The sequence below is a fragment of the Quercus robur genome, chromosome 9 (assembly GCF_932294415.1).
Source record: "Quercus robur chromosome 9, dhQueRobu3.1, whole genome shotgun sequence".
In the NCBI taxonomy this organism is placed as follows: Eukaryota; Viridiplantae; Streptophyta; class Magnoliopsida; order Fagales; family Fagaceae; genus Quercus; species Quercus robur.
In genome coordinates this window covers 2,696,207-2,768,295 of record NC_065542.1, presented here as the reverse complement: position 1 = coordinate 2,768,295, position 72,089 = coordinate 2,696,207, and the positions used below count along the sequence as shown (strand labels likewise).

General features: G+C 34.6%; 5 protein-coding genes and 2 long non-coding RNA genes across 7 annotated transcripts in view; 1 reads left to right on the top strand and 6 right to left on the bottom strand.

The window, feature by feature from the left end:
* The first annotated feature begins 14,547 nt into the window (after positions 1-14,547).
* On the top strand, positions 14,548-15,138 carry LOC126699785 (ethylene-responsive transcription factor ERF021-like). The gene has a single exon (XM_050397756.1). It carries the CDS (start codon positions 14,590-14,592, stop codon positions 15,136-15,138), a length of 549 nt encoding a protein of 182 aa, XP_050253713.1. The 5' UTR covers positions 14,548-14,589.
* A 14,836-nt stretch (positions 15,139-29,974) lies between these two features.
* LOC126698146 (uncharacterized) lies at positions 29,975-31,790 on the bottom strand. Its single transcript, XR_007646398.1, has 2 exons — positions 31,079-31,790; positions 29,975-30,376 (listed from the first exon to the last, which is right to left on the bottom strand). It is a non-coding gene; the product is annotated as an uncharacterized LOC126698146 (long non-coding RNA).
* Positions 31,791-31,905: 115 nt separating this feature from the next.
* Positions 31,906-34,682, bottom strand: LOC126699783 (probable WRKY transcription factor 19). Its single transcript, XM_050397754.1, has 5 exons — positions 34,581-34,682; positions 33,139-33,444; positions 32,368-33,018; positions 32,001-32,291; positions 31,906-31,914 (listed from the first exon to the last, which is right to left on the bottom strand). The coding sequence occupies exons 1-5, from the start codon at positions 34,680-34,682 to the stop codon at positions 31,906-31,908; spliced, it is 1,359 nt and encodes a 452-aa protein (XP_050253711.1).
* A 135-nt stretch (positions 34,683-34,817) lies between these two features.
* On the bottom strand, positions 34,818-35,636 carry LOC126699782 (TMV resistance protein N-like). The gene has a single exon (XM_050397753.1). It carries the CDS (start codon positions 35,634-35,636, stop codon positions 34,818-34,820), a length of 819 nt encoding a protein of 272 aa, XP_050253710.1.
* Positions 35,637-54,367: 18,731 nt separating this feature from the next.
* Positions 54,368-54,874, bottom strand: LOC126699781 (disease resistance protein RPV1-like). Its single transcript, XM_050397751.1, has one exon. The coding sequence runs from the start codon at positions 54,872-54,874 to the stop codon at positions 54,368-54,370; it is 507 nt and encodes a 168-aa protein (XP_050253708.1).
* A 4,687-nt stretch (positions 54,875-59,561) lies between these two features.
* LOC126698145 (uncharacterized) lies at positions 59,562-64,340 on the bottom strand. Its single transcript, XR_007646397.1, has 3 exons — positions 63,968-64,340; positions 60,293-60,675; positions 59,562-59,771 (listed from the first exon to the last, which is right to left on the bottom strand). It is a non-coding gene; the product is annotated as an uncharacterized LOC126698145 (long non-coding RNA).
* Positions 64,341-66,577: 2,237 nt separating this feature from the next.
* The window catches only part of LOC126698137 (disease resistance protein RUN1-like), a 10,634-nt gene continuing 5,122 nt past the window's right edge, over positions 66,578-72,089 (bottom strand). The window contains exons 4-7 of the mRNA XM_050395154.1: positions 71,649-72,089; positions 70,891-71,569; positions 67,299-67,639; positions 66,578-67,206 (exon numbers count right to left, since the gene is read on the bottom strand). The exon at positions 71,649-72,089 is cut by the window's right edge and continues 291 nt beyond it. Coding sequence (XP_050251111.1) covers positions 66,673-67,206; positions 67,299-67,639; positions 70,891-71,569; positions 71,649-72,089 — 1,995 coding nt within the window. The 3' untranslated portion in view covers positions 66,578-66,672. The remainder of the gene's footprint in view (positions 67,207-67,298; positions 67,640-70,890; positions 71,570-71,648) is intronic.

Here is a 72,089-nt window from a genome sequence, read left to right as displayed (position 1 = left end):
AAAAAAATCTTGACCAATTTTTTCTTTCTGCATCAACTTTAGTTTTGGAATTTGGTGACTAGTGAGTTTTCTTCTCTTTCTTAAGCATTAGACATTTATCTCTTTTTAGTATTTTTCTTTTTATTTTCTCAACTATCTACACCTAAATATTCATATGCTCTTTATATTTTCATATATTTTTAGAGAAATACATGATTGAAGGCATGGGGAGATTGTTTGTGATGGGTAGATCTAAAGTTGGAGGCAGTCAGGCAGAGGTAGTAGGCATTGCCACACGGGTGACCCATCTTTGCACTTTGTGAAGACAAAGTTTCTAAGGTAAATTTTTTTTTGATTTATTACCTATTTTTGATTAGTTAGATATCATGTGGCTGTGGATGTGGCCGTGGGTGTTGTTAAATTGTTTGGTTTTGTGTACCAATACTTGTGTGTTTAATTTTTGTTTTTGTTTGAGGGGTTATTATTAATTAAAGTCGTATTAAAAATGGGTTGTATGTTTAAATTATAGTGGAAATTTTGTTTTTTAAACTTCTTTTCAGGTTAATTTTTGAGTCATATTCTTAAAGCTAAAAGAATTATGAGCAAACGAAAAACAATTAATGCATTCTTTAAGAAAAAATATGTTAGCAATTCAGAAATTAGGACACCTGTGGCTGTAGAAACAAATGTTGATACTTCGATGCCTGATGAACACCCTGACCCCTCCAAATGTTCAAGAATTCAATCTGAAGAGATAGATCGTGATCCAGGATCACGTAAATAAATATGTGAATTCCCTATCAACAAACAAGATGAAATCCGACGAGTTTATTTCAAAGAAGGTCCATATTAACCTAAAAATATAGACTATCCATACAACGATGATACTCATCGTCGTCGATTTCAACCTTCATGGTTCGAATCGGTCCCCCCATGTAAAAATTCCTGGCTATGCCCCTGCCTGTTTAAATTTCCTTGAATTCAATTAGATGTGGTGAGGGCGTACCGCATATGAGAGATTTCCATATCTACAAGAAAGTTTCTTCCTTAGTCTCCTCGATCAGAGAATTGAAGAAGAAAAAAATAAAAATAAAATTTTTTTTTAGCTAAAATTTTATGGTAAAATATAAAAATTATCATCATACTATTAATATTGTCAGTACAAAGGTCACATAAAGCCATTTGAAAATTTATTTGCTCTTGCTTTCATCCCCATCTCTTTTATTTATTTATTTATTTATCAAAAACTTCATTTTTCATTTCTAATTGTTATTTATTTATTTTAAAAAAATTTAATTGTAATTTGTCTATTGTGGCTTATTCATACACTTTATTTATTTATTTATTTATATATATATATATATATATAAATATATTGAGTAAATACGTGATTTCACGTTAAATGATAATGAAAATAGTAAATGATTATTATAATATAATTTGATCTTGTTTTGTTTTGAAAGTGTAATAGAAATTCCATTAATGAATACGAGCAAAGTCAAAATACAAAGCACCTAACTTAGGTTTTTAAATTAAATGGTGTACAGTGTACTTTATATTATATTTCATACTTAATGAATCTATTTTTTCTCCTATTTGTGTGTGGTTTCTCAATTTTACAACTACCTTTCAATTAAGTCAACCGCATTTTTACTTCTTTAGTTTAGTCAAGCACTTTTTTCAATCCCTCAGTTTCTTACTCATTTGCTTTATTATTATTATTATTATTTAAATCTACAGAGGAGAACAAAGTACATACCAATAAAGTGTTAGTGTTCCACTTGTGATATCTTTTTAAAGAAAAACGGAGATTCTGGTGTGGATCTTCGTACCACATCACGTGACGGTAAGGTGCAGTTTGGATAGGGCGTTTGTCCGTCTGCGTTTTCCTTCTGCGTTTCCTTTTTATTTTTTATTTTTTATTTATTCTCCCAGCCGCAACTGTTGACCCAGTCAACTGTGAACAGTGTATTTGTGTACTGTTCACGGGTCCCACAAACTCCACTTTTTATCAACTTTTTCATTAAAATGGGTCCCACAGTACTATTCACACATTTAAAAATTATTTTGCTACAGTGTTTTCAGTTTTCAGTTTTCAGTTTCAGCAAAATAAGTTCTATCCAAACAGACCCTAAGAGTAATATCATGTGTACCATTTGGGTGAAACTATCATAATGGGAATAACATATTTGTTGAAATGTCACTACTTGAATTGTCTTGAAATTTTGGTTTATTGTCAGACGCTATCAAATTTTTAAAAAAATTCAATTTCCTCTCTAGGCATAAACAAATGTTAAAGATATATTAGCCCATTAGTATAAGCCCAAGCCTAATTCTACTTTGTGTGCAAGCCAAGTCTCCTACTTGTACTAGAAGTCTATTAGTCTAGGGTTTAGTCTACTATATATACACATGTTATGATTCATTGTAACACAGGATTTGTACTAAACTCTAATATATTATTAATGTAGCCCTTTAGGGTTTCCTCCGTGGATGTAGGCCGTTAGGCTGAACCACGTAACTCTCGTGTGTTATTGTGTTTTATACTTTATGCTTTCGCTTCCGCATCTATACTAGCATATTCAACATGGTGTATCAATGCTAATATTTAACATAGTATCAAAGCCACCTTCCTGTGGCCATGGTTTTCTGTCCTTACGGTATATTTAAGAGCAATCTTTGTCTTCCTCGGTGTTTTTCTTCGTTGCGTTCATCTTCTTTGGCTTCCTACTACTGCCGTCAAAACTCTCCGGTATAGTCAAGCCACCGTTAGAAGTCGCATCAACACTGCAAGACCATTGTCTTCCTCAAACTACCGTCACAGAGCCAAACTTTAATCAAGGGATCTTCTCAACCTTATCAAATCTCAAGATTTCATCAAGCTTCCATCTTGAGTTTGAGAGGGGGTGTTAAAGATATATTAGCCCATTAGTATAAGCCCAAGCCTAATTCTACTTTGTGTGCAAGTCAAGTCTTCTACTTGTATTAGAAGTCTATTAGTCTAGGGTTTAGTCTACTATATATACACATGTTATGATTTATTGTAATACAGGATTTGTACTAAACTCTAATATATTATTAATGTAGCCCTTTAGGGTTTCCTCTGTGGATGTAGGCCGTTAGGCTGAACCACGTAACTTTCGTGTGTTATTGTGTTTTATACTTTATGCTTTCGCTTCCGCATCTATACTAGCATATTCAACATGGTGTATCAATGCTAATATTTAACAACAAACATCATTTAATACAATTTGAAAATTCTATTGCTCTTCCTTCTCCATCTTAAACAGTTATTTATCTATCACTAGCTACTAGATATTCTTTCACGCATATAATTGGCATAACACAATTTGATTCCTTCTACATTGCAAATTTTTGGTTTTTATGAATATATAATTTATGTGATTATTTAACATACCAATTTTTTTCTCAAATAATGTAGGATTTTACAATTTATGATCCAATCCTATGGTCCACGATCTCAGCTATCTTCTACGATCTTATGTAAGATCTTGATTTTGACAACCTTACTGATGAGAGTAAGAGAGGAATTTTTTTTTTAAAATAACAATAAATATTAAAAAATTTAGTTAATTGTCATATTTCAAAACAATTTTGAAAAATAACATCTCGAGTATCTAAAACTCGAGTTCCAGATGGAACTCGAGTTTTTAAGTCTCGATTTGGAGAAAAAAAATTGCACTAAAAATCGAGTTTTAGAGACTCGATTTCCATAAATTGCAAAAAACGCCGCTATATGGCTTTAAAACGTCACTATAGGGATTAAAAACGCCACTATAGGGCACCCTAAACCTGGTACTCACAAAAAATTTTTGCAGGAAAACGCCGCTATAGGGATTTAAAACGTCACTGTAAGGCTTAAAAACGCTACTATAGGTGAAATTTTTTGCATAAAACTCAAGTCTTAAAGACTCGAGATCTATGTGGCATTTTCCCGATCAGAACGCGAGTCTTTGAAGGTCGAGTTTTTTAAGTGGATCTCGATTTTTTGAAACTCAAGATGCTATTTTCTAAAATTGTTTCAAACATTGTCTAACTTACAAAATAAAAAGGCTGAAGAATGTTAGTCTGCTCAAAACCTCGTAAGAGAGGGATAAAGAAATTGAATGGTTAATAGGCTAGTGGAGATGGAGTGAATGTTTTGGAAATTGGATGCGAGTAATATATATATATATATATATATATATATATTCGTGTCAGAACAAGATAGGACGAGACGGGCAAGATGGTGTAAACAGAATTTATTCATGTCATATCAAAAAATTATGTGGGGGCAAATTAGTGCTGATTGGACCGGAAATTTTGCAATCCCTCAAAACAGTTAACAAGGAAAATTTCACTTCTTTGTCCTAACAAGGGTAGGTGAGAAAAAGAACCTTATTATTAACCGACCTAGCTATATTGCCTTCCCCAAAGTTTGCGTATTAGGTCAATCTTTGTCGGACCGCAGTCAAAGAGTGAAACCTTAATGGCACCGGCATTCTAGCATCATTACCCCACAAAACCCAGGGAATTGCACTGATATATGGACACTTTTCAATTGGATCATTTGCCACTTAATTTTGGTCAAAAGCAAAATAATGTCTTTATTTGCAATATTAAAACTAAGCTAATTTACTACTTTGTTAGTCAATATGAAAATCTATGTGAAACGCCTTTTTGTATGTGTTGCAGCTGTTTCCCTCTCTCTTAAGCTAATGTTTATCGCTTTATTAGTACAATATTCTAATCAAATCAAGGTTTTAATACAATAATTTGACACAACATTAGACCCCTTATCCCCTTTCCCATGAAGCTGGATGGATGGTTCTTTAAACCTAAGCCCCTTGATTCTAAAACCCAGTTTCTAGTTTTATCATTGGTATCTTTGATACTTATTAAAGAAAAGATTGTCGGTGAACACACAGGTTTTTTCTGTGTTCAGTGAATGATGACTGGGTAAACTGACCTGTAAACCATGTGATTAAGAAAAACTAAAGTCTTGTAATAGTATTACTTGATAGGAGTGTTAGGTAGTTGTGTGTCGGCCCACATTAAGTGCACTTGAACAGAGGTGTTGCTCTATTCCTTTGATAATCATAAGCTTCAAGGCAACTATTAATGCTCAACCATGTCCTACTTTTATTTATATATGGATTCTATTCAATTGATTTAGTGGATTAGTACTTTGTTAATAAAGATATTTGAGGCAAGAAATGCCTGATCAAGTAAGTGGAGTAGGTCAGATGATAATATGTCCCTCACATATTTGGATAAATATGCTATATTGGGCTAAGGAAATATGTTAAATAATTTGTCATTTTTTATAAACACAAGATGGGTAAGCAAATATTTGGTATTTTGAACCTTAGAAAGTGGAATAAAAGGTTTGGAAATTTGTATTCTGTTGTGTAAAACTTTTTATTTTTCCTCATTTTCTCCTACCTTTATTTTGGGAACACAGTGTGATAAGAATTAATAAAAAATTGACCTCTCTCCCTTTTTCTAATGATGGTGATTGTGATTATTTTGTTTATTTTTCGAAGTACGTATAAGAGCATCCACAGCAGTGGAACTAAAAATTTACCTTTTTAACTCCACAAAAAATTACTTTATTTATTTTATTTACACACATACTGCAGCAGTGGATCTATTTTAGTTTTCAACACAATAAAATAATACAAACATCACAATAAAATAATATAACCACTACAATAAAATAATATAACCACTACAATAAAATAATATATTCCACTACCCAAAAAAACATTCACAGCACCAACCACAACCACTCTACCATCAGCCACAGCCACAGCCACAACCACCACCACCAGTCCACAACCAAAAAAAAAAAAAAAAAACCCACAGCACCACAAAACACAGCACAACCATCGCCAACCCACAGCACACCACAAAACAAACCCACAACCACAAATCACAAATCAGACCCACAAATCACAAATCGAACCCATGCTGATACGACCCACCACCAGCAAAACAACCCACCACCACCACCATCTCCATCGTGACTCCTGAAATACAACAACCCAAACCCCGAAACCCACCAAACCCAAATCCAGCTACCCAAATGTCGAAACCACACACCGCTTTCAACCCTGATACCAACGCACATCAGAGCACAACCACGACCTAGCGGCGGAGTGGAGGTGAGGGAAGCCACTTCGATCCACAAGGCCGGAGGCGATTGGTGGCGTGGGTTTGAGGCGGATGGCGGCGTGGGTCTGAGGCAATCGGCGCTGGGCAGGGGCTTGGGTCGGCAGCGAGTGGAGAAAGGAGGAGAAAGAAAAAAAAAATGGCGAAGGAGGAGAGGAGCAACGGGTAGAAACGGGGAAGGAGGAGAAAGAAAGAAAGAAATATTCTAATTATAGTGTGAACACAAAATAAAATAAATTTTTATTTTTTTTACCTTTGAGCTATAGTGCACATCTATCTTTAGATGTGCATTATAGCTGAGAAGCAAAAAATTTTGCTTATAGCTCCACTGTTGTGCTCTTCTTTTGTGATCAGTGGTGTTAAAAAATAGCAATATAGCTATTTAGCACCACTGCTGTGAGTGCTCTAATTTCTTAAAGCTTTACATATTGTATTTTTGCACAATTTATTTTGGTAAAGTTACAATTTAAACCTTGTATAGTTTAGGAGTGTAATAGATTAAGTTCTATGGTTTCAAAAGTAATAAATTAATCCCTAATATTTCAAAATAACAACTTGAACAATATAATTTCAAAAGTAACTAGTTGAATTAACCATATAATTAAACCCTAAAGTACTAAATATCGGATTCAAAATGTAATCTACTCATTTGGTTTTTAAGCAAAACAAATTAATGAAAATAAGTTTATTCAATTAAACCAGTGACCAATTTGGTCCATTTATTTTATAAACTCACTTTATTTAGTAATTAGTTTTTAATATTTTTGATAATTCGATATTTATAATGGGGGAGAGGAGGAGTTTTAAACTTTGAATGTCTCTCTTGAAAATATAAGAAGGTGTCAACCAATTGAATTATAAGATTTTTGGCTATTTAGTAATTATTTAATTGAAAGAAGTGGATAAAAAGTCGTATAATCATGACTCTCAAACTCACATAAAAAGGAGTACTCAATTGGAAAAGTTGATAATAGTATATGGAATCTTGTATAGAAATGGTATGGACACAAAAAGAAGTATACGTTAACAAGTTTTATTTCATCTTATACGCAATTTAATTATTGCACCAATTTTCTATCTGTATGCAAGCTCAAAAAGACTGCAGAAATTGTGTTAAACATCACCCCCTCCAAAAAAATAAAATAAAATAATAAAAAATAACAAATGAAAAACACATGTCTCATAATGAAAATTTCTCTCGACAAAACCTTGTTTTTTTCTTGACCAAAGAAAACAATTTGAACTTTGAAGACACCATGGATGATGAATAGGTCAAACATTGTGCAACGCGGAGATAGTGTGTGTCTATGTATAAGGTTTGGCATTTCAAATCAATACAAGTTTTGACAAAAAACATTGATGGTGATATTGATGGTAAGCACTAGTTGTTATATTACTTTTTTCTTGAATATGGTTGAACCTTAGCTTATAGACTAGTTTCATTTTTTTTTAATTATAGTGACATATAGTTGAAGCTTAGCATGATCCAGCTGTTTCCAAACTCACTTAGCAGCCAAAAAGTTCTTCTAGCTTGAAAGACCCACTCTAACCAAAAATATCATGCGTGTGCTTGTTAGAAATAAAAGTCTCAATAAAATTTGGGACATAACAATTGATAATTCACAACAATTTTACAATATTTTCATATCTGTTTACTATCTTATTTGTGAGCCTACTTCAATAAGAAAAAGTCTATGGACACCTTCTGTGCCAAACTTTTTTCATAATTTAGACATATGCGGCTGTAAATGATAGAGAAAAAAATTATAAGTTTATATAAAAGTGATATTTCACCAATTATAGTCACACATATTATCAAATAATGGCAAAAGTTTTGGCAAAGTATAGGGGTCTTAAAATAACTTAATCAATATCAAGGTGACAAGTTATTAGTAGGTAAAAAGTGATATTAGTAGCGAGTTTAACTAAAAATCAGAAAAAACTAACTAACACAAACGTTAAAAAGATTATTGTGTTCGTAACATTACGCATAATTTTTTTTTAATGGACATGTATGCAGTGATTGACTAATTTAAGAATATTCTCAAATTATTGAAAATTTGTGTTATGCCCCTTGTTGGATTATCTCGTTTTGAGCATTCCACTTTATATATCATCCATCACAATTTGTAGTATTTAATTTTTTTTAGTAAAATAATCAAAGTTTATAATTTCAAAGGAAAAAAAAATTCTTACGCGTGGTGCAGTGTAATTTGTGAAGCAACAAGTGGAATATTACGAAAAAGACAAGATTTTTATTCGGTTGTTGGGTGATATATGCTCCTGAGTTGGTGCCCTCAAAAGTGTAGATATTGACGAGAATGAAGGGTTTTATTTGTGTCCAAGCCAATAACAACAAAGAGTTGCTTAAACCTATTAGCCAATAACATCTTCAACCATGGTGTATGCTTAATTGTTACCCACTCAAAAATGGAAGCTAGCTACATAATGGGTTTTTGTGACTTCAGGTGTTTTATGAACCAATGCAATGAAGATCGAATTTTCTAGTATAGTTTATTCAAAAAATGTATAATTGTAATGTCAATTCAAGATCATTCCTACAATTATTTGATATATTTATATAATATTAATCTTGAACTTTAGTGATGTTTTTATTTTCAAATAAAGGAGGGTTATAGTTCTATTTTTCTCATAATTGTGGGATTTGTGAGATTGAGAATGATTCGGTCATGATTTTGCAAAAGAAAAAAATAAGGAGTATTCTATAATCTATATATGTGAAGTAGATGGCTACTATTCTAATACAATAAAGATTGAATAATAACTTCCTTCTTTTGGTGTTTCTACAAAATTTTTGAAAGGTACTAAAAACAAATCAAATCCCATAACTTTAAAAGCAACAAATTAAATGTATAAAAATTATTACGAGAAAAAATTATGTATAATTTCTTAGTTATTGTATTTGGGTTTTCCAATTAAATTTAATTGCTTAATTTTGAACAACAATTAAATTCAACAATATGATTCATTGGTCAATGCAATCACTTGATTGAATTTGATCAAGGACCTAATATACAAACACCCAAGGAAATGCACATAAATTTTACCCTTATCTATTTATAAATTAAATTATTATCATGCATACTTTAATTAATAAGCTTCATATGGGGTTTATTCAAGTGACAACTTTATGGTAATGATATCTTTTATGATATCTCATATTCGTGGTTCAAGTTCAAAACACAACTTGCCCTCCCCACTATCTGTCATTCTACCTACAAAAACAAATAAGCTTTAGAAACTATCATATGCATCATTTCTAATTTGTCAAGGGAACATTTCGATATTTCAGGAGGAGAATTGCATCTCCAATCTTTCGTTATTTAGCAAGGAAACAAAATGTTTGTTCTGCAAATCATGTATCGATAAGAAACTTTCTACTTTTTTAATATTTTATTTTTTTATTTTTTTATAAGTAGTCCTAATTTGTTTCATTCCTCGGTGGTACTAGTACTAACATCTTTAAGTACTAGTTACTTGTCATGATTGAGTTTGGTTTATCAACCTTCACTTCAAAAATTTTCCTTCTATGGTAAGTTTTATCAATCATCACCTAATGCAACAAACCAGGGATTTTTTTTTTTTTTTTTTTTGTCGTAAACAACAAACAAACATGATTTTTATTGGGAAGGTATGTCAAATGATGTACCACGAAACTGTTATCAAAGTCATATCAGTTGTAGAATAATAATAGGATAATAAGGTTTAGAATTCAGTTCTCAAACATTAGGAAATCATGTTCTTAGTAATGTTTTTGTTTTTTCCATTTCAATCTTTTTATTTATATAATTTCCAACGTAATTCTTTCAACAATTCCTCATCGTTATGTCCACCAAAATGGCGTCGTCTTAAAAAATGAAAAATACAAAACTAATGAAGGAGAGCAATGATTTGAAATATGAGTGGTTTATTTACAATAATGCACTGTATTTTATTAAAGAGAAAAGTTAAAAAAACAAAATTAAAACTTTTACAAAAATGTATTTTGAAAATTGTTTTCAAAGCCGAAAACTAAAATCATTGAATCAGGCACCACAAGGGGAATGTTTTTTTTTTTTTTTTTTTTTTTTTTTTTTTTTTTTTTTTTTTTAAGATTTAAAAGCTAAAAATTAGTTTTCAAAATGTGCTACCAAGCAGCCTAATGTAATGTCTAGAAGGTTAATTATTTATATAAAAAGTGATATTTGTAAAAAAAAAAAAAAAAAATCATGTGTTATATAATCTACTATTTCTCTTTAACTAAATAGGAACAAAAAGAAAGCTTTCGGTGAATGAGTTATCTTAGTTGCTATCAATTTTTTTTTCTTAGTGGGACTTTAAAACTTTTGACTTGAGAGATCCTTTGCTAGAAAGGAATGGTTATGTTTTTTAGTTTTGCTTTTGTTTTATGCATTTTTAGGTTATGAAAAGAAATGTTTTTCTTCAATCACCACGGGCTGGGGTAGGGCCTTGTCCTTTTGGATTGTTTTGAAGGGTTTGGTTAAATGGTCCATGTGTAAGCGTTAGAAACCAATCAAAAGCGATAGGAAGTGGTACATACTGTTTAAGATTTTGGAGGTGTTGTATGGCATAAAATGAATCTCAAATCAAGTATATTCTGGAATGATTTGGGTTATATAAATAATTCTTTAAAACTTTAGTTATGATTAAAATTTTTGAGATATAGCGCAAATGTAATTATTATTATTATTTTTTATATTGCGACAAATGTAGACAAAATTTCAAAAATGAAAATGATGATATACTAGAAGTCTCATTTTGGTATTGGTTATAACTTATAATACTACTACAACAACAATAATAACAATTTGATATATTTTTACTATTCTTTGGATATTATGTAATATATTTTTGTTATTGTAATGGTAATTAATTGCATCACTTGTGTACGGTTTGTAAGTTTGTTGATTCTATTATACTTTTGTCTGATGATTAAAATTTTAGTTTTGTTATTTTTATTCAATATTTGTTAAATTTATCACAATATATTATCAAATTTATTATATGACCTTCAACTATTGTTGTTTAGTAAGGCATTGTGTGAATAAGCAAATCATATTTATGTATTTAATTAGTTATATACTATATAATTGAAATATTGATTTTTATTTTGAAGAAATTATAAAAAAATTTGTCCAATATTAGGAATAGCGTTAAAGGGGATTCCTAATGAAAATTATCATTCTTTAATAAATTAAATAATATACTTATTTAAATTTTTTTTTTTTGAGAAGGAACTTATTTAATTAGTTAATATTTAGTTTGGCCTCCTAAAGTGAAATTCTAAATCTGCCAATGGAACTAAGTATCAAATTAAATAAATCTACCCATCAAATTGAACAAATTCTAGAGCTCGTGAATTCCGTTAAAATGAAGTTGATCGAACGTGAATTTAATAATTTTCAAGAGTCTTTTGGGTAAGTGGTATTTTGTAATTCTCATGTAAAGGACTAAAGGAGAATTTGAGTTTTTATTAAATCTCTCTCCCCGTTTGCTGTAAAGGAAAAAAAGAAACCAATAATATCTCTCTTTTTTTTGGGTAGAAAAAAAAATTCTCTAGTATTGGCTTAAGTTATTCTTATTATTCTTATTTTAAGCATATGCTGTAGAGAATCAAGAGGTATTACTTGCTAGGCTAATACATTTCAGTACACTAACTTGCATGTGAAATACAAGGGAATTTATATAATATCTTTATGCACATCTTTAAAGTGAAAAGTTGTTGTGGGATTAGGTGTGATGATTGAATAATGAGCGGAAGCATAAATCTAATTATGTAAGGTTTATATATTAGAAAATACTTGATCTTGAGCTAGCTATAAACTACCATAAAATTAATATACTCGTTCTATAAGTACATAAGTCTGCAATTGATTTAGACCACCATAGTTATAATATATCCAACAAAGGAAATTTCAAGAATTGATGTTTGAAAATCAAGATCAACATTAAAGTAGATCACTTTATATGTGATTTTCTCAAAGGGAATATCTCTAATTACCCTTCTCCCAACACTTAAGAGCATTGGTCTTCACTTTGTGGTTGTAGCCTTGTAGGTCGTGAATTAGGTCCGTTTGATTTTGCAATGTTTTGGAAAGAAAAAGTTTTGCCAAACACTTTTTCTTTTTTAGAAAACAGCTTTTTGAGTTCTTTTAAAAAAAAAAAAATTAAATCACTTTCTGAATTTTGACAAACCCAAAAAATCACTTTTTCAAATAAAAAAAATATTTTACTACCTCAATAATCTCTACCATACCATACGAGTACAATTTCTTGATCTATTTTAAAGGACTGTTATTGTAAAAGCTAGAATTGTTGTTGACAAAAAAAAATTTCAAACCCATAAATCATTACCCTCTTTTTTCACAGTTTAGGAACTTTCAAGCACAATTGACTTTGTGAGTTCCGAGGCAATAATATGAGACCTCTTGTGGGGACAATTTTTTAGCTTTGGCGATATCAGCTGGATCCCATGATTCCGATCCCATGCACAATCGTGTGTGAGGATAATATTTCATATAAATTTATATACCCGATATATAAAATACATTTTTCTTTACTCACACTTGTACCTTATTGGATTAGTTGTATGGTCCATTAATGTTACTCCACACAAAATAATCATATTAGCAAAGCCAATTTCTTTTTTCAAGGGGTACCAAAATTATATATAGTTATACGGAGTATAAAAATTTGAGTTAAGATTTAAGAACTTATCTAAATAATAATCTATCTTGAGAATTCATGCTTTAGTGCTCCACTAACAACACATCAAAAATTACAAGTTCATTAATTCTACGTATTCATACAAATGTGAACTAATATACTAATTTAATATATGTAGCTCGCCAAGTAGTGATCTACCATTAACTTACACAAAATATCAATACTAATACACTTACATAAAATATAAATACCAATATTATAATATTTCAATTACAAGTTTTTAAGAAACCCAATTTCACACTTGGTGATATCTATAATAAAACACTAAATTGTAAAAAGGGAGTTGTGTAAGATATATGAATATGATATTATTAACTATAGCACATTAGTTAAGTAGTTCTATATGTATAATGAAATAAATAAAGAACTATTACTTTTGAAAGAGATTAAAGTAGATGATTTAAAAAGAAAATTAGCTATACAATATCAATATAAAATATAGGATATTATTAAATATTCAAGGGGCAAAAAGATATTGAGATATTTTAATTTAAAAATGATATGAAGGAAGAATTACACCATAAATGCTATAAATTGTATTAAATACTACTTCAACAACATAATTATTAAATATTGAATTACTCTTTTACGATTAGATATGTTCTCATCATGTATAAAATTTTTAAAATTTCTAACATATTAGCTTCATTTTGTCCCTCAGACAAATATATTATAACCAACTCTTTAACAATTCTGGTTATGTAATATATTATAAGTTTGTTTAAAAAACGCTATATACTACTTCCGTATTTGTGTATCCTAATAAGTATTATTGTTTCTTAAAAAAAAAATAGAGATATTTATCCCACATTGGTTGTGTGTGTTAAAATTTCAGTAGTTCTTATACCTTCGTGTTTGTGTATTTTAATAAATATTACTTTTTCCTAAAAAAAGAAAACATTTTTTAATAATCTATTAATTATTATAGAACGTTATCTGGGACATTATTCAATTTGTACTTTTGTGATTCCTTGTCCAAGTCCAACTCCTTTTTTATTTGTCATTTATCAGATCCTGTCTATAATTTATTCAATTCTTTTTTATTTTATTTTTTGTCATTCAGGAGATTCTGTTCATGATCTCATAAATCTCTTATGATAACGTCATTTTCATATTATTCGTGCTTTGATTTTATGCCCAAGAAAAATGGACCTTTTCTAAAAGAAAACTGTACAACAATCTTTATCTCTAGCCTTATCTAAGATTCAGCTCCAAATGTGGGATTAGTGGGTCCAAACTTTTTAATGCCACCTGCAGAGAAACCGCGTTCTAAATAGGAAACAATATGTCCCTCAATTGTTATCTTATTGGTCCTGCTACAGATTCCATACAACTTTAATTCTTCAATCACCAAATAAATATTCAAAATGAATTAACTCGGCATGCTATGACTGGTCCTTCAGAGAAATTTTTGGTTCCTTCAAATACTTTTATCTTTTTTTATTATTTTGTTTTCTTTTTTGGGTTTAAGCAAATTAACATGAAGAAAGTTGTGACCATGCACATATTCACATCATTTTCAATGGTGCAACTACGTGGAAGCTCACCTCAATCCATGTTAATTCACCACGTTTCAGTCAAATCGCATAATTCCACATCTATAAATACTTATTACTGGATTACACTATCATTCACCAGTGCATTTACTTGAACTAAACAATAATATAGCTTTCTAGCAAACTTGAGTGCATGGAAGAAGAGCCAAATAGTAGCGGTAACACAAGCAGTACTAGCCATGGTGCTGCATCGTCTAGCTACAGAGGAGCCCGGAAGAGAAAATGGGGCAAGTGGGTGTCTGAGATTCGTGAGCCAGGCAAGAAAACAAGAATTTGGTTGGGGAGCTTTGAGACACCTGAAATGGCTGCTGCTGCTTATGATGTTGCTGCGTTACACTTTAGGGGACATGAGGCACGTCTCAACTTTCCTGAATTGGTTCACAGCCTCCCTCGCCCTGCTAGCTCTAATTCTGAACACATACGCATTGCGGCTCATGAAGCGGCCTTAAGGCTTCGAGGCTCTCAAGGAGTGGCTGAGGTTGGAGGATGGTCTAGCTCGAACATGGCACCGGTCACAGTGAGGCTCTCTCCTAGCCAGATTGAGGCCATTAATGAGTTCCCTCTTGACTCACCCAGCAAGATGTGGATGCAAATGTCAATGGAAGAGTCTATGACGTTCTCCAATGACATTGAAGATAATGAATGGGAAGATATGCAAAATGATTCTCTTTGGGACCCCTAGGTAACTTTCAAATTATATAACACTATTTTTTAGTACATAGGATAACTTAACCCTCTATATTAAATTGTTATATGTATTTGATTTTCTATAGTTTTTCTATAGCATCTATGACTAGGAGGGATATAATTTGACTTACAAAAGGTCATAGAAGTATAGTAAGAGAAGATTGTAATTGAAAAAGAACATGCTGGGCTTGCTTATTATTTAGTTCAAGCACTAAAAGTTGAATCTGGGAAATAGAGAGGTCTTCTAGGCTTCTGAGGCATTGGATTTTGTAGCGGAGTATACAAGGATTCACTGTTTCATGGAATAGTACCTGAAGACCATTGGGTTTTTGAGGGAAAGCCACCTGTATTCTCAGAAGGGTTTTGGCGGGTCCCAATTGACATCAAAGGAGTTGGTTTTTTCGGTATTTTAAGAAGTATTTTAGTGGATGAAATTAATATATAGTGAATGGGGCCATATTGGCTACTCTTTTTTTGGTTATTAGCTACTTTTTTTTTTTTTTTGAGGAAGGTTATTGGCTACTTGTTTGGAAGGGTGTGCCGGTGTGGTGTGATTTATATTTTATTATTAATGGTTTGATGTAATAGAATTGGATTGTTATTTAAATGAATAAGTTCCTTATTTGATTTGTTTTTCTACTCACTTCTCTTTCATTATTCTATTTATATTTCATTTTGGGGGGACTATTAGGGCTTGTTTGGTTTAAAAAAATGGTCACTCATCACTCATCATTCAATTTTCGTCACTTATCACTCGTCACTCATCACTCATCACTTAAAATACCTCAATTTCTTACAACCCTCTGTTTGGCACATATTTTCAATTTCCCTTCACTCAATTTTTTTTACTTTTTGGGGACCCATGCCCGAGCACCTGTCATAAATTCGGTTAGCCTACCCGCCTCACTCTCACTCTCTTCATTTCATTTTCTTCCCCTTCAGTACCAACAGATGTTCATTTCAAAACCCACAAATACCCAAACCTCCAAACCGGCTAGGACTCAGCCCAGCCGTCGGAGACGCCGCCCAAAACCTTTGGAGATACCACCAAAATCCAACATCAAATCCGCTTATCCTCCTTCTTGAAGATCTCGTCGACCGTCGTGCTCGTCATGAGCCTCTACTTCATCGGCTTCGTCACTACGCTCCACGTCTTCAGCAAGCTCTACCGCCGATCCGCCGCCGTCGCCGCCGCCGCCGCTTAATTTTCTGCTCTCGGTTTCGGATTCGGAGATCTTTGATTGTTGTTCTAGATTCACACTGATCTTCGGTTCTTTGACTTGGTAACTGAACGCTTCGTTTTCTTTTTCCCTTTTTTTTTTGGCTTTGTAAATTTTTGTCGGCTCTGTACTTTCTTCGTTTTTGTTAATTTCAGATTCTTCGGGTTTTATTTTTTTCTTTTTCCCGAACCCACTAACCTCTGTAAGTTACTGTTTTAATTTTCATAATTTTGTACATGTGGGTTAGAAAGATATCCAATCTGGGTTGTGTGCATATGGGTTTTTGGAATCTGGGTTCTTGGTCTATTGTGGGGTTGGTTTTTTTGGTTTTTGTTTTTTAAGGTTTTGTAAAAAAAAATTTAGGGAGCGGTGGACTGGTGGCGGGTGAAGTCATCAGCGGCTTCTTCAGCTTCTTCACCTTCAAAAAATTTTGATCTTGCCAAGGAGATACAGAGAACTCTGCAAATCCGACGGAGGGTAGTCTTTGGTTGCTGGGTTTCATTCTTTACAGTTGCTGGGTTTTTGAAGAAATGTTGGTTTGTTGCTGGGAGAAGGAGAAAAGGGAAAGAGAGAAAGAGAAAGTTGTTGGTGCTGAGGACTTGATGTAGACATGTCCCTGACGCGGGTCCCACAAAGGGGCCACAATCTTAGCAATATTACAAACTTTCCACTGAGTAACAGAAAATGAGTTATGAAAACAGTTGAAATGTGTTTTCACTTTTCCTCTTCATCACTCATTTTTTTGAGTCACAGAATCACCAAAACTAAGTCATGGATGATGAGTGATATCATCCAAACAACTACTCTTTCGTGGGCCCCATCAATTTTGGATCATGAGAGATGAAAACAAGATCATATCACTCAAAACTCACTGCATCCAAACATGCTCTTAATCTTCCATCTTCAAGGAAATGATTTTTCTATTCTTGTACCGCCCACGTGGCAAGACTTAAATCCACGCGGCATAATATAATTTTTAACCAATTTACTTTTTTCAATGTGATGTGGCGTTCTACAAAGTGCTGTGAAAGGCTTTCTTTTTCTAGCTAGTTTGAGTTTCTATGGAAAACATAGTTACAATGGGCAATCCTCATTCAATTTAAATCCTTCAAAATAGATAGAGAAAAGTGCCAATGTCTTGTTGATCAAAGATGGGTTTGTATGGGAGAACTTATTTTGGACTGTAATCAATAGAAAGAGTAATGAGGTATTGACTTACGCCTCTAGTAAAAATATAAAGATTGTTTTGGTTTGAATTAGGGCGTTAATTTACATAACTTTAGCTGTTATAGTGCATGATATCAAACCCGACCAACTCTAGAGTTTGTTCAGGTTTTCCAGGGGAGTCACAATATCGTATGGAAATCATTTTAGACCAATTCTGACTCATTTTGGACAATACCATGTTAATGATGACAATAAGAACCAATCTTTTTGCTATTACCATCTTTTCGCCAAGAATTTGGATAAAAAGAATGAATTTGAAATTGAAGCATGAACAATGGTGGTAAAGATGGATTTTCTGATGCACCCTTTTTCTGATCATTGTGATGCATGCATGAAGGACTTTAGAGGTAGGATTTAGGGTGTGTTAGCATATTTTTGTGTCTAAATAAGTGCTAACACCATTATATTCAAAATAGTTGAGTTAGGCATTAAGAGTCAAGAAATAAAGTTTCATAAGATTGTTGGAGCAACTTCATTCTCACTTGAGCAAACCCAAAAAAAGAGTTTGGTTAACCCGTATTCGACTGAAATTACGGTAAACAATAAACCAATCTTGCTAAATTGACATTTTAACTTTGTTTTCACTAATATAATTTGTAACTAAACCCTCTCTAGATAGGGTTTAGAGAGTTGGTGTTGAATTACTTTGTGAAGCTTTACAGTATAGATTTTAAAAGTTCATTCATATACATTCTATGCTTGCACTCTACAAAGAAACTTAGGCATGATATTGTTGATGTCCTCTCCGCATGAATACCTCTTAAGGGCAAATAGTATGTTATTAAAAATTGATCTTATGACCAGTTGGAATGGAGCTTCATTAATCATAGTCTATCATTTTTTTTTTTTGTTTTCCTTTGCCTAGAATAAAGCTTATTGTGCCTCGTGTGTCATCCTCTAGTCTTGGTATTTTAGTGAACGGTAAAAGATGGAATTCCTTCCAATTTTCTCGAGGAATCTCACAATGGCGGCCCACTCTTCCCATATATATTCATCATTTGCATGGAGTACTTGGTTTGGTTAATATAGAGGTGAGTGGTCAAAAGAATTGGGTGGGCATAAGATATTTTAGGGTGTCCAATTTTTACTCACCTCTTCTTTACAAATGACCTTGTCCTATTTACAGAAGGCATTGTGAAGAATTCTCAAGCAACTAATAGGGTTCTAAATGAATTCTGTAAAATCATGGGGGGAAAAAATTCAGCAAATTTAAATTTTATTTCTCCTCAAGATTGATTAAAAAAAAATTCCTTACTAGTCTGGAGTTTTGAAAATAGATAAAATTTACACACACCTTACCTCATACAACCGTACACACACATATTTTGTACTAAAATCGTGACTTAACCCAACTTAACTTGAAAATTTCTTGGTGTTTCTATTGTTAATGATAGCATAAATAGGAATGTCTATAATTTTGTGAAAAAAAAAAATCAGGAATAAACCTTCGAAATTGACAAATTAAAGACATTTTTTGTGGGGGCATACACTGAAAAAAAAAAAAAAAAAAAAAAAAAAAAAAAAAAAAAAAAAAAAAAAAAAAAGACCTTAACTAAACTTAGTTGGGTAGGACACAACTACCCAAACCAAAGATATAAGGAGGGCTAGGTATTAAGCGAGCCTCATATTGCAACAAGGCCCTTCTTGCTAAAAGAACCTGGGCCGTATGAGGAGATTTGGGCATCAACACTCAAGAGGAAATGTCTCTTGAATTATCACACCACAAAACGGAAGTCTGTCATTTCATTTGGGCTTAGTTTATGTTAAACAAATGAGATATGTAGTAAGGACTCGGCCCAGATAATTAAAAAAATGGCATGTCTATTAACTTACTAAATGACCATTGGACAAGCTTGGGAACCACAAGGCAGGGAGGATATGGACCTCGGACTTGTAGGTATTTGGGATACACAAGAGAATTGGAATCTTGATACAATTTTTTAGGTACAAGCACTTAGCCATTACACCAAAAACTATACTTTATGGTAAGATCGCAACTTTATTCCCTTAAAATGTGGTAGTCCAGCGCCAACAGATTGACTGAGATTTGACCCAACCTTACCTCCGCTTCTATAGGATGCTTGACTCGGCCCACTAAGCCTCCCCCCAACACAATCTATCACTTTATTTCAATAGATCTTAATAATCATTAGGGCTTTGGCAAAGCCCTCCTTTTCCAATCAAGTTGACTCTTTAACTTAGGCTCCTTAGAAAAGATTTTTTTAGACAACCTCAAGTCAACCTACCAAATCACTCCTGACGTGGCATTCCCTCATCCCAGACTTCCCTCTTGAAAGTTGAAATGGATTTGGAAAATCAACTCCATACCTCAAATTGACTTACCATGAGAGATTCAGAAATATCATCTTGGATGGCACTTGCTTGTTATAATACACCCAAGATCCTAAGCACATTTTTAAGGATCGTCTCTTTGTAAGTCAAATTTAAGAACTAATGGGGAATATAATTATTTTCTCTGCCTATGAAAGAATATGTCAAATTCCTTTATATACTTTAATTCACCAATTTCAATTAATTTGGATTCTTGATGGAGACTTGTTTTCCCCACAACCTTTTGGCAAATCTACAATGCCCGAAATAAGAATGTCCTCACTTTTGGCAAATCTGCAATGCCCAAAATAAGAATGTCCTCAAGGACCAAGCTTTTGAAACAATGATCATTTTTCATAGAATTAGAACTCTATCAACTGATTCTCTACTTCTCACATTATGAGTAATTTCGTGGTGACCAGCTAATAGCCATATGAAGCTCTGCGTTAATTTTATTTTTTTTTTCTTCGGATGCCATTTACTACAAGCTTTATATAAAATAAATAAATGAATGAAGTTACTACAAGTTTTACTATATGAAATTTTTTTTTTTTTTTTGAGAGAGAACTACATGAATATTTGAATTGCATTACACATCAATTTTGAGTTCAATTAATGTAATAAGATTGGTAGCACTCCTAGCAATTACAAATTGACTTTTTTGGATCACACAGATCCTCCAAGTCTCCTCATTCAAAATAATAATCATTGTTGAGTTTTTTTGCAAAGCTCATAATAGGTGTAAATGAAAATTTTAAAAACAGTAAATATATATAGTTTTTTTATTTTTAGTGAACATAAAATTTTCATTAGTTGAGAAAGAAAACAATATGGTATTGTTTATTTTAGTATATATAAAAAAAAAAAAAAAAAAAAAAAAAAAAAAAAAAAAAAAAGAAGCTTGCCCTGGTTGGTTTTGTAAAGGGTTAAATTAATAGTTTAATACACTTAAAGATTAAATATTTTCATGAGAAGATATTTATAATAGATGAATAATTTTAATATATGATACTACAAATATTTTAGAAAATAAGTTATATATTATATATTGCATTACAAAATCGTTACATATATCACACGGGCCCGTGACTATTACTTATCAATGCCTCATCCCAACCTCAAGCCTCATGGTTTATAAGATCATCTACAATTAAAGACTCCTTTGCAAATCCAGATTACTATTTGGGTTGGCTTTAAATCCCTAGACCCATGGAATCCAAAGACCCTCCAACATATCAATGCTATTAGTATCACCTACATATCATGCACTTATTACAGCTTTTTCAAAACCTCTCCATATCAATAGTCCTTTCCCTTCAACAACCTTTGCCACTTCTTGCTATATGTCCATACTTGCCTCTTAACACTTGAAACAAAGGATGTCTTGGTCAAAAGCAATCGCATCCAACTTAGTTTGGCAATTATGGCTTGATTAAATTGTTTGAACTTTCTGAAACCCAGTTCCCCACTTTTGCTTAGACTGCCGAATCAAATCCCATGTTTTCCAACCAACAGACGTGCCATATCCATCAAAATTTTCTGACATCAGCTCCACTTTTTTTCACAGTGCAAATTGAAAGAAGCCATAGTGTATGTAGATATAGATTGTGTCACACAGCTGCTGTATCATATATTAATAAATTTGATATGAATTCTTATGTTGCAAATGAAACCGTGTATGCAAGCCAGGGGAACTTCAGCTGTTTTACAACTTGAATCCAAAATTCACAGAGCTCTGTTTATACAATTTCTTTTGGTAATTAGAAACGGCTTGTTCGGGCTAGTCGAAGTTTTTGTCTACCATTTTAGTAGATTTTAATTTTAAATTAGATTCATGTTAACTTATTCTAATATTGAAAGGTGTATTGGTACCTTCTCAAATGATATGGCTATATTTTTTAATGTACTTGAACTGCTGCAGCTCACAATCATTTTAGAAGTGTACATACCATTCAATCAACGTAATGCTGACTGCTCACATATAAAAGTCCCTTCTGTCACAGCTCCTAAATATGTGCTTCATTACAAGTCAAGATTTTTGAAAATTCAATTAGTGTATAAGACACTATGAATGTTTAGACCCCCAATTTACAAATTACCAATTCAAGCTTAATGTCAAACAATTAACGTGTGGAATATGAACATAAGCTTAAAACAGAATTGATAAACAATCTAAACCAAATAAAATCACATCCACGGCAGAAATTAAATGGAAAAGATTAAGGGAAGAGAGATGCAAACACAAGGACAACACACGATGTGTTATCGAAGAGGAAACCGAAACCCTTGGCGTAAAACTTTTCCGCCACCCTACAAGCGATAAATAATCCACTAAAGAATGTAGTTGGGATACATGAACAGTAGAAGACCCTTCAAGCCTAATCTACCCAGTGTACCTAAGCCCTCCAAACTCCTACTCCAACGAAATTACGCCGAACCTATTTCTTCTTTAGCTTACCGGATTCTATTATAAACCATAGCATCAACCAATATGAAATTGGTCCCTTCCTAACTGCTTCCCAAACACCAAATGGCTTTCTCACAGATGTGGGTATGGTAAGAAAAGGTTTTGGTAATGAACCTCTCAAGGATTTGACAATGGAGAGGAAGAGAGTAGAGGAATTTGAAGAGTCTCTATGTGAAGATTGTGGATGAATCAATCTTGTTTTTCTCTAGGGTTTCTCTCTCAAAATTCTCTCTGGAAGCTCTCTCCATTTCGTGGGTATAAGGGTTTATATATAGTAGGGTGGGAAGGAATGTGAAAAGTCAGTTTTTCCCAAACAAGGTGGTCTGGTGACTTGGCCTCGCGATTGGGCTGAGTCGCGAGTTCAAGCCACGAGCTGACGGCCTGGCCAGCCTAGGACTTTTGTCTTGTAGTGCAATAGCTGGCATGACTCTTCAGCTCCCCTGCATGCTTCACACATGTGCCAGTTTCGGCGGCTTGCCATTCGTGAGTCACCCGCGAGTTCCAGCCGCGAGTCTCTGCATCCTTGCACAATCTTGAGCATTTCTTCACACTCTATCACTCACTACCCTTACATGATTCTCACCTAAATACAGGGTTACTAATTGCTACAATACAAGCAAATTTGGCACAGAATAAAGCCAACAAGATGGTTGATAAAATTCAACCTTACAATCTCCCCCTTTGGCTATTCCATGACAAAACCCTAAAACAAACTCTAGACTTAATACGTAAGTTGGGAACAGTTGAACAAAACTCACTCGCACCTAATTCTAGAATCTGATAAGCTATTGAACCATATGAACAAGAATTTCCTAAAACATAACAACACAGTATGATCATTGTATGTAGAAAAACTTGTAATTGCATATGAAGCAAGCACAATGCGATCAAGCAAAATGAAATGAAAAATAAACCATGGCTTGACCAAATAGGCAATCACTATAAAATAGTGACCACAATGCTCATTCACACTTTGAATGAACATCCGGACATACAAGTCAATAAGCTCAATGCAAATCACTTGCATGCCCAACACTCAACCAATGCACAATACATAAAGTATATGCATCTAGGAACAAAATCCTACAAGGGCACAAGAGTGAGAGTACTTAAAGAAAATGCATAACATTTAGCTAGAAGTACTAGGCAACTAAACATAAAGGCTGCATAAGCATGGTACAAACCATAAAAGCCTACAAACAGCACATGGAAACAAACCCTAAAAGCTTACAAAAGTAACATAGGTAAAAACTAAGACATTTTAAATAGCTAAGCATAAAAATGAACTATGAGCAAAGCAAAAACATAGTTAATATAACACAAAGCTCTTTCTATTTTTCTCCCCCTATCATATCACTCCCCCTATCATGAATCATAGGAGTTGTGATGAACTTGGAACATTTATACCTGTAACCTGAAATACTTGCACAAAACACATTAGACCCTCAAGGTATAGCAAGTAATAAAAGGACAGTATAATGAATCTCTCCCCCTACAAATATGCACAAGAAATAGAATTTCTCCCCCCACAAATGTGCACAAGAAATAGTATACTCTCTCCCTTTTTGACACGAATAGACAAAGGGGTCAATGAGAAAAAGAAGGCAAGAGATGAAGGTATGAACAGTGATAATGATGCATGAGGGAAAAATGAAAAGTTTTTTAAAACGACCTTGAAAATAACCCTCAATATGCAAAACCCTCGATTTTCACGATTGAACCAAGTCATGTGCAAGTCGCCAAAACAAGCTGCAAGAAACCTAGAAACCAAAAATTTGAAAAATTTTCTAAGTGTTTTTCGCGACTGGAAAGTCTACCCGCGAGAGAGTCGCGAGGTGAGGTGCGAAAATCTCTGTGTACCCCTCGCGACTGGACCTTCCACCTGTGAACAAGTCACCATACTAGGCCGCGAGAAACATAAAAACCCAAATTTTTGAAAAATATTCTAAGTATTTTTCGCGATTGGGACATTGACCCGCCAGTGAGTCGTGAAAAATCTCTGTGTGAGCTCGCGACTGGGCATGCAACTGGACTAACCCGAGACTGAGTTGCCAGAACAGGGCAACACTGTTTTTGAAGATTTTGACAATTTTTGCAAAAACAAAATACTTTCCAAAAACATCTAAAACACTCAAAAATATTTTTGTGTTTGTTCAACAAAGATTGAGCATATGAAAACACATTTAATCAAGTACAATCACACAAATGAATATGGCATTCATTGAATATAGACATGTGTGTTGTGTGTGAATATAAAAAATGAGATAGTCTTTAGTCTAATATGAAACTTTAATGATCAATTCAATCAAGGCATACACAACTAGCACTAGATAATGTGACCCATCTCAATTATAGAAATATGCATATATGACCTCCCACATAAACTTGAGTACAATATCTTTGAAACTTTTCATTTGGCTCTATGTTCAACATATCATTTGATCTTTTTGAATCAACACATCTCACTGTGAGATCGATGCCTGAAATTTTTGATATTTCACTTTGATGAGTTAGCCTTTGGCTTTTGGGCATCATACAATTTTATTTTTGGTCGCTTTCCCTTTTTCCTAGTCAAATACTAGTATGTGCAACAGGCTTTTGCAGCTCAATATCTCTTTTCATTTGGAGATTTACATTTGATGAGCTCTTTTAGCAAAAACAAAAAAAAATAAAAATAAAAGAGTGGGAAGATATACAGGCATAAGTCTATGCATGTCTCAAGTTCAACAAAATCATTCATTAGTCATTCATGACAAGGTTGAAGATCTATTTACAACAGTCACATAGATTTCAAAATTTCTCCCACAATGATATGAGTGCATAGGAAACAAGCTATGCTCGTAGATGTACAAAGCCATTTACACCAAGGTACAAGGCAAAACATGTTTTGAGACAAAACTCAATAATGTTTATCAAACTTTTTGATTTTCTACTTTTTATGTGTTTTTGGATTTTTTTTACACAAAAACTAAAAAAGATTGATAAAAAAACAATGTAAAAACATTCAAAGTAAAAAGCAAACAAGCACAATTTTAAGCACAATTTTCAACACATGTTGGAACGATAACAGAAAGCACTCAACCAATCAAAGTCACAAAGTATAGGAAGTATTAATGCATGGACATGTTGTAATGCTTATGCATGAGTACCCTTCTTCACCCATACGGCACGTGCGTTTGGGGTGATATCCCTAGAGGATTGGGTACAAGTGTTTTGGCTTCCAAACCTTTTGTTGAAGCTTGCCAAATAGGTGGTGAATGCATCAATCATCCTCATCACATCCCTCATTCCAGGATCACCATTTCGACCTCTTGATGACTCAACAACCCAAGTCCTCTTGTCATTTCTTGGTCCTCTTGACCTTTGATTAGTTGCATTCTTCAATGCTCTAACTTATGACAATTAGGTCGGGTGTGTCCTTGAAGTCTACAGTGATGGCAAACATGGTTCATTCTAGGACCTCTTCGTGATCTTGGAAGAGATGTCCCTCTAGCTTCAGACCTGACTGCAGATTGGTTCCGGGGCTTATTCAACACCCTTTGGTCAGCCACAATCTTCTTCTTTTCAACCTTTGCCTTCTCCACAGTAGGGGCAACTACAACCAATTCTTTGGCTTTCACAAACTTCACTTCTTTGGAGAATCCGGTTCTATCGAAGAATGATTTTTGTTGGGAAAGGACTTCATCAAGCTTCTTAGTAGAGACCCTCTCTATATTGGCATTTGCTTGAACCACTTCAAGCTCAAGAAATTTGACCTTTGTGTAAGCTTCAGTTAGTTCACCATTCAGCATCTCTATCTCACACTTGGCCTCCTTATAATGCACTAGAAGACTTTTATAGTCCTCCTCTGCCTTCTTCATCTTCTTCACGACTGCCATGGCCACCCTTGCATACTCTCCCGACTTCTCAAGGAGTGAGTTGTAGTTCTCTTGAAGACCTGCTGTGCTTTCATCTTTTTCAACATCTGATTCTTCAACAACTCCCATTGATTCTTCATCACTATGCACCCCAAGCTCTTGCATAAGCAAATTCAAGTCCTTCGAAGACTCTACATGATCAATGGTCATGAGTGCAGAGTAGTTTCCCTTTCTAAGACGGAGACCTTCATCTAAAGATCCAATGATGTTACTACCCGGATGGTTTTTGATCACTCTTGATAATGGCTTCTTTGAGGTAGACACTTCATCATTCCAAGAGATGGGAGAATGAACTTCTGGAGGAGTGAGAGGACTTGATGTCCTAGACATTGATCTTATTTCCATTTTTGAGTTCACAGGAGTTGATTCCTTTTCTGGTGTAGGTTCTTTAACTTCAATATCTTGGGCCTCGCCTTCAGTTGTGAGTTCTTTGGAGCTTGGCCCTTCTCCATCATCAACCATCTCTACCTTTGTTATAGCATCATCAACTTCCACATTAATGGACTCCATTACCGTCTTTGTTTTCTTGTTGAATACTCTATATGCCCGGCTATTAGTAGAATACCCAAGTAAGATGCCTTCATCACTTTTCGCATCAAACTTCCCAAGGTTCTCACGATCATTAAGAATGTAACACTTGCTTCCGAATACTCAGAAGTACTTCACTTTTGGCTTCTTTTCATTCCAAATTTCATATGTGGTCTTCTTTGTTCTAGCTCGAAAATGTATTCTATTGCCAATGTGACATGAGGTGTTCATAGCTTCTCCCCAAAACTTTTGAGGAATTTGCTTGTTAAATAGCATAACTCTTGCCATTTCTTGAATCACCCGATTCTTCCTCTTAACCACCCCATTTTGTTAAGGAGTTTTGGAAGCTGAAAATTCCTTTTTGATTCCATTCTTCTCACAAAACGACTCAAAGCTTGCATTCTTAAACTCCTTGCCATGATCACTACTTATCTTGACAATAGGAACCCCTTTCTAGTTTTGTAGTCTCTTGCAAAGAATTTTCAATTTCTCACAACGCTTCTAATTTTTCTCTAAAAAATTCAACCCAAGTGTATCTTGAGAAATCATCAACAATGACCATAATGTACCTTCCTCCTAAACTTTCAGTTCTTGTAGGCTCCATTAAATCGACATGAAGAAGCTCTAAACAATGTGAGGTAGCAATCACATTCACCTTGTGATGACTTCCTTTGTTTGCTTTCCCATTTGGCATGTACCACAAATCGTCTTCTCTACCTTTCCAAACTTTGGAAGCCCCTCAACAGTTTCAAGTTTAGATACTTTAACAACTTGTTTGAAACTTGCTTGCCCAAATCTGTGATGCCAAAGTTTCAACATGTCAACACGAGCACTTCTACAAGATATTGGTGTTGTAGGAATTACTCCGTAGCAATTGTCGGTAGTCCTATTTCCCTTCAAGACTTGAATCCCTTCTTCATCAATGATTATGCACCCCTTCTTTGAGAATTGAACAAGGAAGTCTTCATCACATATTTGAGTAATGCTTAAGAGATTCGCCTTCAGCCCTTTGATGAACAAGACATCCTTCAATAGAGGTAATCCCAATATCTCAACAATTCCTTTGCCAAGAACTTGAGCATGACTTCCATCACCAAATGTCACATAGTCACCAACCTTCTCTTTGAGAGACTTAAACAGTGATTTATCCCCTATCATGTGACGAGAACAGCCGCTATCAAGATACCATAAACATGAATTAAATACCTTCAATGAGGTGTGCACAAATACGCAAGCATGGGACAAGCACTCTTGACCTTCAAATAGAAACTTATCTTCATTTTCCATGCTCTTGCTAGATTGGATTTTCTTTTTCAGATTATCAACCTTATCACACAATATTCTATTTCTTCTTTTATACTTCTTAACCAACGAATTAGATTCACATAGACTATTGTGTAAAATGTGATTCTCATTTTCTAAAAATTTCAGCATGTGAACAAACATTCTAGCATGTTTCTTTGTTTTTAATAACTCTAGAAGTTCTTTGTTAAGGCACCCTTCAAATATACTCATCGAGTCATTATCCCAAACATTTAAACCACAATTCAGCATAGCCTTTTCCATGGCTTCATCCATAGCTAAGGGGTCTAGGATCGCACTTAGATAATTAAACCACAGCAAGTGCACCCGCTCTGATATCAATTGAAAGTTCAATTAGTGTATAGGACACTATGAACGTTTAGACCCCCAATTTACATATTACCAATTTAAGCTTAATGTCAAACAATTAATGTGCGGAATATGAACATAAGCTTAAAACAGAATTGATAAACAATCTAAACCAAATAAAATCACATCCACAACAGAAATTAAATGGAAAAGATTAAGGGAAGAGAGATACAAACACAAGGACAACACACGATGTGTTATCGAAGAGGAAATCGAAGCCCTCGGCATAAAACCTCTCCGCCGCCCTCCAAGCAGTAAATAATCCACTAAAGAATGTAGTTGGAATACATAAACAGCAGAAGACCCTCCAAGCCTAATCTACCCAGTGTACCTAAGCCCTCCAAGCTCCTACTCCAACGAGGTTATGCCAAACCTATTTCTTCTTTAGCTTACCGGATTCTGCTATAAACCATAGCATCAACCAATATGAAATTGGTCCCTTCCTAACTGCTTCCCAAACACCAAATGGTCTTCTCACAGATGTGGGTATGGTGAGAAAAGGTTTTGGTAATGAACCTCTCAAGGATTTGACAATGGAGAGGAAGAGAGTAGAGGAATTTGAAGAGTCTCTATGTGAAGATTGTGGATGAATCAATCTTGTTTTTCTCTAGGGTTTCTCTCTCAAAATTCTCTCTGGAAGCTCTCTCCATTTTGTGGGTATAAGGGTCTATATATAGTAGGGTGAGAAGGAATGTGAAAAGTCAGTTTTTCCCAAATAGGGTGGTCTGGCGACTTGGCCTCGCGACTGGGCTGAGTTGCGAGTTCAAGCCGCGAGCTAACGGCATGGCCAGCCTGGGACTTTTGTCCTGTAATGCAACAGCTGGCATGAATCTTCAGCTCCCTTGCATGCTTCACACGTGTGCCAGCTTTGGCGGCTTGCCAATTGCGAGTCACCCGCGAGTTCCAGCTGCGAGTCTCTGCATCCTTGTACAATCTTGAGCATTTCTTCACACTCTCTCACTCACTACCCTTACATGATTCCCACCTAAATACAAGGTTACTAATTGCTAAAATACAAGCAAATTTAGCATGAAATAAAACCAACAAGATGGTTGATAAAATTCAACCTTACAATTTTAATCATTATCCACATTCCATAATATGCTCCAAGATTGACATTAGCTTTTATATGTTGTCAGCAGATTCCTTTAGCAACGTCAGCTTCTACATTGGCCTGATATGCTAATTAATTTTGAAGAAAGATATTAACAATATCGTGGTTTGGCCATAATTATAAACTAGACAAATCCCTGAAAAAATCAAAGAAGATTTCATTAACTATCAACTTGTTCGAAGCTTCCAACAGTGTTTGTTGACTTTTTAATTGCAAGGATACATTCTAGAATGAAGATCGCATTAATGCTTAGCTAATCGTACAACGTGATTGATAAAAAGTAGTAGCTTCTAAACATCTATAAAATTCACAACTCGTGCTTTCATAGACATTAAATCAAAATCACTACACGAGAATTGTGCAAAGTTAACTGAAAGTATAACTTGTATACCATCCAATAACAGCAGGCTCAATTGAACGTCATCCTGTAGAAATCATTATAACTGGTACAAACTAAAACCCCTTTAAAAAAGAAAAGAAAAGACCATATTCTACCGTCATTATAAAACAAGATACAAGGATATGTCACTTGAATACATTTCCAAATCATTATAACCAAAACCATTTACAAATTCAATACAACATACATGGATTTTCAACTAAAAAAAAAATAGTCATATTGACTGAAATGCTTATGCACATCCAGTAGCAGTAGCCTCAACTGAAATTCAAGCTAAGAAAATCTTCACTATTTAGTAGCCAGTTAAAGTATAAGTAAGACATGAGCGTCATCTTCTAGAGACCTAAATTGTTATCACCTACATATATGTGAAAACATGAGTTAGTATGGTACTATAATTAAAAATAATAATAATAATAATAATATTTAGGGCAAATTACAACTTACCTACCTGTGGTTTGGCCAAAATTTAAGTTGCCTACTTATGGTTTGAAATCTGACACTTTACCCACCTGAGGTTAGTTTACTTAAAGTTTTGTAACCCACTTATATTAAAAATATAGTTAAATATGTAATTTCACTTCACTTTTATGTCTCTATCCTCAAAAAACACAAAAAATATAAAAATACAAGATCAAAAAGAATCGAGCGAAACACTTGCATCATGGAATTTCAAACCACAGGTATGCAACTTAAATTTTGGTAAACCTCTGGTGGCTAAAGTGTTAAATTTCAAACCATATGTAGGTAACTTAAATTTCGGTTAAACCACAAGTAGATAAATTGTAATTTACCCTAATATTTAACTCATGAATAATCAGGATAATTGGAGTTCCTCCTTGCCATTTCTAGAAGGCATAGCACCAATGATTATATGAAGTATAGACATGGTAGAGAAGGAAGTACTATAGTAACTATACAATCTCTAGTTTTTACGTTTCAAAAATTTATGATGAAAATTTCTCTTGCTTTTGCCAGCACTAAACAAGGTGAATATGAAAATTAGCATAATACTTGAACACTTACAAATGGGATGCCATAATAGGATTGAACCATCTACCTTATAAAATTTCATAAAATTTATAACGTTCATCCTCATCCTCATCATCATCATCATCCCCATCATCATCCCCAATTGCATATATGTGAAAACCTGAGTTAGTATGATAATATAATAATAATAATAATTCACTCATTACTAATGAGTGTAATTGGAGTTTGCTTCCTACAGGTTTTGTTAGGCATGACACCAATTATTACAAAGAATATACATGGTAAGGAAGCAAATACTTTACAGTCTCTAGCTTTTACATTTCAAATATTTATTAGGAAAAGATGTATTGCATTTGCCAATACAAAATGAATATGTAAAATAGCATAATATTTGATAGTTACAAATAGGATACCAAATTAGGATTGAAAGATCTACATTAGCAAAATCCATAGAGAAATGTGATGGGTGAAGCTTGAGAATGTATTTCCTATCTAGATCATATTCTTGTAAGTGATGATGATATAGAGGCTTAGACAATTGGCAATTAACTCATGTGGCAAAATTTAAGTTTAATTTTTAGGAACTCAGAAAGTACAGGGTGATTGGGATTGCTTGCGCATGGTGAGCCAAAAGAAGAAAAAGAAAAAAGACGAGACTTACTTGCCAATGACAAAACCAAATGTATAGTTAGAAAGAAAATAAGTTAGAAAAAGATTGGACATTAATGGGAAGGATGGTTGAGATGTTCATTACCAGTTTATTTATAGATGGATACATCCCCAAACCTTGCAATCAAACATTGTACATTTGTTTGGTTGAACTCGTCCACATCTTTCTCGTATACCAAACTGACCTCAAATTCAGCATCCAGCTTATGGCAATTAAATATAACCCTAATCTGACTGCATTCACCATTCCCAACAGTAGCAAACCACTCATCGCGAGACAAATACAATAGGTAATTATTGAATAGAGTTTCAGTGTCGACCTTAACATTCATTCGGGTAGTAACAAGTTCAAAGGCACAGTGATTTTGAGGCATTTTACCAACGGCTACCTCACGAAAACTAATAGCATATGTCGATATAAGTGATACTGATCCCAAGAGAGCTAATCCTATCCATTTACTATTATACCAATTTGAAGGCAGCTCTATGCTTATTGAATTCTCCACTATTTTAGTTAAACATGACGGCATAATTATCTGAAACTCAATTAGAGATCCATCCTCTTTCCCTTTGGAAGAAGTTCCGTAAACGGTTTTACGACAAAGGAGTCCCTGTACTTGTACCCAAAACACAACTATTGTTAACTGTTATTATTTAACAATTCAAGAGAGAGAGAGAAGAGATTACCTGTAGGAAATGGAACAATATTGTAAATTCCTTTGGACTGCGCCTCTCATCATACGGAAGCCATTGGGAGAGAGGTTGTGACCAGAAACTCAGTTTGACCCGTGTTGGTAACCATTTTAAGGAATCACACCCTTCCACACTTATACATCTTACAGTTGATGGAAGCCTTAACGATTTTAGTTTTTCGCAATTGGTAAGATTGAGTGTGTGAAGAGACCTCAAATTATTCATGTTGCTTGGAAGACATTCAAGATATGTTTCATTTAGATTTAAGAAAGTAAGGGCAATCAAACACTTGATCGATGAGGGTGGTACTTTCTTAATAATAGTCCAACGTAAATTGAATTCCGATAGGCTTTTCATAATTCCCGTAAATTTCGGAAACGAACTGAGTTTAAAGTAACGAGAAAGATTAATAACCGTAAGGGACTGCATTACAGCAGACATGCAGGGAAGATCGGTAAGAGATTTGCAGCCTTCCAAACATAAACGCCTGAGCTTGCTGAGTTGTCCAATAGACGGGTGGATCTCTACCAAGCTATTGCACCCATAAAGGTCTAGTTCCTCAAGCATCAGAACACTTGAAAAGTCAGGTGTCTTGATAAGGTTTTTGTAACACCAAAGATTAATGAACTTTAAGTTGACTGAACGCTGTTACCAAAAAAGTAAAAAGAGTTTTCGTTAAACGTAGAAATTAGTATTTGTAGCTACACTTAAAAAAAGAGAGATAATAAAAAGCAATAGAAAGGCAGTTAAAAGGAACAAAATTACCATTACTCCTTCCCAAAGATATTCAATTCTGCTGTACTTCAAGTCAAGTTGAACAAGCTTCTTTGTGGATGACAAACATTTTAAAGGACAGTAGTCCCATGAATGATGCCTTAGTTGATTAGGAACAAAAAGTTGTCTTTGGTTATTAGGAACAGCAAGATCTCCTCGGTCATAGTAGTAGTCTGTCTCCTCAATTATCATCAATCTAAGATTAGACATCTTTGATGATAACACTTTAGGAAATTCTTCAAAGTTAAAATCATTTTCCTTGTATCCAACGACTATGGCTTGAATTGCTTCTGTTGCCTAAGATTTCAAAAGCAAAGGCTTGGTGATTTGCAGTTTGCACAATCAAAGGACAAGAATACTAAAATTATTCAACTGTTATACCGTTTTTAAAGCTGTAAAGGAGATTATATAAAATAAAAAAAAATAAAAAAATAAAAAAAAAATCTACTCCCTAAGTTTTCCATATATAAAACTCTCTAAAATATATATTTCTTTTAACGGCCCTCAAAAATGCTGGGCCCAACCGCAAATTTAATATTTTAAAATAGTAAAATGTACATCAAATTATATACCATTGGGCATTGCGATTTTGTAGAGAAAAAGAGAAATTTAAATGAAAGTGCAATAAGATTGGTGTTTGGTTTCGCATTTTTAGGAAAATTATACTTTTATAATAGAAGAAAAGTTGCATTTTCAAATAGCAGCTCATGGAAATCACTAGAAAATTGTTCACGCTACAATTTTTCATATCAATAATAGTTTGTAGATATTTTACCAAACACTTAATTTCATTTTGAAAAACACATTTTCTAAACACAACTTCTAAAGTTTTCAAAACATAAATTTTCATAAAACTAACCCAAACGGATTCTAAAGAGTCCCATTAGTAACTAATAGATCGTAGTAGAACACCATATGTTGATAGTAAAATGTACTACATCTAAAGGCCTATTAATAGATTGTATTACATCTTTTTTTTTATTAATCTGTTTAAAATTCATACATTAAAACTTGAAAGGTGCACTTCTACCTTTTAGAAATTCAAGACCAAAGGGGGGGGGGGGGGGGGAGGAAGGAAATCACAACATTACTTTTAAACTGACGGAAAAAGAAAATAAAGCCTATAGAATGATTTTTTTCATATTAAAAAAAATGTTAAGATATCCTTTTTGTTCTAGGTAGTAACCAAGAGATGAATAATTAGTTCATTACATCATGAAAAATAAATTTAATTTCATAAACAATTACAAAGAGATAATACATGTTTTCAAAATATAAGAGATCATCATTGACAATATATTAGCATGGTAATTGGTAAATGAATGTTTTATTCTTGATTTCATTACATAAATACTTATTGAACAAAATTATTTTACTATACCAACTCAATATTATTCATTGAAATAAAACTATAGCTTTGTCTTTTTTCTTGCCATATCATTTTCCAATACATGAAGCAAGTCCTCAACAAGCCACAACCGACTTTGCTTTCCAAGCTTTCCACTTGATTCAAAACGAATAATTTTTTGACCCATTTCTGATAGTAGATTATGCATCCCAAAACATTCTTCGTCATCCACCGTTAGGAGAGATCTTTCCACAAGAACACTTACACCAATTCTTGCATCAAAACCACAATTCTCTAATATTTGTATTACTTCATCTTTCTTCTACCCTCCAAAGAAACATGCAATATCTAAGAATATCTTCTTCCACATTTCCTCTAGTCCATCGTAACTTATTTTAAGTGTATCATGTATGTTTCCTTTAATATTTTTAGAACTATCCAATGCACTTTGCCACTCTTTTACTGTTCTTCCAACCAAAAAGGAACCCAAAGTAACAAGAGCTAATGGAAGGCCAGTAGCATATTCTACAACTTTCTGGGAGAGCTGCATATAGCCTTCTTCAGGTTGCTCTTTTTTGAAGGCTTTCGAACAAAAAAGTGTTGAGGCATCATCATCATCTAATCCATTAGGCTTATATATTTTAAGCACTCCATGTTGGACCAACACGTGTTCATCTCTAGTTGTTATGATGATCCAACTCCCCAATCCAAACCAGTCACGCTTTCCAGCCAAATTTTCTAATTGGTCCTTGTGATTAACATCATCTAGGACAAGTAGAACTCTTTTATGACGTAGCCTACTACTATTGATTTCTTCAACTCCTTCTTGAACATTGTTGATCTTTTTCTTACTTCCCCCCAAAATTTTATCAAGCAATTGTTGTTGTAATTTATGCAGTTTACCTTTTTCTGATTTTTCCCTAACATTGGCAATATAACTAGAACCTTCAAAATAATTTGAATACTCGTAATATATAGCACTAGCAAGAGTTGTTTTTCCCAGACCCCCCATACCACAAATCCCCATCATGTAAATATCGTTCTGAAAACCTACATACGAAGGGATCAATTCTGCCACCATAGAATTTATTCCTATCAAATTTTCGTAAATGCTTGAGGATTTAGAACTCAATTTCTCCATAATTCCTTACACAATGTCTTGGATAATTTCAGACTCATGCTTGCAAAGAAGATAGAAAATAATAAAATGATGGTCCAAACCAATTATAAAACGCTAGGGGAGAAAGAAAAATATTAGGCAAAGATACTTGGGAGATATGGTTTCATGAATTAGTCCACTAACTTTTTTAGGTTAGCAATGATATTGGATCCACTAAATCCAAAATCTATTTCATCAAGAGATATATTGATCGAGCAAAAAATTAAGCATCTCATTTCATGCTTGATTGCTGAGAGAAACCTCATTGGAATATTTTAAGTTAAACATGCTAAATATAAATGTTTAAGACCCTTTGAGGTTGCTTGAGTACAAAATATTAATAATAATGGCAATACTCAAAATTTTCAAAGTAGACAATTGAAAAAGCTTTGTATACTAGGTAAATGAGTGAAGAGAAGGTATTGGTTTCTATTAATTAAAAATAGAATTTAATGATTTATACCTTTGTGCCAACACAAACCCAAGCTTTTACTTTTTTTAGTTGAGGCCCAAAGGTGTGTTATGTTTCTCTTTGATTAAAATCATTCAAAAGCACCCTAATATCAATGAAAAACTCCTCAAACCTATACTTCTTCAAATTAAATTATGTAAACAATTGGTTTGGAAATGGGAATAAAATGGATAAGTTGGTTTGATAATTTTTTTTATAACCAAAATAATGAAGAGCCAAAATTAAATCTTTATGAAATTGGCATGCCAAACTTGAATCCAAAACATAACTTGGCAAAAGTTAATGAAAGTTCAAAAACGTGTACCAATACACTTTTGAACGTTTAGACCCCCAAAAAATAACTTAACCAACACAAGCAATATGTTAAACAACAAGTGTGCGGAAACTTAACATATGCTATAATGTGAAATAGGATAAAAACTATCTAAGCCATAACATAATAAAATCACAGCAGATAATATAAAGGCAGAGATAGAGAGGAAGGAAGATGCAAACACAAAGATAACACCCGATGTGTTATCGAAGAGGAAACCGAAGACCTCGGCGAAAAACCTCTCCGCCGCCCTCCAAGCGGTAATCAATCCACTAGAAAATACAGTTGGGATACAAGGACAGCAATAGACCCTCCAAGCCTAATCTACCCAGTGCACCTAAGCCCTCCAAGCTTCTTGCTCCAACGAGGTTGCGCCGAACCTTTTTCTTTTCTAGCTTTCCGGATTCCGCTACTACACCGTAGCATCAACCAATGAAGATTGGCTCCTTCCTAACTGCTTCCCAGAACTCCAAACGACTGTCTCACAGAGATGATAATGGTGAGAACCAGGTCTGGTATAATGCCTCTCAAGGATTTGACAATGGAGAGGAAGAGAGTGAGGGATTTTGATGAGACTCTAAGGTAGGGATTGTATGTGAAACAATCTTGTTTTTCTTTAGGGTTTCTCTCTCAAAATTCTCTCTGGAAGCTCTCTTTCAATCGTGGGTTAAAAGGGTATTTATACTGGAGTGAAGAGGAATGTGAAACGTCAGGTTTTTCCAAAACAGGGGTGGCTCGCGGCTTGACCTCGCGGCTTGACCAAGTCGCGAGATCCAGTCGCGAGTTAACCGTATGGCCAGTTGTCCTGTTTTGTCCTGTAGTGCTCCAGCTAGCATGACTGTTCATCTTCCAGCATGCTTGGCACGTGTGCAGCTTCTGGCGACTTGCAGCCGCGAGTCCACCCGCGAGTCCCAGCCGCGACACTCTGTTTTCTTGCACACTCTTGAGCAAACTTCACTCTATCTCACTCACTACCCTTACAACAAACCCACCTAAATACAGGGTTACTAAATGCTGAATTACAAGCAAATTTGGCACGGAATAAAGCCAATTAGATGGTTGAATAAATTCAACCTTACAATCTCCCCCTTTGGCTATTCCGTGACAAAACCCTAAAACAGACTCTAGACTTAACATGTGAGTTGGGAACAGTTGAACAAAACTCACTCACACCTAACTCTAGAAGCTGTGAAGCACTTGAATCATATGAACATAAACTCCTGAAACACAACAATACACCATGATCATTGTAAGCAGAAAAATATAAATGCATATGAAACAGGCAGAATGTGATCAAGCAAAGATGGAGTTAATAAACAAACCATGGCTTGATCAACCAAGTGAACACCACAAGGTAGTGATCACAATGCTCATTCACACTTGGAATGAACACAAGGACATACAAGTTAACAAGCACAAGGCAAGACACTTGTATGCACAACACTCAACCAATGCATAGCACACAAGGCATATGCATCTAGGAACAATCCTACAAGGGCACAAGAGTGACAGTACATAAACCAAAATGCAGAACATTTAGATTAAGGTACTGATTTCAACATAGCATAAAGGCTGCACTTAAGCAAGGTACATACCATAAAGCCTACAAACTATGCATAAAACAATAACCCTAAAAGCTTACAAAAGCACATGGGTACAAACACAATATATTGAATAAAAACTTAAACAATATAAACTAAAAGTGCTTAAAATTTCTCCCCTTCAAAGTGATGAGAAGCTGTGATGCACTTGGAACATATATATATACTTGTACCCTGAAACACTTGCACAAAACACATTAGACCCTCAAGGTAAAGCAAGTAATAAATGACAAGTATAATATAACAAGTATAGAAATGACTACAATGATCACATAGCAAAGCAAATGATCATCTGAACAAGCATTCAATGAAGCATAATAACATAGGGATATATGCATGTCCAAAGCACAAACATGATGCAATGAGAACACCAAAGCATAACACAAAGCACCATAAAGCCAACAAGAAAACAAACAGAACAAGGTTTTCTAGTTAACACAATGTCGAGAACACCAAAGCATAACACAAAGCACCATAAAGCCAACAAGAAAACAAATAGAACAAGGTTTTCTAGTTAACACAATGTCTTCTCCCCCTTGGTATATGCATCTCCCCTATGGAATATCTCTCCCCCTACAAATGTGCATGAGAAATAGAATTTCTCCCCCTAAGGATGTGCACAAGAGTCATATAGAAATGACAAAATACTCCGAAACATTCTCTAGAGTATACTCTCCCCCTTTTTGTCAGGAATAGACAAAGGGTCAAGAAGAAACGAGGGCAAGAGATGAAGGTATGAACAATGCTAATGATGCATGAGGGGTGCAAGATGAATGAGAAAATGAAGCTCAAACCTAAGACAAAGTAACATGCTACAAAGCATAAGGTAAGCATGACATGCTAGGATGAAGAAGCAAGGTCTAGACCAATGCATGACAAGGGTAGCAAAGGTGTGTGCAAGAGGTGGCTAAGTGCAATGCATGACCAATGCATGAAAAATGCACATGTGGGGCAAGGTGTGTTAAATACACAACCAATAAACCAAACATGTTCCTAATGAGGAAACATGAGAAACCCCAAAGTTTGGTACTCATCGGAGTCCAAACAAGCGAGAAAATGTCTAAGAGGCATTTTATCAAACACCAAACATGCACACTATGAACAAAAATGTGAAACAATTCATGAACATCATGAAATCCACCCTTAATACATGTTCTTTCTGCCACAAGGGGCCAACATCCAATGCATATCAACAAAATAAACCAATCCCATGAAGAAAATTGACAAAAAATAAGTTTTCCCAACCCCTATGATGAAAATCCCAACCAAGAGCACAAAACTCTCCAAAACATAATCTAAGGATCAAAATCAATGAAAAGAGTTTATAATTACCTTAGAGATGTTAATGGATTGAAAAACCATTCAAATTGATTGGGTTTTGATGTAAAAATATAGAAAGAGGGGTTTTAGAGAGGATGGGAGAGGTTTAAAACAAGTTTCCCACGAAAAAGCTCTTTAAAAAGCTGATTCTGGGCGACTCGCGACTGGCGACTCGCGAGCCAAGTCGCGAGTGAGCCACGAAACCTCTCTGTCTGAACTCGCGGCTTAGACTCGCAGCTTGCAAGCCGCCAAACCGACCAGCCAAAACTGGCAGCTTGCTGGCAGCTCACGCAAGTAGCCAAAATGAGTGGCCAAAAAATCTGACACTTGTTTTTCAAACCAGAACATGTTTAAACATTGAAAAACTAAGTAAGCACTAAACATAAACACAAAAAGTGATAAAAATCACTTCCAAAAACATATAAAATGATCAAAAATATTTTTGGATTGAACCATATATGATTGAGCACACACACATCACATTTAGACAAGTACAATCTAACAAATGAATGAGACATTCATTGAACATTAGGCATGTGTGTTGTGTGTGTGTATCAAATGTGGAATAGTCCTTAGTCTAGAGTGAAGCTTCAATGATCAATTCAATCAAGTCATACACAACTAGTGCTAAGTCAAGTGGTCTATCTCAATTATAGAAATGAACATATATGACCTCCTACAAGAACATGATTACATATGATGAAACTTTTCATTTGGCTTCTTTACAATTCATAACATTTGATCATTTTGAATCAAAACATCTCATTTTGAGATCGATGCCTGAAATTTGTGATATTTCAATTTGATGAACAAGCCTTTGGCTTTTTGGGCATCATACAATTTCATTTAAGTCGCTTTCCCTTTTTCCTAGTCGAATACTAGTATGTGCGATGGCTTTTGCAGCTCATTATCTCTTTTCATTTTGAGATTTACATTTATTGAGCTCTTTAAGCAATAAAAATAAAAGAGTGGGAAGAGATATAAGCACAAGTCTATGCATGTATCAAAACCAACATGACTATTGACTAATCATTCATGACAAGCTTGAAGATCGATTTACAACAATCACACAAAGATGTCAAGATTTTTCCCACAAAGATATAAGTGCAAAAATAACAAGCTAAGCTCGTAAATGCACAAAGCCATTTGTACAAAGGTACAAGGCCAAACTCACATGTGATATGTGCTCAAACATATACGATCAAACTTTTTGAATTTTTCACTTTTTATGTGGTTTTGGATTTTTTACTCACACAAAACTGAAATATAAAAGTAAGATCAAAAACAAAACAATGCATACAAATAAATGCAAGATGCACAAAATGCATGAAGTTATGACATTTAATGCATGAAGGGTCCTACAAAGATCGAAAGAATTAGATCAAAGACCAAAAGAGCAAAGGCTCAACCATAGGAACCCTTCCTCATCCAAACGGAACGATTGTTTGGAATGAGTGTCTCAAGAGAAGTGAGACGAGGGTTGGAAGAATGAGAACCGGAGATGCACATAGTCAAGGAGTTAAGAGCATCAAACATTTTCTTTAACAACATGCTATTTTCACTCAAAACCGGTTTACTCTTTTTAGCACAACTTCCAAAAAGCTCAAGTTTTTCTTTTCTTTTGATTATTTTAAAAGCATGAAACTTAGAGCATTGAGGTCTTACATGACCAAAGACACCACAATGGTGACACACAATGTGTTTAGGTCTACTAAGCTTTTTGGGAAGAGATCTAGCAACATTATTTTGTTCTCTTTTCAACTTGGAGCATTGAGGTCTTATATGACCAATCACACTGCAATGGTGGCAAGTTAGAACAAACTTAGATCCATTCAAAACCTTAGGTTGAGACCTCAACGGAGGCTTTGACTTAACAGCCTTTCTCTCCACCTTTTGATTTCTTTTATGTGGAGGAATATACACCGATTTGTCCTTTAAGGTAGAACACACACTAGGCACAAAATCGGGTACCACAACATGATTGCAACAAATATTATCATCCTTTTTAACAATAGGTTCAGCAATCAAACACTTGGCATGCATCTTAAGAGATTCATTTTCACATTTTAACTCATCAACAAGTTTGTTAGACAAAACAAGTTTAGCATCCAAGTCCATATTCAAACATTCAAACTCTTTCAGCTTTTCATGAGAAATTTCAGCAAGTTTTTTATATTTCTCAACCAATTTGTTGGATTCATTGAGCTTAGCAATCAAATCATCCTTTTCACAAAATAACTTGCTCAAATTCTTTTGAAACTTCTTAGCATTTTTCTTTAAGAGTTTTTCAACACCACCCATAGATTCAAATAACATGTCATCACACTTATGAGGATTAACACTCATAGAGGCAATTTCACAAACACGTGGCATGTTACATTCATTACCAACCAAATCATGCAAAGAGTCATACAAAGCACAATCCATGGCAAATAAACACAAGGGGTCAAGGATCACACTTAGGTATTTAAACCACAACAAGTGTACCCGCTCTGATACCAATTGAAAGTTCAAAAACGTGTACAAAAACACTTTTGAACGTTTAGACCCCCAAAAATTAACTTAACCAACACAAGCAATATGTCAAACAATAAGTGTGCGGAAACTTAACATATGCTATAATATGAAATTGGTTAAATACTATCTAAGCCATAACAGAATAAAATCCACAGTAGATAATATAAAGGCAAAGATAGAGAGGAAGGAAGATGCAAACACAAAGACAACACGCGATGTGTTATCGAAGAGGAAACCGAAGTCCTCGGCGAAAAACCTCTCCACCGCCCTCCAAGCGGTAATCAATCCACTAGAAAATACAGTTGGGATACAAGGACAGCAATAGACCCTCCAAGCCTAATCTACCCAGTGCACCTAAGCCCTCCAAGCTTCTTGCTCCAACGAGGTTGCGCCGAACCTTTTTCTTTTCTAGCTTCCCGAATTCCGCTACTACACCGTAGCATCAACCAATGAAGATTGTCTCCTTCCTAACTGCTTCCCAGAACTCCAAACGACTGTCTCACAGAGATGATAATGGTGAGAACCAGGTTTGGTATAATGCCTCTCAAGGATTTGACAATGGAGAGGAAGAGAGTAAGGGAATTTGAAGAGACTCTAAGGTATAGATTGTGGGTGAAACAATCTGATTTTTCTTTAGGGTTTCTCTCTCAAAATTTTCTCTGGAAGCTCTCTTTCAATCGTGGGTTAAAAGGGTATTTATACTGGAGTGAAGAGGAATGTGAAACGTCAGGTTTTTCCAAAACAGGGGTGGCTCGCGGCTTGACCTCGCGGCTTGACCAAGTCGCGAGATCCAGTCGCAAGTTAACCGTATGGCCAGTTGTCCTGTTTTGTCCTGTAGTGCTCCAGCTAGCATGACTGTTCATCTTCCAGCATGCTTGGCACGTGTGCAGCTTCTGGCGGCTTGCAGCCGCGAGTCCACCCGCGACACTCTGTTTTCTTGCACACTCTTGAGCAATCTTCACTCTATCTCACTCACTACCCTTACAACAATCCCACCTAAATACAGGGTTACTAAATGCTGAATTACAAGCAAATTTGGCACGGAATAAAGCCAATTAGATGGTTGAATAAATTCAACCTTACAGTTAATTTTGGATGGTTGCATCATGTTGAGTTATAAAAGTGTTATAATTCTCCAAAATTTCACTTTGAATGACTTCAATTCTAAAGGGGTCAAAGAAGAATTTATAAAAGTTTTCCTATGAAATAGATGCTCCATTTGTTTTGACTAAAAATATTTGTCAAAAATTGACTCATTGTCATGTATTTGGTTGCAATATTGAAAATGAGCTATTTTTTTTTTTTTTTTTACGGTCATTTGGGAGCCTCAAATGTTAACATTGACCCTAAAGTCTGAATTTATTCGAAAAATTTATAATTAAAAAAAAAAAAAGGAATTTGGGGAAAATCCACAAATAGTCAATACTGGTCAACTGCCAATTAATGGCAGTCAATAGTTGAACCGTGATGAGAGAGGAATTGTCTTTGGAGTTTGAAGAGTTTTTAACGTTGCAAAGTTTATTTGTAATGATTTGTTAAGTAAAATATTTTGGAAACCCTTTTATGTTCTATTGGACGACTTTTCAAACAATAAGAAAACTTTATCCACTTATAAGAGGAAGCGAAAGATCTAGCCATAGGCCATCTCCATAACAATGATTATATTATATTCAAAAAAGAATACAATATAAAAAATTAATGTCAACAAATTTGATTATAAAAAAAAAAAAGGCGAAACTACACTATTGATTCCTAAAATTTACCCTATAAGCGCAATTGGTCCTTTATGTTTCAAGTGAGCACTATTGGTCTCTCAAGTTTCAAAATTGAACATTATTAGTCATTTTTTTTAACTAACATTAGTTTTAATGTCTACGTGGCTAACAGCACAATAAGGGTGCGTTTGTTTTGGGGGAAAATGATTTCAGGAAATCATTTTCCCCCAAACCCGCGTGTTTGGCAGCAACGGAAAATGAAATTTTCCGGAAAATCACTTCCTGTTGACCGAAATTTACTCCTTTGACCCGGAAATGATTTTACAATCTCATTTTCACTTCAAATCATTTCCAGGTCACGCAAAAGAGAAAGAGAGCGAGAGAAAGAACGCAAAACACAGAGAGAGAGAGAGAGAGAGAAAGAGAAAGAACGAGAGCTCCAATCAAGCCAACGAGCGAGAGAAAGAACGAGAGCTCCGATCCAGCCACCGACACCGATCTACCTCACGCCGGTCACGCCGAGCTCAACCAGACGATCACCGCGCCAAACGCCGCAGACCCACGGTGAGTGAGAGCTCAAACTCACACCAATCCAGACCAACGCACCCGATCCAGCTCAGCCAGTCGATCACCGGTCTAGCCACTCCAATCATCGAGCCAAACACAGACTCACGGTGAGTTTTCCGGAACCGGTTGACCGTCCACACACTCACCTCACCTCTGACCCACACACGTCCGATCCACACACTCACCTCACCGGTCCAACCCATCCTCCCGACCCACCTCCCGATCCGATCTCTGCATTATATATATATATATATATATATATATATATATATATTTATTTATTTATTTATTTATATATATATAAATAAATATTTATATATTTATTTACTTTTTTATTTATTAATTTTTTTAATTATCCATGTTTTATTAAACTGTGTATTTATGGGTTATGCATATGAAATTTTGGAGCTTTTCTGGTTGCAGGTTATTCAGGATTGGTTTTTGGTTTGATTTTTTTTTAGAATTTTGGAGCTTGATTGGTTATGCATGATTGGTTTTTGCTATGAATTTTTTTAGAATTTGGCTAGTTGGGTTATGTGTAGAACTTTTGCTGTGATTTTTTTTTTTTTAAATTTGGCTAGTTGGGTTATGTGTAGAAATTTTGGAGCTTGACCCATGCTTGGTGTTATTATGTTCTTACAGTAGAATATGTGTGTGTTTAAACCTTAATTGAAGGTGCTTTGGGTATATAGAGGTGATTGTAAATAGAATGCAATGTGATAGTATTGTGATATATCAATGTGCAGTTATCAATGTGATGGTATTGTGATAGTGTAAATAGAATGCAATGTGATTTGGTACTCGTTATCAATGTGGTTTAGATGTTTTCTGTTTGTGGCTGTTTTTATTTACTATGTAATCAATAGCATGCTTGTTTACATACCTCTTAGATCACAGTGTTTGTGATTTTGTTAGATGAAGAAAAAAACTAAAGCCGCAATTCTTGTCTCAGTTGCATCTGTCCTCCTTGTGGGGGTTGCATTGTTAAGGAAATTGTGACATAGACATAGACAACTGCCTAGGGCGCCTTATGTTAACCATGCCGCCGAGAGAGAGGAATACATAAATAGTGTTCTGCATGGAACTGAGAGACATTGTGTGAATCAACTTAGGATGAAGCCTATAGCTTTCCACCACTTATGTCACATCCTCACTGAGGGGGAGCACGTACGCCCGACTATTCACATGTCTGTTACGGAGCAAGTGTTCATTTTCTTACACATTATTGGTCATAATGTGAGGTTTCGTGTAATGGGTAGTCGGATCTATAGATCAACTGAGACTGTTCATATATACTTCAAGGTCATCCTTAGGAGGGTCCTGAAATTATATAGAGCTTTAATAAGATTGCGTAGCGAAGATACACCCCTAGAGATAAGGAATAGCAGAAGGTTTTACCCATATTTTAACGTAAATATTGCGACTTATGTATTTTTGTAAATTGTGAAGATTTATGAAATTTTAAACCATTATGTCTGCCAAAAATTAGGATTGTGCTGGAGCAATAGATGGTACACATGTTCGTGCATCTGTGCCACCTGAAATACAAGGAAGATTTCGTGGTCGCAAAGATAGAACCACGCAAAATGTGTTAGCTGCCATTAGTTTTGACTTAAAGTTCACTTATGTATTGGCTGGATGGGAAGGCAGTGCACATGATTCACGTGTGTTAAATGATGCATTTGCTAGGCCAGGGGGATTTTCAATTCCCGATGGTATTATACAATTACTTCAATTAGTTTAATAAATATTGTGCGTTTTCCTAAGCATAGTAGTGATTTGGTTTTATTTTTTAATATATGTAGGTAAATATTATCTTGGTGATGCTGGGTATGGTAATAAAAATGGAATATTGTCACCTTATCGGAGTGTGCGATATCACTTGAAAGAGTTTAGTGATCGTTCTCCTGAGAATGCGCAAGAATTGTTCAACCTTCGACATTCTTCATTGAGAACTACCATTGAGTGAGGGTTTTTGGAGTGTTGAAGAAACGTTTTCGAGTGTTGGATGCAGAACCATTTTGGTCTTTCCCAACCCAAGTGAAAGTAGTGTTAGCGTGTTGTGTGGTTCATAATCACATTATGGGGGTTGAACCAAACAACCATATTATAGAAGATGCAATGAACCAAGTAGAGTCTAGTGACCACCAACAAGAAACACAATCACGTCGAGAGTCCGTCGAAGATAGTAAATCATGGAATGCTAAGAGAGATGAGATATGCCAAGCCATGTGGTCTGATTATACCAGGAGTGGAGAGTAGTACTTTATTTAGATTTCTATGATTGTAATGTGTTTTTTCTTTTTGTTTTTTGTAAAGACAATGTATTTACTATAAACTTTTGGTGGTGTAATGAAAAAGTATTTTCAGCATTACATTGTTATTTGATGGTATTACATTGTCATTTCCAGTGTTAGCATGTTTCATTCTGTTGTGCACATTTATAAGCATGGTTGTATGTGTGTTTGATTTGTTGTTCATGTTCCGAGCGTAATTACTAAATGCTACTCTCATTTTTAAATGCTACTCTCACTATACTATTTTCAAATATAGTAATGTCAAAGGGCAAAGAGAAAGTTAGCAGCAGCAAGTAATTTAGGTGGCTGCCACCCATGCATGAGATGATGCTTAGGATACTTACAGAGGAGGCTGCAAAGGGCAATAAACCCTCTAGTACTTTCAGGGCCGGCTCCTTTGCTCTTGTAGCGAAGGAGATAACGGCCCAATTCGGGGTTGAGTGCCACCCGTCCTATGTTGACAACCGGATGCGAACTCTAAGGACCATGTGGTCCACTATTCAAACTCTTAGAAAGAAGAGTGGATTTGGTTGGGACGATAATCTGAAAATGATAACTTGCGACGCTAAAACATACCAAGAAGAAGTTATAGTATGGCTTCCAACTATATTTTCTTAATATAGATGATAATATATGTTTTTGCCTTTTATATGAAATTTATAGTGTCATTCTTTTTAGGATTCCATTGCTTTTATAAGGTTTTTCAAATATAACTTTCATGTCACCTTAGCTATGTATTATATCTATACATACCTATGTGTTTTCATCTATCTATATGTGTATATGTGTCTGAGCTACAATTTTCTTTGGTTTTCTGTTTGGTTGCTAATAAAATGTTGGAAAAGTAAAGAAAAGATTGATACTTTCTTTTTAAGGTTATTTTTTTAATGGGTTTTTTTCAGCAATGACTTGGGAATAATAGGAAATTAAGGACCCATTATTTTCTTTGATCTTTCTATTTGGTTGCCAGGAAAAAGTGAAGGAAAGAAAACAAAGTTTTTGACCAAAAGATTTGTGCTTGCTGTTGTAATTTTTTTTTTTTTTTTAATTGGGCTCTCTCAACAGTGAAGTGTGCATAATAGTAACACAATGTATTGACTTGTTCAATCCTTATTTGAGAGTTTTCTTGCATTACTTGTTTGATTACTGAGAAAATGTAGGAAAAAGTATGGAGTCTTTGCTTTAATTGTTATTTCATAGCCTTTTATATTGAATTTATGAGTGAAGTTATTATTGCATTGTTATATACGTTCCTTTCTCCCTTACAAGCGCATTGAAAGCATATAGAATATCTGAACAAAAAAATTGACTTTTATGATGAATTAGCGATTGTTATGGGGAAGGACACAGCCACAGGTGGCTTTTCTAAGTCCTATGTGGATATTGAAAATGAGCCAGACAATGGGGATAGTGCGGAGTTTGTTGCAGATAATGTGGAGGAAGGTGTGGTTAAGAAAGGGAAGAATGCAGTTGAGTCATCCACCACTGGGTCGGGAATTTCCAAGTCCCTCAAAAGAGGGCGTGCACCTTCTAATGCTGATGATAGTGTGCTGACTGATCTGTTTGATCAGCTGAAGGAAATAGCTGTCGCTCTAAAAGAAATCAATCGGGGCCCAGTGGATTACACAGCTTTGTACAATGAGGTAATGGCTATGATGGCGGATGGATATAGCGAAGATATGCTCGCAACTGCCTTCGACCATCTTTGTGAAAATGAGAAGACGGCACGTGGAATTTTAGCCAAGAATGCTAGGTTGAGGAAGCTGTGGTTAGATGGTTATTTGTTCTCACAAATTTGATTTGTTTATTTCATGTTGACTATGATGGTAGATTTAGGAATTAACTTTTGTTGTAGTATTAGTATTGACCTACCAATGTATTATATATGTACTCTTTTGTATTATTGGGACGATACAATTGCCCAAATTATGTATTTGTATTGTTCAGATACCACGAATAGGTATTGTAGGGACACGGTTTGTAACGGCCCATGAATGACGTTGGGCTCGTATGCAAAGGGCCCCAACAATATAATTTGTAGAGAGTGGGCTTGGAAGGCATGACCTTGGGCACAGGTAAGCGGTTTAATCGTGGTTTCTACGGAAGCTCTTATATGGGCAGGCTTGGCTTGACTAGCTAAGCCCTCCATTAATACGGGTTGTAGGACTTAAGTCCTCGGATGGCGTCCGAGGAGCCTTGCATCATTCCTTTTCTCCCTTTCGCAGGGATCCCCTTTCTTCCGGGGGGTTTACCCTTTTATACTAGTGTTCGATTCCCCCTTTAGGGTCCACGTGTAAGTTTTACTTTCTAGGGTGCAGACCTGTCCTGTCAACCCATACCTAGAGTAGTTAGGGGTCGTTGGGAAAGTTAAAGGGCATGGTTTAGAGTATGGGCTTGTCAGATACAGGGTTTTGTATTATGATGTTGGCAGCTTTTTCCCTTGCCCTACCCCTACACTGAGTTTGCCCCTTTCTTCAGGCATTTCGTGAGACGCTAAGCATAAGGTCGTCCTCGGCAATGGCTCTCCTCGGCTTGGGCCTTGGGCCCTAATGTAGAGTGGGCCTGGGCCGCGAATTCTCTGGCCCCACAATAGCCCCTCAAAATCCTACTGCCCGACTTTTTAGTCGATGAGGAGGGTTTTGGTAATGTTGGGCTTACATCATAGCTTGCTCAGAGTCTGTACTTTACTAATATTTGTGTTTTTCCATTTACATGGGAGACGTGCCAAATTAAGAGGCATTCCTTTACCCACTCACGTGGAGTCCTTTGACGCTTCAATACTCGAGGCGCGCCTTCATGAGGATCTTCAGATCCTACGGTTGCGAATGGCGTTGGAAATTGAGCCAATCTCTGCCTTGTCCGTAGCATTCCTTGGAAAGTTGCATGAATTGAATGCCACCACCTTACCTTTTATATAAGTAGGATAGGAGGTTATTTTCCTTACATATAAACCTTTCGGTTCTCTTCAAAATTATAATCCTTCAGCTATAATCACAGTTTTCATATTCAGTGCTATCCACCCTTTGTGCAATATGTTTGAGACACGGACAAGGGTAAAGGAACTGCATCCGCCACAGAGGCGCCGGGTCCTTCCGAGACTCAAGGTGGCGTGGTCTGGACAGGGGAGGCACATATTCAAGATAATCTTCCGTCTTGACAAGGGGGAAATGGTGTTTCTCCCTCTTTCAGTCAAAATCCGAAGCAAGTACTGGTCGCACCAGATTCTTGGTGCGTCAAAAGTAAGGTTTTCCGCCATCAGCGCCGTCTGCTCTATCGTAGGCGTGGTTACGTGGAGGCTCATCAACTTCCGGCTCCCTACACCTTTTCTTTAACGATGCTAGCCTCAAGTTGGGTTTCCTGCACCTTTTCTTCAGCTGCGCTAGCCCGAAACCGGGCTCTTTTGCTGCCTGAGTTATAGGCATGTAAAAGTATTGAGGAATGGCATCCTTAGACGAAATTTTGAAGCGGCAGCACGTCTCTTCTCTGCACCTCTTCTTTGGCTTTTTCTTCATTCCCTTGTATCTTTTCTTTTCGCTTGTGTAGTTAGTTTCAGTATGAGCTTATTTAAGCTCTTTCATTGTACGCTGTACTGTTTCTTTGTCTTAATAAGAAATGGATTTGCTCACTCTCAAATACTTTTCTTTTCTGCAACAACTACTTTGTGTATGAATATTACATGTGTATTTTCCTTTAATGATGCTTAGAGCAGGAAAAAACCTTGAAACAAAATCCTACTAGTTTGAACTTATTGACATTATCAAGTATAATAATGATAATTCCTAGTAGATTAAACTCTTGAAACTAACCGAGATAATGGCTGAGCGCTTCGTAATGCATGCGAGGCGACCGTCCGAGAACGATAAACTCTAAATAGTTCATCCGAGAAGGTAGCCGAGCAATGAGGGACTTTGATTGTGTTTTTGACAACATATGGCCCTATATTGCATCAATCCCCTTGGTACTGAGGATCCGAGGGTAGACTGGGGAATCCATGCAGTTTAGGGATCAACCCAACTATCAATGGGGAACTCCTCCCCGGGGTAGATTCTAACGGCCATACAACGTCCAGGTTGTGTCCAAACCCCGTATTGTCTCTTCTAGGTAGTTGGTTTCCCCAGAGGCTTGAGTCCGAGGACCATACAAGGCCTTGGTTCTGTCCAAAACTTGTGGGTTTTCTTCTAAGTAGTTGGTTTCCCCAGAAGCTTGAGTCCGAGGACCATACAAGGCCTTGGTTCTGTCCAAAACTTGTAGTTTTTCTTCTAAGTAGTTGGTTTCCCCAGAGGCTTGAGTCCGAGAACCATACAAGGCCTTGGTTCTGTCCAAAACTTGTAGTTTTTCTTCTAAGTAGTTGGTTTCCTCAGAGGCTTGAGTCCGAGGACCATACAAGGCTCCAAAACTTGTAGTTTTTCTTCTAAGTAGTTGGTTTCCCCAGAGGCTTGAGTCCGAGGACCATACAAGGCCTTGGTTCTGTCCAAAACTTGTAGTTTTTCTTCTAAGTAGTTGGTTTCTCCAGAGGCTTGAGTCCGAGGACCATACAAGGCTCCAAAACTTGTAGTTTTTCTTCTAAGTAGTTGGTTTCCCCAGAGGCTTGAGTCCGAGGACCATACAAGGCCTTGGTTCTGTCCAAAACTTGTAGTCGTTTATTTATTGATTTATTTTCCAAAGGTTAGCCCCTTGACCAAGGTGGGGGGGGGGGGGTTAGCTTGATGTTGGAAGCCCCTAGAATTGCCCGTGCCCTTGGCACTGCCAGGCATAGCTCCTAGTGGAAACTTATGTTGGAACAACAACAGCATGTTGCTGGAAATGGAGGCACCCTCGCAAACCTTTGCTTGACAAAGGCTCAACTCCACCGCCACCTGAGCCAACGCGCAAGCCTTCCCCACAGACGGCGCCAATTGTAGGGACACAGTTTGTAACGGCCCATGAATGACGTTGGGCTCGTATGCAAAGGGCCCCAACAATATGATTTGTAGAGAGTGGGCTTGGAAGGCATGACCTTGGGCACAGGTGAGCGGTTTAATCGTGGTTTCTACGGAAGCTCTTATATGGGCAGGCTTGGCTTGACTAGCTAAGCCCTCCATTAGTACGGGTTGTAGGACTTAAGTCCTCGGATGGCGTCCGAGGAGCCTTGCATCATTCCTTTTCTCCCTTTCGCAGGGATCCCCTTTCTTCCGGGGGGTTTACCCTTTTATACTAGTGTTCGTTTCCCCTTTTAGGGTCCACGTGTAAGTTTTACTTTCTGGGGTGCAGACCTGTCCTGTCAACCCATACCTAGAGTGGTTAGGGGTCGTTGGGAAAGTTAAAGGGCATGGTTTAGAGTATGGGCTTGTCAGATACAGGGTTTTGTATTATGATGTTGGCAGCTTTTTCCCTTACCCTGCCCCTACACTGAGTTTGCCCCTTTCTTCAAGCATTTCATGAGGCGCTGAGCATGAGGTCGTCCTCGGCAATGGCTCTCCTCGGCTTGGGCCTTGGGCCCTAATGTAGAGTGGGCCTGGACCGCGAATTCTCTGGCCCCACAGGTATCATTTTTTTACACCATGGAGGTGTAATGCCAATGGTGAACTATTGATGTGGCTGTTTTTATATAAATATTATGGGTATATTCAAATGATTATTTTTGATGTTGAAGTGGATGATAATTTTTGTACTGTTACAGATATGTCTAGGCAATGCAGGTTCTTGAATTTGAATGATTATTTTTGATGTTGAAGTGGATGATTAGTTTTGTACTGTTACAGGTTTGTCTAGATAATGCAGGTGCTTGAATTTGTAACACATTTCATATTTTCCATAAAATGATCCACAAACCAAACACCGGAATTGATTTTCCGTAAAAAACGAATTTCATTTTTCGTAAAATGTTTGACCGAACCAAACATGGGAATTGATTTTCCGTAAAGTATTTTCCGTAAAATGTTTGGACGAACCAAACACCGGAATTGATTTTCCGTAATATGATTTCCGTAAAATGTTTGGACGAACCAAACACCGGAATTGATTTTCTGTAAAACAATTTCCGAGACAGCCAAACAGCCTGAATACATTTTCCTTTTCTGAAAATTAGCATTTCCGAAAAATATGTATTTTCCGGAAAACATTTTACAGCAACCAAACACACCTTAACTTAGTGTCTTTTTACTATAAAGTGTTTTACAAACTAACGGGTAAGTCTGTGTATATTGTACCACCGAGGGGTGTGGTCTAGTGGTGTTGGGTGATGCACAAGATGTGCTGAGTGCGTGGTCCCAAGTTTGACTCCGAATATAGAAGCGCTTGGGTTACCTCCCTCAGCAACTTAGGATCACTAATTGGGAAACTTTGGCTCACCGTGGTCCCCCTGCGCCCTAGTAGGGCCCTAGACCCAACAAATATGATGCTATTATGATAATTCCTAGGTAGGATTGTCACGCCCCTCCCCCCCCCCCCCCCCCCCCAACCCAAAACCCATTTTTTATTCATAAAAAAAAAAAAAAAGTTTGTATATATTGTAATAGCCACGTTGGAAAATTTGCCAAGTTAGCAACTTAGCATGTGAGTCATTATTATTATTTTTATTTTGTCAAAAACATTTCCAAGCTCCTCGTTTATTTCCTGTGACCACCCAAAACTTCCTCTTCCTCATCTTCCAATGGGTGCTGCCTCTGTCACTACCGTTGTTGTCCCCTTTAGCCACACTTCCCTTCTAATCCAAATGGCCACTATCAAAATCACCTCTTTGTCGTTTGCCAATCTCCATGGATCTCCAGTAGTGGCTAATCTCCAAAGATGTCTATGTTTATTTGTTTTTAAACTTTGTGTTCGATGGATTTATAACTATAATTAACATGAAAATGTTTAAGTCCATTTCATTAGAAATCTTGAATTCTTTTTTATTTACCCTTCCTCCAACCAACATTCGTGGGGATTACCGACTGCCTTTTATTGCACAGGTCTAAGTTTGGGTGCAAGATTGCCTTTTGTTGCACATATCTATGTTGGGTTTCCTGCACCCAACCTTAGACTATTCTCATTAGCAAGAAATGACTTATGGTTAATGAATCTCAGAGAGAGAGAGTTTTATAAGACATTGCCTACTCAAAGGTGGATCTGTTGAGCAATAATACTCACTTCACAAGATTTTTGTTGGCTTTGAGGTGCTCTAGTGATTCGATTGGAGAATTCAAAGCGGCGAAGGAGAAAGGGACAGGTAAAAGCGAATCAAATTTTTTTCCATTATAATAAATAATAATCAATTAAAAGATTATGTGGCAACCTTATAATTAAGTAGTTGATGTGGCATTTGATACTTAAGTCGCCACATCAATTTGTAAATGCCACATCACTGTTTTGTTAGCCATATAGACAATAACACTAGCAGGAGTTTAAAAAAGACTAACAATGCTCAATTTTGAAACTTAAGGGACCAATAATGCTCACTTAAAACTTGAAGGACTAATTACGCTCATACACATCACTGTTTTGTTAGCCATATAGACAATAACACTAGCGGGAGTTTAAAAAAGACTAACAATGCTCAATTTTGAAACTTAAGGGACCAATAATGCTCACTTAAAACTTGAAGGACTAATTACGCTCATAAGGTAAATTTTAGGGACTAATTGCGTAGTTTCGCCAAAAAAAATATGTTAGCAAAAGTGATATATATATTCTTGAATCAAGTAATTCCATTTTGATTATATATATATATATATATATATATATATATATATATTCTTGAATCAAGTAATTCCATTTTGATCTTTTCACAGAGCTTATTCACAACCACTTCTACTGTTCCTAAAAAGTTAACAGAATTTTAACTAGTATACCATGATGTAGTTCAATCCATGTATGTTATGATATATTCTCTTAGCTAATTATATGCTTCATGGTACGTGAAAGAAGCTTATCATTTGAAATTTATGGAAATTACCTATTTTGTAGATGCCAACCAGAGATATTAGCCACTTCTCTTAAAGTAGCCCTCCATGTTTCCACCCTCTTTATGTTATCCTCAAAGCATTTTTGGTGATCAATAAAGGCTTGCTCAAAAGTTCCTGTTTGTTTTCGTACATCAGATGGGTCTACATTGTAAAAAATTGGAAATACTGTCAGTCCCATTTCCTTTCTGCATTTGATAATCTTGGCAAGCTCATCCAAGCACCACTTAGAAGATACATAGTTTTTTGAAAGAATTATGATAGCAAACTGTGATTCTTCTATTGCTTTGAAGAGCTCAGAAGCAATAGATTCTCCTCTCTCAAGTCCTTCTTCGTCCCTGAAGGTAATAATGCCCATTCGTTGCAAAGCATCATATAGATGGTCCGTAAAAGTATTACGGGTATCCTCACCCCTGAAACTAAGAAATACATCGTATTTCTGCTGACACGTCGAAGAAGAAAATGGTGACGGCAATGAGGCTCTTTTACGTTTCATTGAAGCTGTTGGAAATTTAGATAAAAGAAGTACATCCAATTAGAAATAAAGAAAATAAATAATTAAATTAGGGAAGAAGAAAACGAAGTGACGTGGGATTTTTATTTCAGGCAGGGAGTGAAACGGTAATAATAAAATGTGATGATTGTGTGTTAAAACTACGGAATTTAAGCACTATTATCGAAACTCTAATATTTGAAAGCAAACCTTTGTTTGTTGCTTATTCATTCATTTCATTGGTAATGAGAAAACCAACTCGAGGTTTAAACATTGAAACAAACAAAAGTTGAAACTTGCTTCACGGAAATTAGGAAGAAGAAAACAATTTGATATGGATTTTTCACGCCAAGAAAGAAAAAAAAAATGAAACGGTACGAATAATAAGTGTTCAAAATGACAACTTACAGAATTGGAAATTGAAATAACAGTAGACTAGTAGTGATTGTTTGTAATGATCGAAACCCAGTTGAAACAAAGGCTGATCCAATTGGTATTAGATACCTATTGGCAGTTTAATGAAGGAATGGACTCTGTTCTTTATTTCTCCGTGTGTTTGTGTCCACACCTTCAATATCCTTTGTTTCAAGTCAAGTCAACTACTCTTCCTTTTACGTTGCTTATTATTATTATTATTATTTTAAATCCATTAAGGAGAAACGAGACAGGGTAGTTTTGCGGTAACCAGCTAGAGAGATGTGGTGGTGGTGGTGGTGGTGGGCGTACCACGTACCTACCGCGAGAGATTTCCATCTACAAGGAAATTTTTTCTTTCGGTAAACTCTACAAGGAAATTTACTCCCTAGTCTCCTCGTTCATATATTTGAAGAAGAAAAAAAGTAATACTTTTTTATTTAGCCGAAATTTATGGTAAAATATAAAAATTATCATTATAAAAATTTATTGCTCTTGCTTTCATCTCCATCTCCATCTCTATTTTATATTTTCGATAAACTTCCTTCTTCATTTCTAATTGTTTTTTTTCTATTATGGGTTATTCACACACTTTTTTATGTATATAATTTTTTTTTATGAGAATGTATATAATATGTTGAGTAAATACGAATGATTAATAATTTTATCATAGTAAAAGATAATGGATGATTTGTAAGATTTAATCTTAGGAACAATAATTAGTATATTCATTATAGCAAGAAACAATAAGTTTAATGAACATATAGTTTATCATTTATTCTCTTGTTGGTATTATGCATAAATTTTTCTACTAAGGAAATCAAGAGTACCGCAAGATTCATCTTCTAAGAAAACTCGTGTTGATTTGAAAAATCATTCTTTGAATCATGATTTACGAGAACATATTTCATCTTATCATCCTAGTGATTAGGATGAAATAAAAAAAATATATATATATTAATATTAGTTATGAAGAGGTTCTTGTCAACTTCTACAACATGAATTTGAGTGACCCTCTAAAAAATATTTCTAGTGCTACCGCTAATTAGAGGCTGCCCAAAGCATTATCTCTCCAAGGAGAAGAAATAAATGATATTTATGTGTGGTTTACCTACATGTATAAATGGTGGTTTACCTACTTGTTTTCCTTTTAAATAAACAAGCATTTATCTTTTGTCATTTTTCACCATGAGAGGACTAAATCCCAAACTTTTGCAAAGTTTCGTTTTGCTGATTTAAAGTTCTTATATATTCACCATAATCTTTAAGTTGATGAATGCATTTTACCATTGTCAAACTAATTCATGAATTTTTCTAATTCTTGTTCCATGTTTTTCTTGATTAGCTATAAACCGAAAATTACTTCAAATAATGATTTTTTTTAATTGCTTAATAGTGAGTGAGTATTTCCTCTAGCGTATGAAAACAAGTTACAGATGAGGCATATGGAGTATGTGTGCTATAGTGAGATTGAAGGATCTTGGCCTATGAGTATTAGTAGCTTATTTATGAAAATTCATAGGATAGATATTGGGATACAGACTAGAATAAGAGAAGATGTTAGTGTAAGTATAAATTCCTAGCTTTTGATATTGCTCTGCCCCATAGGCTTGTCTGCATAAAGTTTCTAAAGCCCCAGCCTTTCCCACCATGATTTGCAATCACAAAAATTCAATTATCACTATGCTTGAATTATATTCCTTACTCTGGCATAACAGTTTCTCAAACTAGCATACATCAATGGTAAACTAATAATAATGATGTGATAATGATAATAACAACAACAACAACGGAAATGAAAAACATCTATGACAACAAATTATGGTTTCGGATTCAAGTAAATTAACAGATATTAGATAGTTGGTTTTAGGGAAGCTGATAAAGCTCATATACTAAGCAGGCTAGCGGAGGTTGAGTCAAGCACAAAAAAGGTCTAGTTTCCACTGACCAAAGTTTGGGTAGCCCAATACTCAATTGAGTTGAACATTTTTGAAGCTTTTCTATGGATACATATATTTCAAGAGTAGCTGATTCCATCCAAATAGAGAAATTCTCTACTTTTCAACAAGTCCACAACACTTTTACTTTTTAAATTCCTTCCCCTTCTTTTTAAGTCTTCTGGTGTGGCACAACAACAACCGCACTAGTCACTGATTCTAAAATAGGACACACTAGTAATTTTGTGGTGAGAAAAAGATCACCACCAAGATGGTGGTCGCAATAAGCAGCAAAATGCAGTGGAGACAAAACTCACATGAGAGAGAGAGAGAGAGATTAATGCTCTAAGCAATGTATTCAAAAAGAGAAATCAAAATCATGGAAATAAAACTATAAAATTAGATGATAATGTAATCGCTTGAGATTAAATACAACATTAAAATACAGGACCACAAATTGAAATTTTTTATCATATAATAGGATTATATGAAAATTTTAAACAAAAAGAAAATAAAATTTATATATAATTTTTTTATTTTTACTGAACACTAAAATTTTCATTAGTTGACAAAGAAAGCAATATAGCATCATTTAATTTAGTAAAAAAATTGGTGCCCTTGGTAGGTTTTGTAAACAATTAAACTAATAGTTTAATACACCTAAAATTAAATATTTTTATGAAAAAAATACATTGACTAATTTTAATAAATAATCTTAAAAATATTTTAGAAGATAAATTATGTATTATATAACATTATAAAATAATTACATATTCTTGTGCATAGTGTGGGTCCCACTAGTACTAAGTGATGCCTCATTCGAATCTGGAGCCTCATGGAATACAAGATGAGCTACATTTAAAAACTGCTTTGCAAATTCAAATTACCAATTGTTTTGGCTTCAAATCCCTGGACCCATAGAATCCAAAGACCCTCCCACACATCAATGCTATAGCTTTTTCAATATCTCTCCATATCAAGAGGCCTTTCACTTCAAACCACTTTAGCAACTCCTTGTTATAACTGATAACAGGTGATTGGCTTGTATAACCGAGAATCTCTGCCAAATCAGTGGGTTGTACATTTTGTTCCAGTCCATCATTATTCATGATTAGCTTAATCTAACATAGGCGCATTGATAACTGCTTAATTGATATGGCTATAGTTTGTAAGGTACTTAATCTGCTACGGTTCACAATCATTTTGGACATCTAGTGACTAGTGTACAAGTAACCAAGGATGTCAATACCGTACCGGAGGCCGTACCGGTTTGGCCACCGGTACGATATATTTCGGATACTGGTCAATACTGGTGTACCGTTTCGGGTTTACCACTATTTTTTATATTTATAAATAAATAAATAAATAAATAAATAAATATATATATATATATATATATATATATATGTATGTATGTATGTGTCTGCGTATATATATATATTATAATAAATATAAAAGTTTACCATAAAACATTTCCTCAATTCAAACTAATTATTCATGGTTTTAGACTTTAGTATCAATTAAAAGGGAAAAAAAATAAAAAAATAAAATAGAAAGCTTAAAAGTTACCATTGCATACTAAGAAAACAAATAATACTAATAAGTTAGTGCAAATCAGTTACCATTCTGTCTTAACAAAAATTCAAAAATTACAAAACTTAAAAAAAAAAAAAAAAAAAAAAAAAACTTTTTTCTATACCGGCCAGTACGCCCAGTACCGGCCGGTATTGCCCGAAATTGGCTGGTACAACCGGTACAAGACCGATACGGCTGGTATTTTTTCTAGTACGAAACAGGGGGGTCGAGCGTACCGGATTGCTGGCCGGTACGGTATATTCCGACCGTACCGGCCGATACGGTACGGAATCGATAACCTTGCAAGTAACACCACCTATATATGTGCTTCATTACAAGTAATTGGGAAAGGTACCAATGCTCGCAAGATCTTTTATTAATCATCATTTACATTGCACCAAAATTATATTATTTACATTGTCAAATAACATTGATGAAAAGAAAGGCCTAGAAATTATTATTATTATTTATTTATTTAGTTATAATTTATTTTTTCAAAACAAGCACAAATTTCTCTCTATATTATGTTATCAGCTACAAGAATCTCCCTCAAATATCCTTTTCTTAGCTTTTGACACTTGAAACATCTATAAAAATCCAATTAATAAGCATTCAAAACCAGTTTAGTCTACGAGCCTAGCATGTTTCAATTGCCACCAATTCTAATGAAATATAGATTTGACACCAGTTATTCTAATCTGAAACAGTTAAAAGCTTTGGAATATTCATGTTTATGATCAATTTAAATATAAATAATTGGTAGATTTTTTTGGTACTAATAATCGTCTTTCGCCAATTTGTGAAACTTGTTCCACGAGCAACTAGAAATGCTTTTACAATAGGCCCTCTCTCTAAATCCAATCCAAAGGACTTTGGGCATACAAGAAAGACCAAAGCGGCACCTACTGGACTCTCAACCAGATAATATGCTCCAAGATTGACATATTCTCCCTGTATGTTTCCAGCTGATTCCTCTAGCAATACAAAAGAAGAATCATGACTTCTACAATGGCCTGATTTGCTGATTTATTTTGAAGATGGCCATACTATAACTATCAACTAGACAAGTCCAAGAAAGAGATTACTTCAAGGGAGAACTTGTTTGACGCTTTCAACAGTGTTTGTTGACCTTTTAATTGCAAGGAAATATTCTAGAATGGAGACTGAATTAATGCTTAATTAGCTGATCATATGGCATGATTGATGAAACGAAATAGCTTCTAAACTTGTCCAAAATTCACAACTATGGCTCTCATAGACATCAACTTAAATACGCTACACTCTCTTCATTCCTTAGATCTCTTGTTCTTTGTAATTAGTTTTTCTTTTATGTTTCTGCTTTTCTTTCCTTTTTTTGTAATCTTTGATTTGCTTTGTGCTTTTTTACATAAAACAGTTTTTTGAATATACACCTTTCTTACTTATCAAAAAAAAAAAAACTTAAATACGCTACAGTGTATGGGGAAAAAAAAGGTATAGTTTGTGGGAAAGTCACCTGAAAGTATAGCTTGTGCCTTGTAGGCTATCCAATAACAATTATGAACATCATCGGTTCATCCTATGAAAATCGTCATAACTGAAACCATATAAAAATAAAAAATAAAAAGAAGAAGATGAAAGAAAAGATCCTGGCTCTACTGTCTTTATGAAACAAGATACAAGGATATGTCACTTGAATACATTTCCAAATCATTATAGCCAAAACCATATATAAATTCAATACAACATATCAGTCAGACTGACAGAAATGCTTATGCACATCCAGTAGCCATAGCCTCAACTGAAATCCTCCTATGAAAATCCTTCCCATTTAGCAGCTAGACAAAGTATAAACAAAACACGAGTGTCATCTTCTGCTGACTTGTTAATTGTTATCATCTGCATATATGTGAAAACTTGAGTTAGTATGGTACTATAATCAAAACAAAAAAATAATAGCAATTTACTCATTAATAATCAGTATAAGTGGAGTTCCTCCTTGTGTTTTCTAGAAGGCATGTCACCAATGATTATGAAGTATAGACATGGTAGAGACTACACAGTCTCTAGTTTTCACGTTTAAAAAATTTATGAGGATAATTTCTCTTGCTTCTACCAGCACTACACCAGGTGAATATGAAAATTAGCATAATACTTGGACACTTGCAAATGGGATGCCACCTACCTTACCTAAGCAATTTTGCATCTTTACTATGGATACATGTACTTCATTAGCAATTGGTAAATCTAAAGGTGTGCCTTCTAATCTACACTGATAAAAGTAGGGCATTAGCACAAATGCAGAAGCGATTGGAATGTAAAGAAAGCTGAAGCCACCAATATGACAGCATGTATGGTTGGTTAGAACAATCAAGTAAAATAAGTTGCAAGCCACAATAAAGAAGTGGTTGGTCTAATTGTAAAGAACCTAAAGGTGAAGTAACTTTGGTGAGAGTCCCTTCGAGTCTCTTGTTTTGCAGTTTTTTTATTTATATTTTTAATTTTCTTCTTTTAAGAAAGAGAAATTTCATTAACAATAAACTTAAGAAAGTAGAAACATAAATTGCTCTCTATTATTATCTCATCTACTAAAATAGTCTCACTGAAATGTCCCAACTCTAGCTTTGAAAACCAGAAACATCAATAAAAATCCAACTAAGCATTCAAAACTATTTTAGTCTAAAGGCCTAGCACATTTCAATTACCACCAATTTTAATAAAATATAGATTTGACACCAATTACTCTAGTCTGAAATAGTTAGAAGGCTTCGAAAATTCATGCTATATGATAAAGTTGACATAAATTACAGTATAAAGAAGAAGATGAATTAGAAGAAGGGAGGGAGGGTGGGGGGAAAATTTTGTAGAAAGGAAGTGTACGGCACCGAGATCCCAAGACCCATATAGGCCCTGGGCCCAGGCCCAATGGAACGGCCCCATTGCCCTAAGCCCTTCTTGAAACTACCTTCATGTAAAAACAAGTTTTAGGTCTCGAATCCTGAGAAGTGTTCGGCATAAGCTTTCCCGAACAAGCATATGAACCCTGTCCAGGAAAATCATGAAATGCTCGGGGAACTGCATTACCGAGCACAATCGACTAAACTGGAACTAAGTTCCAAGGCCATAATTGTTGCATCCCACTCTCACCTAAACACCCACTTAAAGCAGATAATATTGGACCTTCAATAGTACTAGCGGTGGCTGTAATCATAATCTCCCCACTAACCTTAGCTATAAATAGCAGAAGTTTGGGAAGAGGAGGGGGTTCAGAAAAAAAGAGAGAAAACAATCAAGGAGGAAGAGAGAATGAATATTGCTTTGAGTCTTTCTGCCGAGAACGACCCAAAGTAGGAAATCTTGAAGCCCACTCTACAAATAAATTGTGAGCCCAAGTGAGTTCAAGCCCAATAGTCTCACCTCTGGTTCCCACAGGAAGAATTTTTGTACTAGTAACCTGCTTTTGCCAATTTGTGAAACTTGTTCCATGAGCAAACAAAAATGCTTGTACATTTTAGCAATATAAATAAATAAGCTTGTATAATACACCCTGTCTTTAAATCCAATCTGAAGGACTCTTAAGGATTTAACAAAGGCCACAACAGCACATACTGGTGTCCCAACCAGATAATATGCTCCAAAATAGACATAGGCTCCTCTATGTTGCTAGCCGATTCCTCCGGTGATATAAAGGAAAAATCACAACTTCTACATTAGCTTGATATGCTGGTTTATTTTGAAGAAAGATATTAACAATATAATGGTTAGGCCGTAAGGCCCTTATCTATCAAGTAGGCAAGTCCCAGGAAGAAGATTACATCAAGGGTGAAATTGTTTGAAGCTTTCAAAAGTATTTGTAGACTTTTTAATTATAAGTACATATTCTAGAATAAAGACTGAGTTAATGCTTATTTGATCATAGTGTGATTGAGAAAAAAAAAAGAAAAAGTAATAGCTTTTAAAACTTTGCCAAAATTCACAACTCATGCTCTCATGTAGATTAACTCAAATACACTACATGAGATAAATGTGAGAAAGGCACCTAAAAGTATAGCTTGTAGGCTCAATTTAACTTTACTTCATCCTATGAAAACCTAATAATTGAAACCATATATATCATATCTAATATTGACTAGAACCTGTCAAAAAAGGAAAGGAAAAGAAAAGATCCTGACCATATTCTCATTATGAAAGAAGGATATATCACACGAATACATTTCCAAATCATCATAATATATAAATTCATTACAACATATCAGGATTTTTATCCAAAAAAAAAAAGAAATAGAAAAAACACAGTTAGATTGACAGAAATGCTTGTGCAAATTCAATATCAGTAGCCTCAATTGAAAAACCTTGAGTCAGTATGGTACCATAATTATTGACTCATTCCTAATGAGTGTAATTAAAGTTGCTTCTTGACTGTTTTTGAAGGCATGGCTCCAATGATTCTAAAGTATAATCACGTTAGACATGCCAAAAGAAGTATGCAGTGTATAGTTTTCACATGTCAAAAATTTATTTGGCAGAATTCTCTAGAATTCGCAGCACAAGGTGAATATGAAAATTAGCATAATGCTTGGACAATTACAAATAGGATTCCGAAATAGGACTGAACAATCTACCTTAGCAAAATCCATAGAGCAGTATAAGAGTAAAGCCTGAGAATATATTTCCTATCTAGTCTAGATCATATATTCAACTACTTGAAAGACATACAATATCTATTAAGTTGGGATCTTTTGGACCCACCCCTAAATTGGACAGAATCATAACAGTCTCATTTTAGGGATTTAAATTCAATAATTGAAATTTTATCGATTAAATTGTAAAATGGCCAAATTGAAAAAGTCAAATAGTAATTTATCAAAGAAATATATATAATGAAGATAATAAACAATAACAATATAGTTAAAATTCAAAGAAAGTTACGTTCTTTTTGTTAAATGCACCACCAACACTTTTAATAGCAAAAGGGCAGGGTTCACAAACTATTTGTAATAGTATAAGCACTGATTGCAACAGAAATTTAACTATTATATACTACATGTTGTAATGTTTCAATCCATGCATGTTATGCTACATTCTAATAGCAATTTATATACTTCCATCGTATATGAAATAAAGACTTGTCATTTAAATATCAACAGAAATAAATTAGTAATGAAAATTAGGTATCTTTGTAAATACTAACCAGAGAGATTGGCCACTTCTCTCAAAGCAGCTCTCCACATTTTTTGGGTTTAACAAACGATTTTTCTAAAACTGAGAAACACCTTTTATTTCCACTGAGACTGAGGTGTTGAAGAAGAAGAAGAAGAAGAAGGTGATGGTGATGACATAGACCCTCCTTTGAGTTTTCATGGAAGCCATAGGAAATATAGAGATAAAATTTGAAGCACAATATGTATAGAACTGAAGAAAAAAGGAACATACATAAATTAGTGAAGAAGAAAACAATTTGATTGTGAGAGATGAATGCGAGTGAAAAGTGATTTGGGTAATGAAAAATAGGAGCAGTGACTGTGAATGGGAGAGAGCAAAAGGCAGAGGAAATCAACGCTGGGCTAAAACCGGCAACTGGTCAATAAAGTTAAGAATAAGCTGAATTTATAGAAGGGCCCGGTTAACGTGCCTTTAAGCTATCTATTATTCCATTAATCATTAATTTTAAATTTTAAATTAATTAAAATATAATGTTTAGTTATAAAATTGACAGTAACTTAAAATTACAACTTATATTTAAAAAAATTAACATTACTAGCTATTTTGAAACTTCAATCATTTTTTTTTTTTTTTTTGAATATAAGATAGAATTCTACTCTAACCTAATCTAAGTATATATATATGGGAAACTCTCTCCTAGAGACTTGAATCCCGGCCCTTACCCACCACACCCCACAAGCACTTATACATGTAGAGTGACTATCACACCAAGGATGTGCGGTGGTTGAAACTCCAATCGTTGGATTGCATATTCTTTATGATTTTAATACACATGTCAAATTTTGTGTAATTCAGATATTATTTACTATATGATTTATAAGCTTATATTTTTTGTATAATTTTAAACTACAAAACTTGCAATTTAAATAATTTATTGATTACATAATTATTAATCTTTAATTTTCTAAAAATTTGCAAGCATGGAAGATATGAGAAAACATGTAATCCAATGGTAGATTTGTCAAAATTCATCTCCAATAAAAAAATATTGAGTAAGGTTGTAGCCTTAATTTACAATCAATTTTGTTACTAAATTTTGTCCTTAAGTAAAATGGTTTTATTAATGAATGCCCATAGGACATATTTTAATAAACCATTTTAGAAAGTTTTAATACCACTTTTAAGAAAAATATAAAAAAAAAAAATTGTAAAAAAGTTAGTTATTTTTTTCTTTTTCCATAATAAAATGATTTCCTAAGATAATTTATTAATAGATGCCCTAAGGGCATCCATCAGTAAAATCCCTTCTCTCAAAAAATTAAAAAATAAAATAAAATTCCTCTCACCTTTTTCTCAAAAAAAAAAAAAAAAAAGTTTTCATCTCAATTTATTTAGAAGAGTTTCATCTCTCCTTGTTAGGAAAATTTAGGGTTTTTTTTTTTTTTTTTTTAAGAGTATAGTACATTTAAACGTTGTATTGTTCTATAAAAAAGCATTATATTTTAAGTGTAATTTCAAATTAAATCTTATAATTTTAAAATTAAACCATAGGAGTTTTTTTTTTTTTTTTTCCTCCTTTGAGAAGAAAACCATAGGAGGTATATAATAAGACTATATTACAAATTAAACTTGATAATTCTGCTAATTTAAAATTAAGCCCTAAACTTTTAAAATTGTGTCAATACAAACCCTAACAACACCCAGATGAATCATACATAAAAGTATACAACAGGGCTTAATGCTTAAATCGTATCTCCATGAAAGCTGCTAGGGAACAAAGGCCCTTCAAAATCATGCTTTGAAGTCGATTTACAACAACTATGACCAACTGGGATTTTCTTGGAATAACTTGAACTACCTGTAGAGCATCTCTCTCTACAATAACATTATTGAAATTTTCATTTTTAACAATGTCAAGGAGGATATGTTGCCAGCTGATTCCTCTAGCAATACCAAGGAAAAATAGCTAATTCTACATTGGCCTGATATGCTGATTTAATTTGAAGAAAGAAAATATGATGGTTAGGCCATAACTTTCCACTAGAACAAGTCCTATAAAACGAAGGCCCAAAAGGAACATACTAGACTGAAAACTAGAGAATATATACATGGCTCCCAAACGTTGCCAGCCATGTCCTCTAACTACATTATTATTATTATTATTTTTTTTTTTATACAAGATAGAAATTATACTCTAGTATAATTTAATGACACTTGATGCATAGTAGAAAATAACAGAGTTTTATGACAAGCATAACTACTCAGTACTCACAGATAATTTCCTCTTAAATATATAGGCCTCTTTTATAATCTAAAAAAAAATATTACTTTAATAGTGAACTTGTTTGAAACTTTACTTTTTTGAACAGCAAGGAATATATTTAAGACTGAATACTAAAGTTAATGCTCATTTGATACTATAGCTAGATTAATAAAAAAAATCATAAATTATATGCTTCCAATAAACAAAAAAAATGGTTTCGAAACATCCAACAAATGCATTAACACCCCCCCCCCCCCCCCAAACCCCCCACACACTCAAAAAAAAAAAAAAAAAAAGAAAAGAAAAGAAAAGAAAGAAGAAGAGAAGAAGTTGTAGTTCAACATGCTTGAATATCCAAAATATATAGCCAAAATCAATCATCAATGTTTAACCATCTTACATTTCCATCATTCTAATACTTCGTAAGATTTATTAGTTCAGATCCTTGTACAAATTTAAAACATTACTATCTAATTCCCATATCCACCATTTTTGTTACAGAAACTCTCTAACCACAACGTTCGTAGTCTAGTGTTTTTGGCCATGAATGCCCTTCCTACCCTTTCATTAATTACCAAATAGTCAAGAGCAGATTCAAGCATAACTTTGTCAAACCTTTTTATTTTCATAACTTCTTCATAAAGCTCATTCACATCAAGTTGATCTTTTTTGAGTTTTTTTATTGCTAACTCAATCTTTCCAAGTTGTTTGGAAAACTTATCATTATTAGCATCTTGGTTGACATTAGCACGACTCCTTTTTCTATGAGACCTTGCTTGAGAGAAAGCTGTATTTGAAGAACCAACTTGTTTCCCTTTTGACGCCTTCTCAAAATCAGTAATGTCCTTACAATTGGACTCCAAGTCAACAATCCTTTTTTCTGAATCAATATCACTAAAAGACTTTGCAGAACTCCATCTTGTTGTGTCTTTACCAAAAAGCAAAGCCATCTCATTATACATCTCAATCTTTTTATTCAAATATTGGTCATGATCAGGATGTGCCTGTTTTTTATACAAAAACAAAAACAAAATTAGTTAGGAAGATATCAATCCCTAATAGAACACCTACATATTGATGAAAATATGCCTCATACCATTACTTCCTCGTCATACACTTTCTTTTCACACGTAATCATTTTCAAATTGTCATCCCATCTAAAACAATTCTTTCTGTTACAAAGTTGTGTAATGATTCTCCAAATGCCTTTGATAGTTTGAAGACAATTTTCCACATGTTCAGGTTGGCATTCAACCCCAAATTTGTCACTAATTGCTTGGGCTGCTAGAGCGAATGATCCAGGCATAAATGTATTGGATGGCTTATTACCTTTAGTAGCCTCATTAGCAAGTATCTCAATTATCAAACATTGCATTTGTTTTGACCACCTAAATTGCTCACTTATACTCTCCTCCTCATCTTTTGTTTTGCCTATTGCTACAGTTGCAAGAACAAGAAGAGTAATCAAAATTGAGCACACGAACACAAAAAATTACATGCGAAAACTCTATTTATTGTCCACTAGAAAATTTTATTATCAAAATGAAGGTGCAATCAATCATGGTAGGTCAAGACATGACATTCTTTAATCATGAAAGTGCTAGAAAGTCATAGTACATAGCCAACTCTAAAAAAATTTATTTTCTCCATAACATTATAATCTTCCCATGTGTTGGCATATCTCTATTTTCTTCCTAAACTTCACTTTGTGATTATTGGACTATTGGATTTTTCAAATTATATATCAGGATTTACATCTTCCATAATTGAGCATATGGGCTCAACCCTCATTATGTGATTGTTAATGGCAACAAACTAGGACTACATCCATTGTGTTTTGAATGAACAATAAGGATTTGCATCCAATACACAAAAACTTTTCTTCAAAATCTCCCTTAGTGGTAGTTCACAAGGAAAAGGGACATAGACTAGCTATATAATTCTATTTCACTTTAAGGAGGGTCACGACTAAACTCTTTCAAATGGTATCTACCACCATGATAAGGAAGAGAATTCCTTTTTTATTTCTATAACCAACCTCACCAAGATAATATTTACTTACAAATTTACAAAAAATAGAAAAGAAATACTAGTAAATGCTAATTATTTATAATATTTATAAATTTCCATAACCTGGAGACATCATTTAAAAAACAAAATTATGTCCATGCACAGAGTTAGTTTGCAAGGAAAAGTGACATAGACTTAATAATTTACACACACAGGAGTAGTTCGCAACGAAAAGTGACAGAGTCATAGACTAAAAAAATTTATTTCATTTTCAGGAGGATCATGACTAAACTCTTTCAAATGGTATTTTTCCACTGTGATAATGGAAGAAAATTCCTTTTTATTTCTATAACTAGCATCATCAAAATAATATTTACATACAAATTTAAAGTAAATAGAATAGCATTACTAGAAAATAATGATTGTTTATAATAATTATAAATCCCCCTAACCTAGAGATGTCATTTAAAACACAAAAATCATGTCTACACACACACACACACACATAGCCATTGTCACCTCCACTCCCCACCATGTTATCACCAATGAGGCACAGACACAGACATGACATGGCAATTCTTGAAAAATTAGGACACAACAAGGCGGGAGCACATTAATTAATTAATATTTAGGTTACTTAAAAAATTTTACACATATTTTATGTTTATTTTAGTTTTTAAAAATGAGTAATAACCATTAAATTCTTTTAAAAAAATCTAATATTTTGATAAGTTTCTCTTTTTCTTTTTTTCTTTTTTTGGATAAGAAATATATGATATGATATTTCTGATTTATTCTTTTAAAATGTGAAATTTCACAATTATGGTAGTTATTAATAAGTATTTTTTTAATAATTCGATAACTAAATTAATAAAAATCAAATCTCAATAACCATTAAAAATTGGATTTTTCCTAAAACTTGTAGAACCATTTATTTGGAATAACTAGAAAAAACTATTAAACTTATTTGAACTTCTAAAAGCATGTTTTTAAGATTTATTTGATATCTTGGGCTATTTGAATTAATCGGGGATGTACGGCACCTTATATTGCAAATTGGCAGTTGTTAAGAATTTATTCAGGAATATGGGAGATGGTTTAGCTTGATTTTGTTAAATTGGGCTAAAGTTTGTTTGGGAGGTTAGGTAAAACTTCATTGGGGCATTTTAAGTGTTAGACATATAATGGTCAAGTGGCCAAACCAATTGTAGGCCCATATACTAGTAGAACAAGCAAATTAACTTTGAGTTAGTCTACAGTTAGCTTAGGATTAGTCTAGTATATAAACCACACATTGGTTTCATCGTAAACTAAAGAGCTTAATAGACAAGATGAAGCCATTAAGGGCTTTATGCCGTGGACATAAGCCATTAGGCTGAACCACGTTAACCTTGTATTCACTCTCTCTCTTTGATACCCCCGCTCATCATTCAATCGATCACAATCACACAACAACTTTAACATGAAGGATTTGAATTAATTGTTGGCTGCCTTGTTATTAATTTATGGGATGGTTATTAAGTCGGAATTTAGACCTCAATTGGAGCTTACGTCAACTCTTTAATGGTTATAGTGTTATCTCATTTATAGCACTATCTTACTTTGTCTACGGTCAAGAAAGTCTAGGGACACAATTTTTGTGTCAAAGTTTTTCTAAAATTCTGAAGTGGTCGACTATGAGCCTATGAGTGGTGGAGAATAAGTGATAGATCGATGTAAAAGGAATTTTCCACCACTCACGATCGACCACTTAAGCAAGTTAGGACAAATAGTGTGGTTCTACAAGAAGTGGTTTATGGTTTAGTTAAGAGTATCTTTAGTTGGAGTTGGACTTAAATACTTTGACCTTATTGTTGATTAGGCTCTAGTTGAGCTCATTTGAGAAATTCGAGGGGAATTCTTGATTTGTGTGTGGTAGCAAGGTAAATAAATACTTAATGGGATTTTTGGAAAAAAGAATACAATTATTTATTTCATGCAGCCTTTTTTTGGGTAAACAGAATTGGAACATTGTTCATTAAACTATTCTTTTCCTAAAATTAAAGTACTATGTCTATCATCAATCTTGTTATTTGTTTTATTTAAGCAAACTGCATTGCACTAAGTTGCGTATTGCAAGATGCATGATTTTTTAGCTTGGAAAATATGAGATCTTTGATAATGGATTTTAGAGAGAAGGTATCTTTGAATTGTTTTGGCCTATTAGTTTGCTTCCAGTCAAGCAAAAAAACAACAAAGAAATTATTGGATTGTGCTTGCCAATAAGAAAACCAATGATACACACAAATCCACAAAATCTTCTCACTTAATTCCCTGACATTCTTGTCAAGACTTGCATTAGCCACAAGTCTTATAAGTCCGAGTTTTAGCTAGTTTTTAGGCTCCTTGTAACTAATGATAATGTAGGTTGAAAAATAAAGTTCTTTAGAATACTTGTATTGATCTAATGTGATAGAATTGAAGGTTAATTTACAATAATACCAAAGCAAAGGGTGATTTGGATTGCTTGCACTTGCAGTAGTCACATTTACTCAATATCCTATTATGACTAGTCACAGTTTAGATTTCTCGTATCTGTTTATACACACACACAAATCTAGACAAATCTAGACAATAAAGAAAATTATGTAAAATAAAATAAGACTTGTAACAGGAAGGACGTGTAAGATGGTGATTACCTCCTTCAGTTTCCTCAGGAAAGCTCCAACTTGCACTAGGTTCTGCCTCCCTATTGTCATCATAGGTTGCCTTAAATTTGGCAGCCTTTACTACTGCTGAATTTTCAAATTCATGGTGGACACAATCCCAACCGTCAGAAGTATTGATGCAGCTACTGCTGCATTGTGCAATTGTTAGGTTGAACTCTTCCACGTCTTGCTCATATATCAAACGGACTGCACATTTGATCACCTCCACTCTTGGGCTATTGGTGTCAAATACAACCTTAATCCGACTGCATTGATAATTCCAACATGTAGCTGGCCAATCATCACGAGACAAATACAATAGCCAAAGATGACCCACACTGTACTTAAAGGATGTCTCCCCAATGACAACTTCAAAAGTATGGTGAGGGCCGTGAGGCGTATCACCAAGAGCTATCACGTGACCTTTAAGACTATATCTTTCACTTGAATAGCAAGAACGATTTATTCTGAAAAATGCACACAAAGCAAATCCCATCCACCTGCTATTACACCAATTTGGTGGCAGCTCTATGCTTATTGAATACCCAAACCTTTGATGGGTTAACCATGGTGGAACTTCAAACCCAGGAATAATGATGTTGAATGCATCTCCAGATCTATCTTTCCTTTTGTCAGAAGTTTTATATCCAATTTTTGGGTACATGAGTCCCTGTACCAGAAAAAAACAAGAAATTTAACAATCACAGAGAGAGAGAGAGAGAGAGAGAGAGAGAGAGAGAGCAGATTACCTTTAGGTAATGTTTAAGTATTGCAAATGCCAGACCATCACTGTCCTCATTATATTCAACTAACTTGAAGCAATTAAAAAATGAAATAAATGGTTGTAACAAATTGCTCGTACTGAGAAGTGCTGGTGATGGTTCTAGGGAAGAACAACCTTCAGCATTTATGTGTCTCACATTTGATGGAAACTCTGGCAATGAGTGAAGTTGAATGCAGTTGCTCAAATTAAGAACTTCCAATTTCTGAAGTTGACTGATGCTTGCAGGTAAGGCAAAGACAAGCTTGTTTGTAGATAGTGATAAATATTTTAAAGAGCGGGCGCAGAAAACACTATCAAGCCTTGACTTAAAAAATTGCTTTTCACATCCACGACATATCAAGAAACTAATGGAAGAGGGAACTTCTCTAATAGCAGTTCCAGTCAAATCAAGTTCCCTCAAATGTTC

Coding starts and splice junctions, on each gene's coding strand:
- LOC126699781 (XM_050397751.1), bottom strand. CDS start 54,874: ATGAAACGTAAAAGAGCCTCATTGCCGTCACCATTTTCTTCTTCGACG.
- LOC126699783 (XM_050397754.1), bottom strand. CDS start 34,682: ATGGGTCAAAAAATTATTCGTTTTGAATCAAGTGGAAAGCTTGGAAAG. Junction 33,445..34,580: donor ATGTATTGGAAAATGATATG/GCAAGAAAAAAG, acceptor TTGAAATCTTAG/GCAACAGAAGCAATTCAAGC. Junction 33,019..33,138: donor ATCTTTGGGAAGGAGTAATG/GTAATTTTGTTC, acceptor TTTTGGTAACAG/CGTTCAGTCAACTTAAAGTT.
- LOC126699782 (XM_050397753.1), bottom strand. CDS start 35,636: ATGGAGAAATTGAGTTCTAAATCCTCAAGCATTTACGAAAATTTGATA.
- LOC126699785 (XM_050397756.1), top strand. CDS start 14,590: ATGGAAGAAGAGCCAAATAGTAGCGGTAACACAAGCAGTACTAGCCAT.